Raw genomic sequence first — 72,089 nt, forward strand, 5'->3', positions numbered from 1 at the left:
TTTTTTTTAATGTTGGTTGTTCAAAACATTACATAGTTTTTGATATATCATATTTCACATTTTGATTCAAGCGGGTTATGAACTCCCATTTTACCCCGTATACAGCTTGCAGAATCACATCAGTTACACTTCATTGCTTTACATATTGATAAACTCATGTCAGTTGTATTCTGCTGCCTTTCCTATCCTCTACTATCCCCCCTCCCCTCCCCTCCCATCTTCTCTCTCTACCCCCTCTACTGTAATTCATTCCTCCCCCTTGTACTGTTTTTCCCTTTCCCCTCACTTCCTCTTGTGTGTAATTTTGTATAACCCTGAGGGTCTCCTTCCATTTCCATGCAATTTCCCTTCTCTCTCCCTTTCCCTCCCACCTCTCATCCTTGTTTAATGTTGGTCTTCTTCTCGTGCTCTTCTTCCCTAGTCTGTTCTTAGTTACTCTCCTTATATCAAAGGAGACATTTGGCATTTGTTTTTTAGGGCTTGGCTAGCTTCACTTAGCATAATCTGCTCTAATGCCTTCCATTTCCCACCAAATTCTATGATTTTGTCATTTTTTACTGCAGAGTAATACTCCATTGTGTATAAATGCCACATTTTTTTTTATCCATTCGTCTATTGAAGGGCATCTAGGTTGATTCCACAGTCTTGCAATTGTGAATTGTGCTGCTATGAACATCGATGTAGCAGTGTCCCTGTAGCATGCTCTTTTTAGGTCTTTAGTGAATAGACCGAGAAGGGGAATGGCTGGGTCAAATGGTGGTTCCATTCCCAGCTTTCCAAGAAATCTCCATACCGCTTTCCAAATTGGCTGCACCAATTTGCAGTCCCACCAACAATGTACAAGTGTACCCTTTTCCCCACAACCTCGCCAGCACTTATTGTTGTTCGACTTCATAATGGCTGCCAATCTTACCGGAGTGAGATGGTATCTTAGGGTGGTTTTGATTTGCATTTCTCTGACTGCTAGAGATGGTGAGCATTTTTTCATGTACTTATTGATTGATTGTATGTCCTACTCTGAGAAGTGTCTATTCAAGTCCTTGGCCCATTTGTTGATTGGGTTATTTGTTATCTTATTGTCTAATTTTCTGAGTTCTTTATATATTCTGGATATTACGGCTCTATCTGAAGTGTGAGGAGTAAAGATTTGTTCCCATGATATAGGCTCCCTATTTACCTCTCTTATTGTTTCTTTTGCTGAGAAAAAACTTTTTAGTTTAAGTAAGTCCCATTTGTTGATTCTAAATGTTAACTCTTGTGCTATGGGTGTCCTATTGAGGAATTTGGAGCCCGACCCCACAGCATGTAGGTCGTAGCCAACTTTTTCTTCTATCAGATGCCGTGTCTCTGATTTGATATCAAGCTCCTTGATCCATTTTGAGTTAACTTTTGTGCTTGGCGAGAGAAAGGGATTCAGATTCATTTTGTTGCATATGGATTTCCAGTTTTCCCAGCACCATTTGTTGAAGATGCTATCCTTCCTCCATTGCATGCTTTTAGCCCCTTTATCAAATATAAGAAAGTTGTAGTTTTGTGGGTTGGTTTCTGTGTCCTCTATTCTGTACCATTGGTCCACCCGCCTGTTTTGGTACCAGTACCATGCTGTTTTTGTTACTATTGCTCTGTAGTATAGTTTGAGATCTGGAATCGCTATACCACCTGATTCACACTTCCTGCTTAGTATTGTTTTTGCTATTCTGGGTCTTTTATTCTTCCATATGAATTTCATGATTGCTTTCTCCATTTCTACAAGAAATGCCGTTGGGATTTTGATTGGCATTGCATTAAACCTATAGAGAACTTTTGGTAATATCGCCATTTTGATGATGTTAGTTCTGCCTATCCATGAACAGGGTATGTTTTTCCATCTTCTAAGGTCTTCTTCAATTTCTCTTTTTAGGGTTCTGTAGTTTTCATTGTATAAGTCTTTCACCTCTTTTGTTAGGTTGATTCCCAAGTATTTTATTCTTTTTGAGGATATTGTGAACGGCGTGGTTGTCCTTGTTTCCATTTCAGAGGATTTGTCGCTGATATACAGGAATGCCTTTGATTTATGCGTGTTGATTTTATAACCTGCCACTTTGCTGCATTCATTTATTATCTCTAATAGTTTCTTTGTAGACCCTTTTGGGTCTGCTAGGTATATAATCATGTCATCTGCAAATAGTGATAATTTAAGTTCTTCTTTTCCTATTTTTATGCCTTTAATTTCTTTCGTCTGTCTAATTGCTCTGGCCAGTGTTTTGAGAACTATGTTGAACAGAAGTGGTGAAAGAGGGCATCCCTGTCTTGTTCCAGATCTTAGAGGGAATGCCTTCTTGATTCCTTCTTGATTTGATAATTTCTGAAATGATCCTCACCCAGACATGAAACAGTGAATATTCCCCTTTGGCCTACTCTACATCCATAAGAAGGCTTTGTGGAGTCGGGCCTGGGGAGGAGGCCTTTCATTCTGAAGTGTTTGTGTTCTGATCCCACTGATGAGTCAGCTCCATGTCCAGCTGGCTGTGGGAAACTTGGAAAAGACATTAATTCCTGTCAAATTTTCCCTCTGGGTCTTCCAACTAGTACTCGATCACAATGACCTATTTTCTTTAGCATCTGGTGGTAGACTTTTTAAAGACGCCTTTGTAACCGAATCTTAGCCCAGAAAGTTATGACTTTTTATGACTTGTGATGAGCTTGAACCCAAATTTGAATTTGTGAGAGAGCTTGACAACTGTTCAAACACCTATCTGACTCCATGAGTATGTTGCTTTTAGCAGAAATAAAACCTTTATCTTGCTCTATTTTTAGAGTGTTCCTAATGGCAAAAGTCAAACAAGTACATTGATTCATACCATGTCCACTCTTTGGGGGTAGCTCTCAGGTGATCAAATGTGGAACACTTTTGATGGAGATGGGAGAAAAGTGACACTTTGACATGAATAGAATGTTCCAGGGAATGTACTCAGAAGTCTCAATCACTAACAGGAAATTTCTGAACAAGAAGAAAACCAATTAGGTAAGAAAGAGTTCAAACACAAATTATGCCAGCTGTATTGACAATCAAAGTAAGCTGTTTGCACAGGGAAAATAAAACAAAACAAAACAAAAAATCCATGCTTTTGAGATGCTTATCTTTCTTTAGAATATATTTTCAAAAACTGCACATTTGGGGGCATTTTATTTTTTTGTAATATAAAGTAAAAAAAAATTATAATAACCTGAAAAAATGGATGAAAACAATGTTTTGCAGCAGTTGCTGAGCATAGGGGCAGTATGTGAAGAGTGCACATAATCATCCTCAGAGTTCTCCTGTGAGGTGGGTGTTACTCTTGTGTTAGAGATAAGATACTGAGGCGCAAAGTGGGGGACCTGGGATTTGAACATGTGTATCTGATGGCAAAGCCTGAAGTCCTTACTCATAGCCTTTGCTGCCCTAGAAATGATTTGGTGAGATGAAGCACATGATTCAAAAAAAGTGGCCATTTCTGACATTTATGAGGTCATCTTTGGGAATACTAAGAAGAAAGCATCATAGGTCATTATTTATCCTAATATTCTTTGCTGAATCAAACATTACCATTTAGTTACTGCATATAGAGTCATTCATCTGGTCACAACACTTATTGAATATCCACTTTTTCCTATTTCCACACTTTGCTCCCATAGTCTTGGTGAAGGAGATCTAGAACTTTGGTGATCATAATTGTCAGAAAAATAATAAACTCAAGTTGTCTACTTCATTGGGCAACTCACACAAGTGGAACCAAACCCACTCCTTAAATATGGACTGGGCATGATAACTTCCTTTCAAAGAGGGCTGGATAGAACTTACAGAATCCTGCCAGGTACTGCCTCAGCCAGATGATCAAAGTTAACACAAATAGTGATAAATCATACTGAACATATATGCCCTTGATATGATGTGATGGAAATGATACTTTATTTTATGGTATCCCTCTCAAAAACACATTGCCCTCTGAAAAATACAAAGGCCTTGCCAGGAAGATTTCCCTGATCATCTTACCCAGAGAAACCCCTCACGCTGCTCTACCTGTTCATTTCCAACTTAGCTCTCTAAAATAAATAAATAAATAAATAAATAAATAAATAAAATTTTATTTCTTAATAGTTACTGTGTACTAAGCATGTTAAACATTCAGCAAATATAGAATGGCAGAAATGAGTCAGTTAATTTAATTTTAGAGATGTGTACTAGTACAGGTATTCTACAAAATACCTGACTAGTACATTTCAAAACAGTCAAGGTCATCAAAACAAAAAGAGTGTGAGAAGTTGTCATGGCCAAGAGGAGAGCTAAAGAGGCACAATGACTAATTTAATGTGTTGTCCTGGTTGGGACCCTGGAACAGACAAAGCACATTAGGGAGCAGCAAAATAAATCTGAATAAGTGTGTAGCTTAATTCATAAGAATGACCCAATATTAGGCTGGGGTTGTGGCTCAGTGGTAGAGTACTTGTCTAGTATGTGCGAGGCACTTGGTTTGATCCTCAGCACCACATAAAAAGAAGCAAATGAAATAAAGGTATTGTCTCCATCTACAACTAAAAAAAATAGTTTAAAAAAGAATGTCCCAATACTGATTAATGAATTATTTTTTTTGTTTTGCTTTCTAAAGAATTTTAAAAATTTTTTAAAATAAAAAATTGATACGTAATGCTTGGACATATTTATAGGGAACTGTGATATTTCAATACAATATTTATGAATCAAATCAGAGTAGTCAACATTTACCGGTTCATTAATTGTGAGACAAATGTACCATGATAATGTAAGAAGGTAATAATTAGGGAAGCTGGATGTGGAACATTTGGGAACTCAACTGCCTGTACAATATTTTTTGTAAATGACTAAAATTTCTCTAAAATAAAAAAGTTTGTTTTTTAAAACAAGAATACTGGAAAAATCAGTAACATACTGATTTAAACATTGACTGATGTTGGTTCCTCTGTAGTTACATATTTCTTTGCTTTCTTTCCCAAATGTTATAGCTTTATTAGAATTTGAAGATAAAATTTTCTTATTCATTCATTATTTTAGCAAGCAAATATTCAATCATCATCTAATAACAAGTGACCTTTACTGTTTGTTATTTGCCAGACAATGTGCTCAAAACTTGGCTGACATCATCTCATTCAGTTTTTACAACAATGTTATGAACCATCTATTATTATTGCCCTTAATTTATAGACAAGAAACTGCAGCTTAAAGGGACTGGATATCTTGCCAGTTATTTTTTGGCTAATAAGTTGTAAGTGTAGGCATGTGACTGTAAGCAGTCCATCCATCTTTGCTAAATCTGTATTTGCTTTTATTTTTTGAGCTGAGGATTGAATCCAGGGCCTTATGCATGATAAAAACATACTCTACCACTGAGCTACACCCCCAACTCCATGCTTTTGGATACTTTATCAGGTAAGAATGCATTGAGCTGCATCTAACACAAACCCAACTGTAATTGTTTCACTAAGAGAGTTTTATTTTTGGCATGTGAAAAATAACTGGGCTTTTATGACTGACCCAGGAAGCAATCAAGGACTGAGGCTGGTTAGGTCTCTCCTCATTCTTGATTATATGGCTTTTTCCTTTATAATTTGATCCTCACATGTCTATATTCTAGGATAAAAGAAGATGTTCCTGGTAGATCAGGAAAACAGAGCTTTTCTTCATATTCTCAGCAGCTTTATGTAAATGTATTATTGTCAGAATGCTATGATTTAGGTACAAGAGTGACAAGAAATTTATTTCAGTATTTTTGTTTTAAAGTAAAAATTTCAAGTTCAAAAATTACTGCTCAAAACGAATTCAAAGAATATAAAAGGGAGATTACATAGCACATAGCTGAAAAAATAATAGTTGAATGAATTAAAGAATGGTTATTGGGTAGTAACTGGGATGTCTGCCACATCCATTGAACTCTGGTAGGCTCCCGGGGTAGAAATCCACTCAAGGTGCAGTTCTGCTCTTAAATGACTCACACTTCATTAGAGGAGACAGGCTGTATGGAATTGCAGAGGGAGTTACAGGAAGGGCACTGAGGCAGCCTGAGAGATTTGGAGAATCTTCCTAGGCGAAAGAGGGTAAATTACAGGTAGGCGAAAAGAGAGGAGGAACATTTACATCAGGCTCTGAGGTGAAAAATCATGGTACATATTATAAACTAAAAGCAACTTGATGTTGAGGAAGCTCTGTATTAGTCTCCAAACAACACCCATCATTTACAGTTTTAAGTCAGCTTTTCATCATTGTGACCAAAATACCTGACAAAAACAATGTGTGTGTGTGTGTGTGTGTGTGTGTGTTGGGGAGGGTGGTTATTTGGGGCTCATGGTTTCAGAAGTCTCGGTCCATAGACAGGAACTCCATTGCAACAGATCCAAGGCGAGGCAGTACATCAAGGCAGAAGGGTATAGTGCAGGAGAAGAGCTTAGGACACGACAATTAGGAAGTAGAGAAAGACTATGCTTGGATCACAAGGAACAAAATATATACCCTAAATGTACACTCCAGTGGACTAGTTCCTCCAGCCCTCTGGCCTACAGTTGTGGCCCAATTAATCCATTCAAAGGCACTTATGCACTAATTAGGTTAAGGCTCTCATAACCCAATTGTTTCACTTTCTCTTTCCTCCCTCTCTCACAACTCCTTTCCTTTATTTTTAATTTTTATGTGGTGCTCAGGATGGAACCCAGCGCCCCACGCATGCCAGGCGAGCGCATTACTGCTTGAGCCACATTCCCAGCCCACAACTCCTTTCCTATCTACCAAGTCTCAGTGCAAAGGCTTTCCCCGAGAGATTTTCCTGACCACCTTATGCTGAGAAACCCCTTACCCTGCCCTACCCATTCATCTCTAACTTAGCTCTTAAAAAAAAGATTTCTTTTTCTTTCAAAAATCAATTTCTTAATATTTACTCTGTACTACATATGGCAAGCATTCAGAAAATTTTCATACAATGACAGAAATGATAGTCACTTAATTTGTTTAATTTTAGAGGTATAAATGTAAAATTATTATCTTCAGGATATAATTCTGGACATGTCTATCAGCTATTTGATCTTCGTCCTTTAGCATTAATATTATATATGTTTTCTTAAGTTTTTCTCTCTCCTGAGAAATTATTTTGCAGTTTGATTATTCAAGAACTAAGGGTCTTGAAGTAGGGGTCATGTCTAATATGTTTCTGGATTCTTCAAATTCTTCTCATAGTAGCTCACTGTAGACAAACTGCATTTATTGTCCATGAATGTAACACAGTAAAAAACTAGGAGTCTTTGAAAATGTACTAAATGCAATCTTTTCTGTTGGGAAAGAATTAGAACAATTGTTTCTACTTAAAACTATTCTGCTTATAGCCACAGATCAGTTGATGCTTTAGGAAGTTCAAACAAAATATTTCTACTGTTCATGACTATGACACAGTAGAATAGCATGCATGGCATAAGATTTTGTGATTCTCATTTCTACATGATTGCAGACAGATATTTAGGTACACAGTTCCTCTACCCACTGAGGACCCAATAACCGCAAAGAAATATTATAATGAAAAAACTAAATTCATTTTGTAGAAATTCTGAAAATGCTGAATGTGATCCATAGAAATTTATTCTCATTAGATACTCCTCATTTATACTGGTATAGCAAGTTTCCCATTAGCTTTATTTTTTATTTATGATATATTTTCTGCTTTTGCTTCATGCTGTGTCACAGCTAGTAATCTTGTTTTGCAATGCAATATGACGGGGGGGGGGGGGGGGGGGCATAGGACCAGATTTCTAATGCATTCCTTTCAAGAGTGGAGTCCAAGGACTCCTGTGGGGACACCAGGACTTCACGCAAAATTGTCAAAGGTGAAAATATTTTCTGGGGAAAAAAATTGAAAGAGAGACTTGGGGGAGAGCCCAGGAGGGTTAGTGGTGTGTGGGGAGAGGACAGAAATGTTATAAACAATTAAAAAGAAAACATGCAGAGTTCCAAAGAAAGGCCTAGATATAAATAAGTTTTAGAATAAGAAAAATGACTACCATGAAAACAGTGTAGCTTTATTCATTGGAAACTTTGTATAAAATCATGAAAGTACAGAATTTATTTGTCCAAATCACAGTTGTTGGACATTTTAGCAAGGAGAGCTGCATTCTGAAATTCTGCCCATGGAATACAGATTGGCCCTCGTACCCTTGTTCAGGTTGTAAAGGTACGGCGAAACGTTGGAGGGAGAGACCACCCAAGAGACTGACTCCATGCAATTGGCAAAAGGGGATATTTATTGGGATCCATTCCAGCGCGCTGGGACTCTGTGCTCACTCAAGAAGGAAGAGCAGCCCAGAGCCCAGAGCCAAGGTCAAGCAGAGCTTAAGTACACTTTTTGGAGAGGGCGGTGGGCTTTGCATACATCAGAACAAATCATCATGAGGCGCAGGGAAATTGAACAACAACTCTGAGACGTGATTGGCACATTCATTGGCAGGAACAGGTCGGGCGGGGGTGAGTGGTCATTCGTAAGCGGGCTACACATTCAAACTGATTGGTTCGGGCCCTGTGACGAACTGCACAGGGCCCTAGGCTAAATGGCCAGTAGGGCGTTGTTTTAACTATCTCAGGAATCTGGGTGTAACAGAGGGACTTAATAATACCTAATCTTTTACATTCAAGCTTTCCAGCTTAGAAACTTTAGCCTTTCAAGGTGTGTTAGGTGGAACTGCTAAAAAGTCATGTGATCTGCTGCACTTTCTGCTTCAAGCATCCTTTCCCCCTTCTATCATAGGTCTCGCTGCTTCCATTTCTTATGAGTGGCTTCCTTTACATAAAGAGGCAACACTGTCAGCTTTGAATATGAAAACTACTTTGGGGATTCAAATTTTGTTGTTGTTGTTGTTCCAGGGATTGGACCCAGGGGCGCTTACCCACTAAGCAACATCCACAGCCCTTTTTATATTTTATTTAGAGACAGGGTCTCGCTGAGTTTCTTAGGGGCTTGCTAAATTGCTGAGGCTGGCTTTGAATTCACAGTCCTCCTGCCTCAGCCTCCTGAGCCACTGGGATTATAAGCATGCACCACTGAGCCCTGCCCAAAGTTTTTTTCACCCCAGGTCTTAGGCACCTTTTGTTTATGAGAATTCAGAAGGAATTAGCTATCTCATCCCTAGTTTCCAATACATGTGCACCATGCAGGGTCACCACAAAATTTGAATACTCTTGAGTCATAATTTCAGAAAACAGGAGAAAAAATGTTAATCATGGCAGAAAATTAGGTTACTTGGCCTTTCATAAAAATGTTTCTCAAGTCTATGGCAAACGTTGATATAATGGTTGGTTGAAGTATGGTAACTTTTATGGGTGTCAGCCACTAACAGAACTTAGTCTTGTCTATGTGAAGGGGAAAATTGAAGATTAAATTTATAGTTATAATATTTAGGAGCATTTGAGGTGTAGGAGGGATTGCAAATGTTGCTTTTGCAATATCTGGAGGAAAAGATATTCAAACATAAATTTGAAAAATAAATGAGTTAACTAGATTACAGGGAAGATGAGAAATTTGGGGTGAGGGAGGAAAAACATTCCAGGAAGAAGCAAGAACGTGTTCACAGGTTGAGAACTTTGTGGCATATTTGGTGTCAATATGGCTGGGTTATTGAATACAGTCAATGATGAGGATGGGATATAAGCAGAGTACTCAATGCTTTTATTTCTTTGTATGTGGTGCTAGAATTAAACCCAGTGCCTCACACTTGTGAAGCAAGTGCTTCACCACTGAGCTGCAACTCCAGCCCCATTGAGTTCTTATTTTCTTATTCATGTCTGTTTAATATCTTTCATCTGTCTAATTTCTCTGGCTAGAGTTTTAAGGACTATGTTGAATAGAAGTGGTAACAGAGGGGATCCCTGTCTTGCTCTAATTTTTAGAGAGAATGATTCTAGTTTCTCTTTATGTAGAATGATATTGGCCTTGGGTTTTGCAGAGATAGCTTTTACAATATTGAGGTATATTCTTACTACCCCTAGTTTTTGTTTTTTAGTGTTTGAACATAAAAGGGTTTTATATTTTGTCAAATGTTTTGTCTGCATCTATTGATATAATCATATGATTCTTAACTTTTAGTCTATTGATATGATTAATAATGTTTATTGACTTCCATATGTTGAATCAACCTTGCATCCCTGGAATGAATCCCATTTGATCATGGTGAACTATCTTTTAAATGTTTTTGTATGAGATTTGCCAGAATTTTATTAAGAATTTTTGCATCTATGTTCATCATGGGTATTGGTCTGAAGTTTTATTCCTTAATGTGTCTTTGTCTGTTTTGGTATCAGGGTGATACTAACCTCATAGAATAGACTTGGGGGACTTGGGTTGTGGCTCAGCAGTTAAATGCTCACCTAGCATATGCATGGGGCTGGGTTGGATCCTCAGCACCACATAAAAATAAATAAATAAAACAAAGGTATTGTGTCCAACCACAACTAAATATATATATATATATATATATATATATATATATATATATATATATATATATGAGAATAGGTTTGGAAGTGTCTCTCCTTTTCTATTTCATGGAATAATTTGAGGAGTATTGGTATTAATTCTTTTTTGAAGGTCTTGTAGAACTTGGCTGAGAATATATCTGGTCCTGGGCTTTTCTTTCTTGATAGAATTTTGATGCTGTCTCCTATTTCCTATAAGGTAAGGCAAGGGTGGCAACCAAAAGGAGGCAGATTTTAAAAGGCTGCTGAGGAGGCTTTATTGAGACCCCACTCCCTGGCAGAACTCTATCAGACCAACAGAGAGGATAGGAAGAGGGTCTGAGGAGAAACTGAGTGGAGGCTCCACTGGACTAGAATTTTATGGGTCTTATGGCAGGAAGGGAAGGGCTTGGAACAGGAAAAAGGATTTTTAGAGTCCCTTGTCCCAGTGAAGTTGGTCAGAGGAACTGGCTAAGATCCAGGATTAGCCAGGAGACCTTGTTGATTGACAGGTGGTTCTGTGGATGCCTGATTGATGTTTCTTTTGAGCTCAGTGGGCTGCTTGGTGCTTTGTTCCTAAGTCACCACCATCAACCTGACATTTCCTTGCTTGAAATTGATCTGTTTAAATTGTGTAGGTCTTCCTGACTCAGCTTGGGTAAGTTGTAAGTCTCTAGAAATTTGTTGATGTCATCAAGATATTATAGCCAGTTACTGGTGATAATGAGTTCTGCTCCCCAGATGTGAAGATTGAACAACAGGAAAATATGGAAGCAACAAGTTTGATTTAAAGAATAGTAACACAGTCTTCTCAGCAGAGAAGGGAGAACAGAGATGGCGTGGTGAGTCATGTTCTTCTCGTAATTATATGAAGGGGTGAGTCATGTCCTTCTTATAATTTCTGTGTTTTTTACTTCTCATGTCCTACCTTTATCCCACCATGTGGTGAAAAAGCAGGAAAGAGGCAATTCAGGGGGAGTGAGCCAGGAAATACTCATTAATAATTCTCTGCTGGGAGGGCCAGTCTCCTGGGTGGCAGGTATTGTTTGGATATCTGTTAAGGGAATGTGAAGTGTCCTGAAGGTATTAACATTCCATTCCCCTTTGAACCAATGTCCACCTTCCCAACCCTATTCATCTTCCATCTTCCTACCCAAGTGGATTCATCTACCTACACTAACTGCCTGACCTTTGTTTTTGCTTCAAAGATTTTCTTTTTTTTTTCTTTTTCTTTTCTTTTCTTTTTTTATTGAGTATGAATTTCAAAGAACTTTCTGATTACCTTCTGTATTTCAGAAGTGTCATTGTGATATTATTTTTTTCATCATGAATTCAGTAACTTGTTTTTTTATTACTGTGGCTAAGGGTTTTTTTAATTTTATTTTTTCAAAGAATCAGCTTTTTGTTTTGTCAATTTCTTAAATTGTTTCAATTTATTGATTTCACTTCCAATTTTAATTATTTTCTTTTACTGCTTTTGGTGTTGGTTGGTTGTTCTTTTTCTAGAACTTTGAGATGTAATGTTAGGTCATTTATTCATTGACTTTCCATTTTTTAATGAATGAGTCATTGCATGAACTCTCCTCTTAGCACTGCCTTCATGGAGTCCCAGAGGTTTTTATATGTTTTCAGTATTTTTTATTGATCCCTAATTTCTTCTGTTATCTATTTGTCATTCAAAAATGTATTGCTTAGTCTCCAAGTGTTGGGGTTGATATGCTTGAGTTTGGGACCCCCAAAAGACCACCAGAGACCAAGATCTATGTAAGCAGCAAAGAGGTGTTTATTTGAGCTAGCTTGGTCCTCTGCACACAGAAATTGGTGACTCTGAGAGGCCCCAAGTCCCGAGTTTGCAGCAGTTTTATACACTCTTTGGGGAAGGCAGGGACTCCACATACATCATAGCATCTGTTAGCAAATCATCACAGTCCGCTGGAAAATCATAAAACAACTCTAACACATGGTTAGCATATCAAGTGGCCAGAAAGAATCTGGAAAGTATTATTGGTTAGTTCAAGGAGTTGATGCACTTAAAAATGATTGGTTTAAACCATGAGGGTGTTGCAAGGGGGGTAAGTGCCAAGCTGCAGGGCTTCTGGTTTAGATATTGGTCACTGAACCTAGGGGGGGGTGACGTCTAGAATTTCAAATATTTCAACAGGTGGCCTATCTTAGGCAATCATCATCTGCAGCTTTTCCAAGAACTGTTTGTGCAGAGATTTCTGTGGTATTTCCTGACTTTAGGACTGCAGTAGGTCAGGGGTTAAGTTTCAGAGCAAAATGAGCTCCCTAATAAAATGAGGTTTCTTAGGTCTTTCAGGGGTATCTTATTTTTTTTTAATTTTATCATTGATTTCTAATTTTATTCTATTATGATCTGATAGAGTTCAGGGTAGTATCTCAATTTTTTTTTCATTTTCTGAGTTGCCTTTTGACATGAGAAATGACCTATTTTAAAGAAGTATCCATGTGCTGCTGAGAAGAAAGCACATTCAGTCATGGATGGATGGATGAAATATTCTATATATCTCCCTTAAGTCGCAATTATTGATTGTATTATTTAGTTCTATTGTTTCTTTGTTTAAGTTTTGTTTGGAAGATCTGCTCTGCCACTGCAACTTATTTTTTAAATGAACATTGTTTTTCCTCTTCCTCTCCCCCTGCTTCTTCCTAATCTATTCCCTTCCCTAATCTCAGGGAAATAGGATTATCTTTCTTCTGCATCCTATTCTGAGTTATCTCTCCTTGAGAACACACCCATCATAGGAATGAGGTAATTCATTGAAGATGGAAGAAGAACCTCTCCCAAATTAACAAGTGAATCACAACAGAGAACAGGTGGAATATAACCTTTGAACCACCTTTTCAGAAGCTAAAATCTCCTGCTCAACTTGATAAGCAGAATCACATCCACTGGGACAGTAGTAATCTGTGCTTGTCTTTTGCTAGCAAAGCACTAAGTCTTCTTTTTCCTTTTTCTAAAAATATTTGTGTGACCATAACACTGCAAATATTTCATTTCCCTTATTTTTGCTCTCTTCTTCTGGAACACATATTGCACATATTTTATAGTATTTGATAATGTGCCATGATTCAGGAATAGTCCGTCCCTCAATTCAGTTTTTTATCTTTGCACTTAATTTGGATATTTTCTCTTAACTAAATACTAATTCTTTCTTGAACTGTGTCCACTAGGTTAATTAGAAATTCTTTAATTCTGTTACTATGTGTTATAGTTTTAACATACAATTACATTCTTAGAGAATACTTTGTGCTTCCACAAAGTTTCCAAATTGTTCAGACATATTTGCCCCCTTGTTCACTAAATCCTTAGCATGGTCATCAAAATATTTTCCAAGTTCCTGTCTGATAATGTGAGTATCTCTCATATCTGAGAATAGTTATATTTAGTGCTTTATGTTTTGCATAAGAAAGCAAAAATGGTTTCTCCCCCTCCTCCTCCTCCTCTTCCTCCTCCTCCTCCTCCTCCTCCTCCTCCTCCTCTTCCTCCTCCTCCTCCTCCTCCCCCTCCTCTTCTTCTTCTTTTTGACATGTAGTATTTTATTTTATGTTGGAGAACATGTGTAAATGAATAGTTAAAGGTAAGTTATATTGATGACCTAAAGATGAATCACAAGAGTGTAATAACTAGTTAGTAGCTAATTGTGAGAGCCAGAGGATCTACATGGGAGCTTTCAAAGGAGGATGCATTTTCTGTAGTGTAAGAACAAACATGTGAGTGGCATCTTGATCTGCTTGTTCTAGTCATGGAGTTCCAAAAACCTCTGAATTTTTCACAACACAGGTGTGTTATAAAGCTAATGACCCTGATGGGGGGAACATGACTAGAAATATGAGAAAAAGGATGTTTGGATATATAGGCCTGAGTATTTTCACATTTTTAACCCTATGAACAATTGGAATTATAACTGTGGCTCATTGTTCCTTATTAAGAAGTGGTAAGCAGGTGGTTCAGGGGTCTATACTATGCAAGAGAGGAAAGACTAATGCATTAAATCCCATATCATGTATGTGGAGACATGGTGACTTACGGGGTAGAAAAAAAATCTATACACTGAAATAGTTGTAATCACCAGACAACTTGTCCTGGGTGGAGTCAGAGATATAAATACTGCTTAGGGGTCAGGCATGTAAGAGTGTTGAGCTAAAATTTATGGACATGGGAAACTTCTAAAGACATGGAATTTAATATCTAGGCAAGGACCTCATTTCATTGCTAAGGTGTCCCATAGAGCCTGGAAAAAGCAATGTCCAATGCTCACTGATGTGGAAATATCTTATAAGGCCTTACAAAGATTCATTCCAGAGGAGGTCCCACATTCTCCAAGGGCATGAAGACTAGGATTCTGAGAGGGGAACAAGCATCACTAATATTTAATAGTGGCTTTCATACACCACATAGGATAGTGGGAGAGATAGATGGTCATGGGGGACATAAATAGCCATAGAGTTGGGCTTGTTAATATTCTTGAGGATGTCAGATGCCAGATGGTTCCACTTAAGCAGAGAAGCCAGGGGTCTACCATCCTCACAATGATGGGCAAGGTCAGAGGGGTATCCAAGGGATCTTCAGGCAGGAGCTGTGGAGAGGGTTAATAGACCATGACATAGCATCCTTATTAATCACCCTAACCACCCCAGAATCATCTATAAATGTGTCCTCTAAATGTCAGGCACAGCCTTGTTACACTCTTGCCTTGTTGGACTTTTATCATTGCCAAGTTCCCTGTGATTTCTCTTTGCCTGGGTCTCCTTTTCAATGAAACAAGATGATTCCATTTAAAACCCTTCATTCTAATTTCAGCACTCAAATAAGACAGCCAGAAATGCCCTTAAAAATATTTATGTCATCTAACACTGTACCATAAGAAATGGTTTCTGTAGGCAGTTTTTGGAGTCATCAAAAGGAGTAGCTTCATGGGCTGGGATTGTGGATCCGTGGTAGAGCACTTGCCTCACACATATGAGGCACTGGGTTCAATCCTCAGCATGACATAAATAAATAAATAGATAGATAGATAGATAAATAAATAAATGAAAGATATTGTGTTCGTGTACATCTAAAAAAAGTAAAATAAAATAAAAGGAGTATCTTCAGAAATAAAGCTGTTTAAAATCATAGAAAAAGTGTTATTGTAGAGTATTTTGGAGCATAGTTAATGAAAAATCTCTTCTGAGAAACAGCCAGTCATATTTAACACAGTACATTTACAACTTTTTGATAAGAACAAAATAATTACTTTTTTTTTTTTTTACTTCTGAACATTCTAGAGAAGTGTTCTATCACTATGACCTGTATAAACACTCTGATAATTAGTGATGAGTCCTAGAGATCCTTGGGAGATAGAGGATTGATCATTCAGCTTGTCATATTTATGATAAGCAAAAGAGTTTTCAAGCAGGTTTTTTTTTTTTTTTGGTTTTGGTTTGTTTCTTTGTTTGTTCATTTTGTCTGTGTTTGCATAGTCTAAAAAAATACTTTCCTCTTTTTTTAAATCTAAAAGTTTTTCCCCTGTACAAATTTGAATTAACCTTCTTTAATTAACCATTTCTTGGTGGAAATTTAATCTGAAAATTCATTAAGTACTTACACTGAATTAATCTAAGAAATCACTTTAACAACTGAAGAGCACCTTCAGGAACATCTTTAACAAGTTTCATTTGTTTTGAAGCCACTAAAATAGATGAAGATGCACAATTTTTCTGGCCATATCCTTGAAGGCTTGTCTTACCTGTTTATTCCTTAGAGTGTAAATGAATGGATTCAATAAAGTGGCAACAGAGCTATTGAGTACAGCTACTCCCTTATTGAAAGCAACTCCTTCTTTCACTGAAGGCTTTATGCACATGAAGATGCAGCTTCCATAAGAGAGGGAGTGTATCCCCTGATCACTCACAAAGTATTCAGGCAGGCTTTGAGAAAAAGGAATTTCTATCTGTCCCTTCATTTAACAATTGCTGCCCTTCCTCCATTGATTTAAATCAAAACTCCTCTCATAATTTCTTAAGAAGTTGGCTTATTTAAAATCATCAAAGATCAGGGAACATCCTACTCTTTAAAGTCTTATTTTTTCCATTTTGTCTGAAGATTGGTAATGAACTTCATTGCAATTTTATACCAGTTTCTTAGGCGCACATTTCTTCTAGTTTAATCAGCAGAGACATTGGGGGATAGATTATTGCCCAGGGACCTAGATCCAGAAATGTTAATTAGCCTCCTGGAAAAAAATAATACTGAGAATTAACTTTGAAAAGGTAGCTAGGGAAGATGTTCCAAACCAACCCAAGAGGGAGCCAACACTGAGCATCACTAAGAGGGTAAAAACCTTGTGGGAACTGATGCTGTGAACATGGCAATAGTGAAAAATGAAACATGACAAGCTTCTTTATAGTAATAATATTTTTATTAAAGCATAGGGTAATACATAATAGTGGTGCTAATTCTAACCTGATCATACATGCATGAATACATTTTGCTCCATTTTAGTCCCCAGTACAGTTTATTGCCTCTTTTTCTCTCCTCTCCCCTCCCTGGTTCCCCTTTTTACTTTACTTGTCCTCTATTAATTTATGATTTTAATTGGTGCTTCATAGATATACATAAAGGTGAAATTCACTGTGGTATGTTCATATATGTATTAAGCATAATTTGGTAAGTTTCATTCTTCAGTTCCTCCCCTTTCCTATTTATCTTCTCCCCCCTCAATTTCCTTCCCCTATTCCACTGATGTACATCCTATTTTAATGGAACCAACCTTTTCCCTTCTGTTTCCTCTAACTTCCACATTTGAGAGAAAACATGTGATCCTTGCTTTCCTGTGTCTGGCCCATATCTATAAGAATGTTGTTCTTCATTTCCATCCATTTACATAAATGTCATAATTTGATTTCTCTTTATTTCTAAGTAAAATCCTATTGTATATACATACTACATTTTCTTAACCTGTTCATTTGTTGGTAGGCTCTTGGGTTGATTCCTTAATTCATAGGGATATGGTCCTAGTTTTTTTTAGTAATATTCATAATACTTTCCACAGTGGTTTTTGTTTGTTTTTTGTTGTTGTTGTATTTTAGAATGAGGTTGGCTTTGGGTTTGATGTGCATAGCTTTCACAATGTGTTGAGGTAGATTTTTTTTACCCTAGTCTTTCTAGTGTTTTAAACATAAATGGACGCTGTATTTTGTCGATTTTTTTATATGCATCTATTGAGATAATCATATGATTCTTGTCTTTAAGTCTATTTATGTGGTAAATTGCATTGAATTTTGTATGTTGAAATAACCTTTAATTTCTGAGATGAACCTCACTTGATAATAGTGTAGTATCTTTTTAATGTGTTTTCATATGTGATTTGCCAGTATTTTATTAAGAATTTTTGCATCTATATTCATCATGGAGGTATATTGTTGTGAAGTGTTATTTTCTGGATGTGTTTTTGATTTGGGTGTTAGGGTGATATTGTCTTCATAGAAAGATTTTAAAGAATTTCCTCCTTTTCTATTTCATGAAATAATATGAGGAGTGCTGGTGTCAGTTCTTTCACGGTCTTATAGAATTCACCTGTGATTCCATTCTGGTTGTAGGCTTTTTTGTTGGTGGTGGTGGTGGACTTTTGATGGTGGCTTCAATTTCATTACTTAAAATTGATGTTTACAGTTTTCTAAATATTCTTGGTACAATTTAGGTAGGTCATATGTCTTTGGAAATTTATCAATGTCTTCATGATTCTCTAATTTATTAGAGTATAAATTTTCAAAATTTCTTCTGAGTATCTTCTGTATTTCAGTAAATTCTGTGGTTATATTTCCTGTTTTATTACTGATTTTAATAATGAGTTTTCCCCTGCTTTCTTTGTTTTTAGCTTGTCTAAGGGTTTATAAATTTTATTTATGCTTTCAAAGAGCCAACATTTTGTTTCATAGCGTTTTGAATTTGTTTATTCAAATTATACTGATTCTGGCTCTGATTTTAATTATTTCTTGTTTTCTACTAATTTTAGTGAAATTTTTCTTTTTCTAGTGCCTTGAGATGTAGTATTGGATTGTATACATAGTGTCTTTCAATTCTTTTAATGAATAAGCTCAATGGAACAAATGAACTTTCCTCTTAGAACCACCATCATAGTGTCCCAGAGATTTTGGTATGTTGTATCACTATTCTTATTTACCTAAGTATTTTTATTTTGCCCCAGTCTTATTCTGCTATGCATTTATCATTATAAATATATAATAGCATATTTTTAGTCTCCAGGTTTTACAGTAGCTTCTATTTTTTTATTTTATCATTGACTTCAAATTTTATTCTATTTAATCTCACAGAACACAAGGTATTATCTGTATCTTTTTTTTGGATTTGTTAAGAGTTACTTTGTTGTCTAACATATAATCTATTTTAGAAAATAATCCATATGCTGCTGGGAAGAAAGTATAAGCACCATTGATGGATGAAGTATTCTATGGTGTCTATTAGGTCTAAATTATAAATTGTATTTTTTAGTGTTACAGCTATAGCTTCTTAGTTTTTTTTTTGTTTGTTTGTTTGTTTGTTTTGTTTTTGGAAGATCTGTCCTGTGTTGAGAGAAGCATAGTCACCCAGTATAATTGTGTTGCGATTTATTTGATCCTTGGTATCAATAATGTTTTGTTTGATGTACAAAGGTGCTCCATAGTTTGGGGCATAAATATTTACAATTATTATGTCTTGTTAACATATAATTCCCTTAAGTGGTATGAAGTGACCTTATTTGTCATATTCTCATCTTATATGAGAATAGAAAGTCTGCTTGTTTTTGAGATCCATGTGAATGATATATTTGTTTTTTTTTTTTCCAATTTTTACCTCAGTCTGTGGATGTCTTTGCCTATGAGGTGAGTTTCTTGTAGGCAACATATTGATGAGTCTTATTCTTTAATAAAATATGCCAAGCCAAGTCTTTTGACAGCTGAGTTTAGGCTGTTTACATTCATTTTCATTATTGTAAGTGACTTTTATTTCCTGTATTTTGATTTATTTCTTGTTTTTAATTTGTAATAGTTTTCCCTTGATGGACTATTCTTCTAGTATGGTTTTTCCAATTGTTGTTTTTCATTTTTATTTGTTGTTTCTTCTTCCTGAAATAATTTATTGTGTATGCTTTGTAGAGCAGACTTTATAGTTGTGAATTCTTTTAGCTTTTGTTTATTATGGAAGTTTTATATATCATCTATAAATATGAAGCTTAATTTTGCTGGGTGTAGTGCTCTTGGCTGGCATCTATCTTCTTTCAGAGCTTGGTACATATTATTCCATGATCTCCTAGCTTGAGCTTCTGGGTTGAGAAATCAGCTAATATCCAGATTGGTCTACCTCTAAATGTGACCTGTTGTTCTATCTAGCAGCATTTAAAACTCTATCATTATTCCATATGTTAGTCATTCTCATTATAGTATGGTTTGGTGTGGGTCTGTTGTAATTTTGTACATTTGGGTTTCTGTAAACCTCTTGTATTTGATTTTCCATTTAATTTTTCAGGTTTGGAAAGTTTTCTGATATTATTAGAAATATTGTGCATCTTTTCTTTGTATCTCTACAGATTCCTCTATCCTGATAAATATTAAATTTGACATTTTTATGTTATCCAATAATTCTTGGAATTTTTGTTTATGATATCTTACCATCATCTCTGTGTGGTCAACTTTATTTTTAAGACTGTGTATTTTTTCTTCATTGTCTGGGGTTCTGTTTTCCAAGTGGCGATACTTTCTATTGAATTTTTAATTTGGTTTGTTGATTCCTTCATTTCAAGGATTTCTGCTTGATTTATTTTTATAACCTTTCTGTTTATTGAAGTGATATTTCACCTCCTGAAGTTTATCTCTGATTTTACTCCTTACATTGCCCTTTATGTCATGGATCAGTTTAACTATGAACATTTTAAAATAACATTTCTTCTACTATGTTGTTAATGGATTCTATGATTAGAGCATCTTGGTTTATTTGGGGCACTTGGTAGTCTGATTTTTACTCTGTAGACTTGCAGTGTCTCTGAAACTTTCCAGTGCCTCATCTTTAATGGGGAGACCAATATTAACTACACCCAATACTAACGTCATACAACCTTAAACCAAATAGATCATATTAAGACATCTACAGTTTTGTCACAATAAGCAGAAATAATATGTTCAATTATTTTCTACAATATAAATGCTAAGTTTGCAAGTGGGTATATGATTTCAAATGATGAACAAAGAGAGAACGAAGTGGTGTAGGCTATGATGTATTAAGAAGGAGAAGGTAAGATAGAAATAAATAATTATAGAAAGAGTGAAGAGGAATTAATAGAGATTGGCTGTTATCAGGAGAAAAGAGAGAAACAGAATCCAGGGAGACAGATAAGTGAGATGAGAAATATAAAAAAAAAATTAAAGAAAAAGTAAAAATAAAAGAATAAATAACAAAACTTAATATATTATTCAGACATGCTCATCCTCAATAACTGGTGCATGAAAATACTTGGTTGCAAAAATAGTTGAAATGTGAGAGAGAGAGAAAGGGAAACACAGGATCTCAACAGAAAATTAAACAATTGTTTCCATTGGAGTTCAAGTTTCTCAGTTTCCCTTCTCAGCCAATAGGTGGAGTTGTCTGTACTTTGCTGGTAGCTCCACCCTCAAGTTGCTTGGGTTGAAGGTTTAGTCCTGGAAGTGGAACTCCAGGAGGTAGGGTAGAGCATTTGCCATTCCATGTTAGAAGACTGCTCCCCAGGAATCTCCTTTGTGTTCCACTTATGTGATGTAAGAGCCTGACCATAGCCCTTACATCATCTGTGGACCCCACAATTCCTGGTCCCTGATGTAGTCTACAAACTTGATCTTTCCTGCTCCCACCCTTTTGAATTTTCAGTTAGACACTATTCTCCCAGATGGTCCTGATGGCTGAGCACTGAGACTTCTGTGCCTGTCTCAGAGAGCTGGTCAGTATTGGGTGGATAAAGATGAGGTGATGAAATCTGCAGGCTGGCCATGTAGCTGCAAGCACTGGGCTGGGGTGGTTGGAGGGTTAGGGAGACTGAGGATTGGTTGCCAGACTGATGCTAAACCTGGCAGGACCAAGGGATTGGTGGATGTTGTGCTGGGGAGGAAGATGGGGACTGGGCTAGTGTCAGGGTCCATTAAGTGCTGCCCAAAGTGGGCCCCAGGAAACCATTTTGTGCTGGACCAGCTGAATGGGTGAGCTGAGAGCCTCTTCTAACCTTCCAACCCACTACAGGCAAACTATCTATCCCCTTGCACCTTATGACTTGTGTTGTCGGGGAGAGCCTTGCTGTGTTTAGCCTCTCTAACCTGTGTTCCCCTGGGTAAAATGCTGCCAGCATCTGCCTTTCTTCAGGATTGCTTGGCCCACATAGACTTAGCTGCTAACTCACATATCTGGGTTTCAGTTTCTGTATACTCCACTATGCTGCAGGCCCAAGGTCTCAATGTTGTTTTAATTTGCAATGAGAGATACTACCAGGGATATGCTAACATAAAGGAATGACCATGCGAAGAAGCATCACAATGGTGGCTATTAGCACACCTAGCATTATTAGTCTGTATAATTTACGAATCTTTAATTTTAAAATTTTAGCATTTTATATGTATGCAAATATTACATAATTAGCAATAAACTTTAGGATCCTAAATATCAAATCTAATTTTATTTAAAATACATTTATTTGGATATGCATTTATTTTAATTTTCTTTACTTTTTAATTATATCATGTCCCTTATAGATAATGGTAATTTTTTTTTTTAATTTAGATATAGAGGATTATTAGTGAGCAAAAAAAAATTGAAGAATATTATATTTTTTTTTCTTTTTGGGTGTCAAGAGCTAGGTGCTCAAAAAAATTATTTTTAAAACCATATAGCATCATTTAGAGTGGAAGAAGTACTGAGAAATCTATATGAATTATTTTCTTGGAAGTACAAGTACATACAAGCTAAGCTATTTATTTCCTTGTTGGGTTTTGCTTTTGTTTTATCTTGCTTTGTTTTCTTTTTTCTTTCTTTTATTTATTTATTTTGGGGGGTATATTAAAAGTAGTGAAGCAGGTTTACATTAATTACAAAAACATTATCACTTCTTTAGATTGGGAACTTAGCTTGAAAAGGGTTTGTGTAAATGGGGACTAAAGGAGTGAATTTATGTGATGGAGACTATTTGTTCTGGGTGTAAAAAAATATTTGAGAAGGTTTATGTGAATTGAGTTCAGATCAAGCAGAGATAAATAGATATGGAATTTAATGGTTTATCCTTAGTTAATATTTTATTTCTATATTTGAACATTTTCTTTCCTCTTTGAGACCAAAGCAAGTTTTTTGAAGGAATCACTGAACTCTTGTCTTACCTGTTTGTTTCTCAGAGTGTAAATGAATGTATTCTACATCGTAGCAATGGACCTCATTAGCACCACCACATCCTTATTGATAGCCACAGATTTTTTTACTGAAGGTTTGACAGGGATGAAGATAGAGCTTCTAATGGTGATGGACACCACAATCATGTGAGAAGAACAAATGGAAAAGGCACTTTTTTTTTTTTTTTTTTTTTGCTGGGCAGAGGGGAATCCTAGAATGGTCTTGATGATGTATATGTAGGACAGAACAACATACACAAGGGTCAGAATGAAGGTCAGCACAGCACAAATAATCACGAACTGTTCTATGAGCCTTGTGTCCAAGCATGAAATCTTCAAGATAGGAGATGCATCACAAAAAAAAATAATAATAATCAATAACATTTGAATCACAATATTTCAAATTTAGGAAGAGAATAAGTGATGGGAGTATGGTCAACAAACCATCCATCCAACAGCAGAGGACAAGCTTCCTGCAGACTCTGTGGCTAATGATAGTGACATAATGCAGGGGTTTGCAGATGGCCACATAGCGATCATAGGACATAATGGCCAGAAGAAAAAAAATTCTATTACTCCAAAGATGTCAATAAAAACACTTGAACGACACAAATATTATAAGTAATAGACCTGTCATTGGTTACTATGTTATACAAATATCTAGAGATACAAGCAGATGTAAATGAAATTTTTAATAGGGCAAAATTTCGTAGGAAAAAGTAAATGGGTGTTTTAAGGTAGGGATCCAATAAAGTGAGGGATATGATGTTCAGATTCCCAGTTATACTCAACATGTAAGTGAGAAATAGAAATGCAAACATTGGAATCTGAAGTTGAGAGTCATCTGTTAGTCCCAAAAGAGAGAAGGTTGTTATTGTGTAGTTTTTCATTACTAACTACTGATGTTTATTTAGTCAATCTTCATGTAAAATTTAGAGCTATTTTATCTGAAAAGAGTGACATGAAAGCCCGAAAGAAATAGTCACTACTAGAGACAGAAAATTAATGCACATGTGTTGACAGCCACAGCCAAGTTGGGATGGCGCCTAGCATTTTGCCAGAAGAAGTGGTTGAGAGGTGATGCCAGAAAGCCATTAAGATCATGATAATTAAGTTAAGCTGTGTATAATTGCTGTGACTGGATAATGCTGGAATGAAACAGGCTGTGTATTCAGTTGTATATAGACCCCTGCTTTCAGGCAATAGGGCAGTTCCTGCTACCTTGTGTGCCAGCTACTTTTGAGTTCTTCAGGAAGTTACCCTTGAGTTCCAGTTGAGCTCTCATGGGGATTCCTGGAGAGTTTGTGTTGGTTGGAAAAGTGCCAGTGGAGGGACTTCTGATTGGTGTGTGGAGTTCCTGGAAGGGCCGAGTGGGTGGCGTTCATGTGAGTTTGGAAATAAAGTTTGTTCCTCCTTGAGTGGCTTGTGATTTGTGCCCAGCCAGACTGCAGCACACATGTAGTTTCTTCTGTAAGTTGCAACTGATGTTGTCAATATCCTGATGGGTGTGGCTACTCCTTTTATTCTACATTTGTAATTTATATATAACTGGATTATTCTGCATTGTTGGCTTTGGCTCACAATCTCTTGTGATTCAATAAAATTATAAATTCTTTTTATGGTTAAGATCTTCTGTATTTTAAAGGTGAATATTTAAATGTAATTATTTTTTTCCAGTCTTTCCTAGAATATTTGGTCTAAAATGCAAACATCTAACATCTCATGTGGACTTCATGAATAGGTTTGTCAGTCCACTATGACCTAAATCTCTTGTTTTGCCAACTATGACAAAGCCTGTGTGTATGTAGTTTGTTTTGTATTTTAAAATGTAACTGCCACATTGTTGGCTTACTCCTTTGATTCTCCTTACATTTCTCTGCTAGTATGTAATTTATTGCAGTGTCCACTGGGATACAAATGTGGCTACAAATGAAGAAATGCTTGATCAAGGATATACAGCTGGAAAAAAGTTACTTATATACTTTCAGCCTGTTAAGGATGAAAAATATTCTAACCCCTTGATAACAATAAGATCAAGTAAAACATCAAATTCCAAATGCTAAATAAACTCTCCACAGTCTGCCTGTGTATATCTACTTATTGTGATTTTCAGTTTCAGCATCTGCTTTATTGGAAAGTCTTCTAAAAATCTATGTTAATTGTTCATTTTTTTTTTCCTGTGACAAGTAATTTTTATTTCAATTTTAGCATTTCCCTTGAGAAACTGAGATTGTTGAAATTAGGATGTTATCTTTTTGTTTAAACTAGGATATCTACCCAAACTAACACAATCCTAGATTTATGAGCAGTGTGTAAGAAATATCGTATGAATAGATACATATCTACATAATTTGGCTACACATTCAAAGCTAGCTTAAGTTCTATTTGGGCTTCATATTGAAATTACTTTGTCATTGATTTTAATTATTTAAATTTCATATATCCCTGTTTTTGACATTTTTTTCTTTGCTACTGTGAAAGTATCATATTGTGAAAGAATCACTTATGTTCTTATGTTGTTATGTTCCATGCCAACAAAACTGTTGATTGTCATCTCTTCCTTGTTTTAGCTCTTGAACAGATAAATGTATCTTTGGTGAATTTTTGTTTTCTTGAGGCATCTGTCAGTAATGTATTCAAACTAGAAGGCAAGAAATTTGCATATATGAATTCACAATGTTACATGCTAGACATCTTAAAATGAATATTTTTACATATCTATAAGTGCAATTAATTCTAATTTCAGCCCATTGTATGTTATCAGTTTATAATTTTTTTTTAGTTTTGCAAATTCTTATTTTTTCAAAATTTTACCTATATTAAAATAAACTTATGAATATACCACAAGTTTTAAACCAATTCCTAACAAGATACTATACATCTTTTTGTTTTCCACAATTGTTAAGATGTCTAAAATAAGCATATGTTAATAAACATTTTATGATTTGCACAATGCACAATTTCATGATTCTCAGGAATGTAATTTCAAAGAAAAAAAAATATATATATATGATATGACACTTTTGTGTACATTTACCAGGGCATCATCTATAAAGTTCCTAAGTTCCTATCACTAATTTTCTTCAACTCACATGTGACTGTTATAGTTGCAACACTCAAATCACCGAACCATATGTTAGATCTTTTTGAAAAATTATTGACACCTTTAGTTGATGCAGGTTTTGGTCACATTTGGTTTTAATTCATAAAATTACACCATGGTTAATTCTCTATTCAGTTTATATTTAAGGATTTCATCATTGTCTTCTACAAAAAAAAATTTTCCCCTAGATTTTTTACTTTTGCCTCTTCAATCAATATTTTAATACTATTTCAAAATGAGAGTTAAGAAATTTTCAGTTCTTGAATCAAGTTTTCTAGAGATTTTCCTCAGGTGTCACACAATTTTATTACCATATTCAGATTAATATCTCCAGTATTTATCTTATGTAGATGAACAGGAACAGCCTCCCACCAACCACCATTTTCTAATAAGACTCAATAAGCATATATTGTGAATGTTATTTCTTTTTAAAAATAGTTACTATTTAAAGAGATCACAGTGGATAACCTCTGAATTATATGAACAGTTACTGCAATTAAATCTCAAGTTTTGTTACACCACCATTGGGAAGAAAAGCCAAAAAAGACTTTTTGAAGACCTGTGTCATTCCTAAGAACTATGGGACACAATAACTACAATGGATCATTTTTATTGAAGGGAAGGATACTCTTTTCAGCTTCCTTCTTCTCAATCCAGTTTCTCCTAGAGGTATCATATGGTAGTAAGGTCTATCCTGAACTCTTTCCTGCATGTTAGCCCTTTTCCCCAAAATGTCCCTTACTTATTCCATACTTCTTGTTTTTAAGAGGCAAAGACTAGGGAAATGGTTGTAAGTTTAAAGATTTTTATATTTTAAAATGCAGGGATAACTAATTTTTTCAGTAGCAAATAAAGTGTTACATTGGATATTTTTAGTGCAGATACTCATTTTTTTCCTTTAAAAGGGAAAATTAGGGTGTGAAAGTAATAATGTTCCATCACCTATAATTTCATATTATTGTTACATAACAATAAAAATCAGCATTCCAAAAGACAACCCAATAAGACCTGTGAATCTTTATATAATAATTCAAATAACTAATCACATGTAATTTGGTTAAATCATGTAAAACCAGCTTCTTAGAGAAAATCATTATACAAATTAATAAAAGATGAACTTAAATGAAATAAAATAGCCATTGTATTTATTCTTCTGAGACTTAACAATAGCTTGAACTGATTCTTTAACAAGAGTCCTAATGGGTAATTTGATGAAGATGACCTAATAGCAAAAGTTTATGAATGGTCTTCTTGTCTTAGTGTATGTCCTCCGACCCCATTTCCTATGATTGGTGCTTGGAAAATGTTAGAATTCTTGACTGCTATTGTTTTTGTACAAGTGATTGAACTTAGCAGCACTTAACCACTTAGCTACCTCTTTAGTCCTTTTTTATTTTGAGACAGGGTCGCACTAAGTTGCTTAGGGTCTTACTAAGTTTCTTAGGTTCTTGCTAAGTTGCTAAGACTGGTAACTTGCAGTTCTCCTGCCTGAGCCTCTGGAGACACTGAGATTATATGTGTGCATCACCATGCCTGGCTTCTTCAAGTTTTTCATCTCCAACAAACTGGAAAGATTTTCTAACCAATAACTTTAGTCCAATTTTTACCTAGGAAATATTTTCTAGTTCTCTTTGGATTGAAAATAAAATATTGTTTCAAGTATTTCCCTCTCTTGATTTCAAGGCATTGGTGTTGTGGTCTCTGGATGGGGTGAAGGTTTTTACACTTTTTAAATCTGCATTTATTTGTTAAACCCTAAACTAAATAAATAAATTTCAGAATAAAAATATATTAACATATTGAGGCTTTGATATTTATTTACTAAAGTGCCCTCAAAAACGTTAAACCAAATTATACAGTTGAATTTTATTTATGACCTAGCTATGTAACACACTTAATCTAACACTTAGGACTCTCTCGTGATCACATACAATGTGACAATTTTTCCTCAGTTTATCATTTTAAAAAATTTGTTGTTTATGTTGTTATGATGTATAAAAACTCATGTTTTGGATTTTTTTCTATTTTTCTAAACAGCATGGTTTCATGTTAATTTCTATGTCCTAAAGCATATGACACAGCAAAACATAAGACATAGTAAAAATTCCACATACTTAGAGCTGTCTGATACTTGACAAAGGTGCCCAAATATACATGTTGAAGTAAAGACAGACTGTTTCACAAATGGTGCTGGGAAAACTGAGCATCTATATGGACAAGAATAAAATTAGATTTCAATCTTTCACCCTGCACAAAAGTGAAATCAAAGTGGATCAAAGACCTAATTCTGGAATTAAATTAAAATTTCTGCAATTGTTAGAATAGAACAAAGGGTTAACACTCCAACATATTGGTACAGCCTCCAATTTCCTTAACAAAACCTCCAGAACTCAAAAAATAAAACCAAGAACCAATATTTGGAATGGCTTCAAATTAAAAACTTCTACATAGCAAAGGAAATGATTAAGAGCATGAACAGAGAATCTAAATAAAGGGAGAAAGTCATTGTCAGCTTCTCCTCTGATAAGAGATTAATATCTAGAATATATAAAGAACTCAAAATGCTTAACACCAAAACCAAATAACCAATCAATAAGTGGGCAAAAGAACTAGACAGAAATTTCTCAAAAGAAAAAAACACAAATGATCAACATATGAAAAACTATTTAAAAACTCTAGTGATCAGTAAAATGCAAAACAAAACTACCAGAAGATTTTATCTTACTCTTGTTGTAATGGCAATATCAAGAAGTGAAATAATATAAACGCTAGAGAGGATGTGGTGAAAAGGGTACAGTCATATAATATTGATTGGACTGTAAAATAGTACAACTACTTTGGAAAGCAGTATGCAGATTCCTCAAAAAATCAGGAGTGGGCCACCATATGACCCAGCCATTCCACTCCTTGGTATTTATTCAAAATAACTAAAATCAGCATATGATAATGATATAGTTTTATCACTTTTATAGCATATAATTTGCAATAGCCAAGTTACAAAAGCAGTGCATATGAATATGCTAAGAAAATGTGATATATATTATATATATATATATATATATATATATATATATATATATATACTAAAGTTTTACTGAGCCATAAAAAAGAGTGAAATTATGGAATTTTCTAGTAAACTGATGTAGCTGTATAACATCATACTAAGTGAAATAAGCCAGACTCAGACAATCAAGGTTGGATTTTTATTTTTTATTTTTCGTATGCAGAAGCTAGAGCAAAATAAGAGAAAAATGTAAGGGGTCATAAAGGTATGGGGAAAATTTAGTGGAGGAGAGGAAGATGAGAGAGAGAGAGAGAGAGAGAGAGAGAGAGAGAGAGAGAGAGAGAGGAGTGATAGGAAAAGGGGAGGAAATGTTGAATGGCGGTATGACCTGGGTTCAAAGGGGCTGGCTGTATCAATAACTAATAAAAGGGTGAAGAAACCACACAGCACACAAACCTAAGTTTCTAAGGCAGGATGGCTCAGCTCTGCTAAGTGACCCCAAGGGTCAGCTCCAGTGCTGGAAGAAGCAATACAGCAAGCACACCTCAAACCTTCTATTTATTGGGGAAAAGATATTAAAAAATGTTCCAGCTAAATAAGGCAAGGTTTCAAAGCAAGCAGTCTTGCTTGGTGATGTCTTGTGGTCAGCAGTTTGACTGATATCTTGGAAGGCCACACCCATGTCAGGTGTTATGTTGGAACAAAGGCAGAGTGAGAGAAATGACACACATAGGTCACACATCCCAATTAGGCAGCAATGTCAGTCCAGTTCCCTCATACACTCAAAAGCGCAGAGCTCACACACACAACCCATGGATGGCTTGCAACAATGTACATGTATAAATATACCACAGTAAATTCCACCTTTATGCATATCTATAAAGCACAAAACAATAATAAATAAATAAGTTAGGGAAAGTAAAACCAGAAGGGTAGGAGAGGAGAATAGGGAAAGGGAGGAGAGTAGGGACTGGGGGAGGGAGCACGTGGGACTGAAGTGGAATAAATTAAATTCCCTGCAGGTACAATTGTAGCAAAATGAATCCATTTACAACTATAATTGACTAATAAAAATAAATATTTTAATTACTTTGAGAATTACCAAAAATAGGAAAGATACATTATTTTTATAAAGTGAGTGCTTTTTCTTTAGCAATATATCAATTTTTACTACCACTCATGAGCTTTTCCAACCTTTACTATTAACCCATTGGAAGTCAGAAATACTAAAGGCACTGCCATAAACAACCTCAGGTGTCAGGGATATAAGGGAGAAAGAAGTAGAAAAATAATATATCTTGGAAGGCTGGAGTCTGAGTTCTACATCATGTGAACTTCTTGTAAAATTTCATGATGGTTTGGTAGATCTGAGTGTTGTTTTATGACTTTTGTGCCTTTATTTATTTTTTAAAATGGTAAGTTTTTATCCTTTGAAAAGTGATTTGGCTAGGTGAGTTGTACATGTCTGTAATCCTATAAATTCAGGGGACTGACGCAGAGGATGATCACTTGTTCAAATCCAGCCTCAGCAACTTAGTGAGACCCTTTCTCAAAATAAAAGATAAATGGGCTGTGTTCAATCTCTGCTGTCAAAATAGATAGATAGATAGATAGATAGATAGATAGATAGATAGATAGATAGATGATAGATAGATAGATAAATTATTAGAGATAGTTCAGTCTTAAATCACCCCTGAGTTGCATCCACAGTGCCTAAGAAAGAAAGAAAGAAAGAAAGAAAGGTAAATTGTATTGCCATAGATATTTCCATAGAAAGGAATGAGAACATACAGCTTTGAACCCATTGCATTTTCTAGGTCAGAAAACTACATATTCCTTTGTGCTTAGTTTCACCCTTTAGAAGTTAAGAGAGAGATTAAAAGCAAAGCACCCTGAAGTCACAAACTACATTTTCATTAAAGAAACAAGTTATGGTTTCTATTGAAGAAACTTCAATTACTTACAGATGTGGAAGGTTCTTATTTTAAAAATATATATTACATTATTGTTACATTATTGTTACATAGTGAAAAAGTTTTTTAACATGCTTCAACTTTATTGTGTATATTATTTCTTCTTAAATAACTCACTCCTTTTTGTTTGATTGTTTGTTACTGATTAAATCTGTGATGGGCTGGGGATGTGGCTCAAGCGGTAGTGCGCTCACCTGGCATGCGTGCGGCCAGGGTTCGATCCTCAGCACCACATACCATCAAAGATGTTGTGTCCGCTGGGAACTAAAAAATAAATATTAAAAAATTTCTCTCTCTCTCTCTCTCTCTCTCTCTCTCTCTCTCGTCTCTCACTCTCTCTTTAAAAAAATCTGTGAAGAAATGTGGAAGGAGATATGAGAGAAGACATCAATAAGTACAGGAGGGGTTCATGAGAGCATCAACAATAAACATTTCCATAGAAATTCTTCACAGACCAGAGAAAATACTTGAAGAAACTTTGGTAGCAGATGATCTATAATAAATAATTAAGGGTGAAATACTATGCTTTTCATTTGCCAATATTAAATAAGATTAATAAGATTGTGAGCATTTATACAACTTTTATGTTTAATAAGGTGCATGTGATTTTCAGCCTTTAACTATTTCAAGAACTTATTTGTGTAACACATGATATATATCTCCAAGCACTTAACTCATCATTCCAGCTTTCATATCTGATATGGTTTATGTTATTCAATCCCATTTTCTTTAACCCATTACATCAGAATGACTTCTTATTTCTCCTTCAAATATCAGACAGATCCCTTTAATTATTCAAAATGAAAACGAATAGTGATATTTAATATTTGTTAAATAAGAGGCAACAAAACATGGTCAGGACCTTCCAATTCCTTCTTATGCTTACCATCAAGAATAATATTAACAATGGTCCTCCAAGTAGTTTAGATGAGATGTGGGCAATATATTTGATGCCCAATGTGAAAAAAAAATTCTCACTAAAGAATCCATTATGTTTTAGTGCCTCTATCAGAGCTACCAATGTTGCAGGTTCTGGTCAGGGATGAAGGGGGATAAGAAAAATAAAAACTCACAGATGCATATTTTGAGATAATAGCTGGGGTCAGGTGGAATGCTGCTCTCTGGTGGAGAATCAGGTTTAAAGAGTTATGCCAGCAATTTTTATTTATATACGTATCATTATTAGATTTAAGACTATGCAAGCATTATTCTTTGTATTTAGGAATTTTATAGCATTAGCAACATCATGCAACTTTCTCAATGTTGCATTCTACAGTTGCAATGTGCAATATTGGAAGCTTTGTGTAGCTCTTAAGAAAGTCTGTTGTCTGAAGTTACTGTTAGGCAGGCAGGTTCAGGAGCAGTGGAGCTGGTGAAACATTGTGATTGTCTAGCAAGAAAGTTCCTCTATTCCCAGGAGTTGTGTGCCTGACATCAAGGTTGAGGCTAATAAGACTCTAGCACAGAGCCTCCTTATGGAGGACATTACCATAGCAGCTAGGAATCCTGCAATTTTGCACAGAAACTTTCCCAGGCACCAAGCATGCCACAGCCATGAGGTCATCAGAGACCCCAATCTCAGACACTGCTCTGCTCTCCCATTCTTTATCCTTATCTTTAGAGACTCTGATAAGACACTTTGGTTCCATTTGATTTCTGAGCTCTTCTCTCTCTCTCTCTCTCTCTCTCTCTCTCTCTCTCTCTCTCTCTCCTTTGTAATAATTTTTTTGTTTTGTTTTTGCAAGATTTTTCAAATCTTTCTTAGCAATGCAATAACTTAAATGCTACTTTTAAAAACTGTCAGAGTCTAGGTTAACTCATTAGAGAATAGTCTAATTATTTAATACAATGTGTGGGCAACTCTAGATTATCTTTATAACCACACTAAAATGCACTCCTGGCATTGCTTAAGCATTCCAGGCTCTGGGCCATGCCATGGGAGTTGGTTCCTTTGAGAATGTCTGTCAGCATGAATAAAGCAAAAATTCCTCAGGAGCACTGATTGAGTACTTAGAAGACTTATTAGAATCCATTTTTTAGTGTTCATCACAATAATTTAGGTGACTTTCTGTAGATAAATAAAAATAATTTATATTTATTAATTTCGGTAATGATGGGCAGCCTACCATATGATTTCAAACAACTACAGTCATGGTTATTTTACACACTCACCAGAACTGTCATGTTGTGGTAGGAAAAACCCACCTCCTGACGAACTGGTGGTGGCTTCCACTTTCTGAAGAGATGTACCCATCCTGTCTGTCGGCTAACATTCCCTGAGATGACAAATAACTAGGGATATGTGCTGGCAAGTTGGTCTCATCTGTAAAAACAAACAAACAAACAAACAAAAAACCCAGCATTCTGTCAACCAAAATGAATGTCATTGTCCCCCAGGCTTTCCAGATGAACAGGAGATACTACTGCTTTGGTCACTCCACAAATGAAGTAAGGGAAGATCAACTCTGGCCAAACTATCCAGGTGTGTGGTATTCGGGAGATGCAAAGCAGGGCTTTTGGGCTCTGGGAAACATAAGCTGATGTTCTAGTTTATTACCTACTGGACGCAACTCCAAATTTCAAAACAAATATATAAAAAGATAAAAGGCTCAAGAATTTTCATAGAATAGTAACTAAATCTTTGAATGATACTTGATTTGATATCTGAGTTTGCACAAATTAGTCTAGATGGCCTCTTCCTGACTCACAATTACAATCCCAGTGAATTCCCTTTACAATCCCCTTTATAAAAATGCTGTAAAGGGGAATCCTGGGAAGTCTAGGGTCACTCGTGGCTCTCCACCACCGTCCTATGAGGCTATTTTACTCTGATTTAGATTTTACTCATAGCCACCAGGATAGTCTAATGAGGTTTTAATAAAAAGTATTAATCTTTAAATTTTAGCTTTATTCCAGGCTGTTATTTTTAATTAACAATATTTCTGCAGCTTGAAACGAATGAGTCACCCTTCTGAAATGGGCTGAGACTATAAGACACACAATCTGGAAAAAAATGACTGCAGAACCACAAACACTTGACCACAGCATCCCGTGCCACACTTCTGCTGACGCACCTGTGTTGGTAATGCTGCAGTCCTGGTTCCTCCGCCGGGTGTGGTATATGCTGACCACCCACACCAGCGACGTGCCCACCGCACAGCAAACCACAGCTATGATCACCACGCCCACAGTGGCCCAGCCGTCCTCGTCCAAAGACAGGGCGGTCATCTGAGGAGAGTCGCAGGTGGGAGTGGGGATCACACTAAGGCGCACGTTGCCCCTCTCAGTGCCAAGGGTTTTGGACATTTCACACGTGTATTTTCCAGCATCGCTGACATCAGAGTCCACGATAATCAGCAGCTGATTGCCTGCTGCAAAAAAAAGTGTCTTTCGGTCACCACCAAAGGGCTGTCATCTTTGGTCCAGTTCAGTCTGGGCGGAGGGCTACCGCCAGTAATGCACTGCAGCAAGGCCGTCTCGCCCTTGGTTACCATTCGGTCTAACAGAGGCCGCAAGAAGGATGGCATTTCTGAAAGGGCAAGTTACGGTTTTAATTTCCTAAATGAAATCTGGTTCCCATATCACGACAACTAGCATTTTTATTCAAATTGCAGCCTAAGATCTTGAGCTCCCCAAAGAGGCTGGACATATCTCTTTAAGAGCCTAAAAACAATGCAACCTTTGGATTTTTGTTACTCTGCTTTCATTTACTCCTAACACCAGGTAAGGAAGATAATTACTACTTTCAGCTCAATCTTCCTTCTTGCCAAGGTTAGAAAACTGGTAGTGGGGGAAGTTGATAGTTGATAAAATAGTTTTTAAAAATAGAAAAAAATATATTAAAATAATTTGAAGAACTAGAGTGTGTTGGCAGATTTATAAAAAAAAAAAAAAAAAAAAAACCTCCAGAATGCTTATATTCTTAAGGTGAAACTTTGTATTGTCAAATGCGCTTAGGTCTAAATTAAAATTCTAAAAATGATTTACTTTTATTATTTGATATCTTAATAGGTTACTTTAACTTTTTCAAAGATATGTTATTACTATAAATGTAATCACAATTGTAAGAAGCATTTGTTTAGGTAAAAGATTAAACAAGAACCTTGGTTTCTAGAGTGGTATGGGAGGCTGAGAAGGGAGAACAGATCCTTCCCAATATGTTCATACATTTATTTTTTGTTCTTTATAGTGTTAAAAGATGTGGAGAATATGCAACATGCCCAGTAGAAGGCAGTAATCCTGGCAAAAATGAAAGATGTCAAAGCTTTTACTTTTCCCCTCTCCTAGAGATGGAAAAATTCACCTCCTGGGCCATTGATGTAGAGGTGCAAAGCTCTGCTGGTTTCACAGCTTTTGGGGAAGCCCAACAGACAGTGCCCTACGATTTTCTTCCCACCAAGGCTCTGGTGTGAGCCCATAATATTTGCAGGACTGACACAAACTGCAAAGTGGCCAGGAATCCTCTTACCCAGCACAGTCAGAGTTGCATTTGCAGAAATGCTTCCTGCACTGTTCTGAGCTGTGCAGCTGTACACCCCAATGTCCTCTATCTTCACATCTACGATGAAGAACACGTCGTCCTCGGGCATCACGTGCATGTGTCTCTCCCTTGCGGCAGGAAAGTCAGTACCTCCGTCCTTCTGCCAGGCTATCTGAGGAGTGGGGTGTCCCACGGCTGTGCACTCCAAGCGTGCCATGGCCCCGGCTCGGATGGTGAGGTCCATGGGGGTTTTGGTGAATGAGGGAAGCACTGAAATCAAAAGGCAGCACAGGCATGAGTGTCAGGGCCTTGGGAGGGTCCGCCTGCATCCACCCCAATTCCTTCGTATTCCAAATGCCCCTGACAAAGGTAGGACAGGCTTAGTTCTGACTTCAGGACAGGGAAACTGAGACAGATGCAGTAACCTGCTCAGGATTACACAGGGATAGAAGTGAGGGAGTCAGGATGAAAGACAGGTCATGTGATCCTCAAAGTGAAGGGCTCCCTGCTATAATTCTGGCCACTTTTAGTTTAATCAATAACTAAGATCTTCAGCAAGTCAATTGATCTCTTTCTACTATGACTATTCATTTCATCTAGTTTTTTAAATTTTTTCTTAAGTCAATCTTAGAGGCCCTAACATTTTAAGACTTTAGATATGTTCTATACTATGATTTTAATTCAAAATATTATATGTGCCAGGCCTCAATAATTATTTGTTGAATGAACGTGTTAATGAATCACACAAAAAGCTTCTGTCATGCAGATACTAAAGGTTAAATGATAAAGTGGTAAGGGTCCTCTTATAAAACTATGCCTGGGGTTGGGGTTGTGGCTCAGCGGTAGAGTACTTGCCTAGCAAGTGTGAGGCACTGGGTTCAATACTCAGCACCACATAAAAATAAAATAAAAGTTAGTGTGTCCACCTACAACTAATATATATATATATATATATATATATATATATATATATACACATATACATATATATATACACACACACACATATATATAAACACACACACCCATATATATGTATATGTGTGCATATATATATATATATATATATATATCTGTATGCCTAAAACACATAGGAAATAGTAATATAACTTTATTAACAATAGCTGACATTAACTGTATTTATAGGTACTAACTAGATTCTAATGCATTCTGCTAAGTACTTTATACACAATATTTTACTTAGTGATCATAATATCTATGAGGTGGGCACTATTATCCTTAATTAGAAGACTGGAAACAGAGGTACAGAGAGGTTGAGTAATTTGCTGAAAGCAACACAACTTTAGCCTGGAGTGACAGGATTCACATTCAGATCTCTGAGTTAAAGGCAGTGTGTTTTGATGATACACTTGGTGGCCCCTCCAATCAGGGTGGTAGATTGTGAACTCCCACACACCAAAACATGTCTGCTACATTTCTGAGTCTGATTCATCCTATCATATTGAGTGAGGTGTCAACAGTGTAATAACTGCTGGCTTAGATAGAAATAATTGAGAATCTTAATTTTGTGGAGTAAGAGGTAGGGAAAGGAAGAGTTAGGTGGGAAACTATGAGACAGGAAAGACAGGGTTAGGAATGAGAGAGGGAGAAAGAAAACCATGTGTTTTCTGTTTCTACAAGTTGTCTTCCAATGCAAAAAGGAAAAGTAGGATTACATACTATTCACTGTAAGCTTGGCTTTGACAGAGTAGGAGGAACCACAGTGATTGGAGATGACACACTGGCAAATTCCACATTGCGCAGCTGAAGAATGGTGGTGTATTCCATCATCTCGCCACCCTGGGCCCGGAAGTGTGCATGATTTTCCATCTCAGCATCGTGCAGTAGTTCATTGTCTTTTTTCCAGGCGAAAGTCATTGGGGAATCACTGCTGCTGGCAGCTGAGCAGATAAAACTCTAATTGGAGCCTTTTATTGCTGACTGCGTTTCTGGCTGAACCGTGATCTGGGGTTTGGGAAAATCATCTGTTTGAAATGGAGAGGAGGAAACAACAATGTGAAGGCTCCAGAGTCTGAACACTGTTCAAACCTGAGTACCAAGGAGTGCAAAACCAACAGCATCTTAGGCTCAACATTTGTGTGTGTTTTACAGACAGCCCAGCAGATGTGGCCGAAGCAATAGCCTGGGACAATGTTTGTAAAGCAATCTACTCATGTCACCTGGAGACAGACTGATCTGCCTGCTGTGGTTACCTGGGAAAAGACTGCTGTCTTGAAACTACCAGAAAACCCAGTTTTTTCCAGATGCCTTGTGCTTTGTATAAATGTAAGAAGAAAGCAGTTAAGAAGTCACAAGGGAAATGAGACAATATTTAAAACTAAGCAATGTGGTAGCATCACAATGGTTGACAGCAATTAAGTGATTATTTCTAAAGAGCCAGCAGAGAGGATTTTCAATGTTCCCACCACCAAGAACTGGTGCATGTCTGAGGTGACAGATACACGTCACCCTGATCATAAACTATAATTTGTCCTGTATTCTCCACAAATAAGGAACAGCAAAATTAAGAAAGCAAATATCAATCGTAATAATCAGTATCACCAAAGAGAGTAATTAACACCCCATCTACCAAAAACAGAGCCAATATTAAAAACAAGTAATTTAGGTAGAGCCAAAAAAAAAAAAAAAAAAAACAGAAGAAGAAAAGAAAATCCTGTAGTAAATGAGAAGCATCTCCAAGTCTAACAGTGAGACACTAGTTCTGGCCTGGAGTTCAGAGCAGCCAATCAATCACGCTGCTGTGCTACCCTGTCAAAGCTACATTATAATTAGAGCTGAGCAAGTCTTTCATTCTAAGCCGTTATTTTTAGTTCTCTGTTACTTTTTGGAAAAGTCACCTTTTTTGAACTTTAGTTTCTCAGAGATGGAATAAACCCAGAAGGAAACTGATCTCCCAATATGTATTATTTGGGTTATCTGAAATAAATAACCTTTTATGTGTGTGAATGAAGCATGGAGGATACTCTGATAAAGCCAGTGCTGGCAATTTTCAATGCTATTCTGCATGTTGTAAACAAGATTTTCCTAGAATTCTCATCTGATAAAACAGGGTTCAGACTCATAATGTATAGGTTAATGTATAGGTATTTGTTTCAAACTAATAAGGAGCTTATTCTTAAGATTAAAGAGCTGAGAAATAAGGAACATGAGAATGGAGTAACTCAGGCCTTTACAGATGAATGCCAAAAGCTTATTTGGATCCAAGAGCTACATCAGAGATTTTATTTCCAGAAACTACTGATACTATTTAATGCTGCAACCAAATATATATATATATATATATATATATATATATATATATATATATATATATATATATATATATTGTAGGCAAAGCAGTGTTGAGTAGATATGTAAATGCTAGTGTAAAATATGGTTCTGAAGTATCTTCACACATGCTTAAATTTAAGCAAATTTGGACTGCATGTTTTATACACACATTTATTTTTATAAAGATTTCCCTAGTAGCTAACAGTGAACAGCAGTGTAGTGTTATATAGTAGATAGAATACTACATCAGAGATGGAAACCTCAGTTTTTAATTGTAATCTGCTACTGACTAGCAATGTGAACTTTGGATAAGTAGACTTGCAATGCAGCTATTCTCAAGTGCTAGAACAATGGACCTTAAAATCATTTACCATGAATTCAAATTTGCTATTACTTGTAATGCTTTACTCACCAACAGTTAATTTTAAAGCACCCTATAAATCCTTAGCTACAAAATTTTCTCTTTTCTACAAGTTTTACAATAAACCCTAGAGTTGAGAAGAGCAGAAAGCAGTTAAGAAACTTCTAGGCTCCTGGTCTATCTTTGAATGCTACTATCAGGAACTGCAATTTCTCCCATGTTCTCCATAATGAGGAACAGCAAAATTAAGAACGCAAACATCAATCATAATAATCAGTGTCACCAAAGACAGTAACACCCATCTACCAAAAACAGAGCCAATATGAAAAAGCAGTAACAGAGCCTTCACTTCATAGATGCAGAGACTAAAAAGGGCTGGGACTATCATTCAGTGCTCTAAGATCCAATTTCATTCCCTTTCTACCAAACTACCCTGATGCCAAAACAAAGATGAAGAAATTTTAGAAAACTCTCTTTCCCATCTGTAAAATCAGAATAATCAGCCAACTAAAGATCCATTTTCGTTAACCTCAGCAGAAATAAAAAGCTTTATTAAGAGAATGCAAATCTATTCAGAACCATTATTTGAACAAATGGGAAGAAAAAAAAGAATGAATAAAAATCAAGGGCAATATTTATACTCACCACACACAAAGCCATCTGGGCTAACAGCAAAAATACTTCTTTGGAAAGACTAGGATTCGATTCACTTCTTTCTTTGAATCACTATGTGGCTATCTGCAAACCTCAGTATGAAACTTCTATTATGAGGAACAAAGTCTGTAACAATCTTGTAACCAATTCATGGTTAGCTAGTTTTATCATTATGTTTCTCTCAGTGATCTGGGGCCTCCAATTGAATCTCTGTGACTTCAACACAAATGAGCACTCCATCTGTGACTCTTCTCCTTTTTTTGATGATTGCTTGCCTGCCACAAAATTACTAAAAGTCTTAACATTTTTCTTAATAGCACACTCATAGTATTTTAGAATTGTTGATTCCTTCCTACATACTCATTCTTGGACATCTGAACATTTCCTCTGTCCTGCAAAGGAAAATATGCCTTGTCCATTTGTTCTTCCTCTATGATTGTGGTATTCATTCCTTTGGGCTTTGCATGTAAAAACATATGCCATCATGGAATAAGGTAGTGGATGAGTAGAGGCCAGACCATATTGATTGCTCTGCCTTTGAATTGGAACAACAGTTGTGCAGCTCCACAAGGAGACAGGAGAGCAGAGCTGTATTCCAACTCAGCCACAAAAAATAATGGATTTTTATAAAAATAAGAGAGTTGCAATTTTCGGGGGAGTCTGAGTAATAGTCTACAAGAACACCTGGAGTGGCCTGCTCAGAGGAAATGGGGACCTTCCTTTCTGAATGCTGGGAGGGGGTGCAGATATCATAAAGATCTCAAATATTATAGACCACACCATCAGATAGATATGCAATTTACAATTTTAAATACAGAACTACAAACCCCCATAACATGGAGCAGATCTACACTGGAGATGTTATCTGCACTCCCTGTTGAAGACAGTGAGAACTGGTACAAGAATTACATCTTAAAAGGGACAAGATTATTTGCTGAGACCATGAGTGATCTATACCCCTTTTTGTACCTTCTATTGTATTCTTGACATCCCCTGGACCCAGAAGACTACAGCAATTTCTCATTTTTTTTCCTCCTTTTTTTTTTCTTCTCTTTCTCTCTCACTTGAATGGCAAACCCCAGTACAATAATAAGACCAGATAACCCACTTGAATCAAATGTATGAAATATGATATGTCAAGAGCTTTGTAATGTTTTGAATAACCAATAAAAAAAGGACCAGATGGAGATGGGGAGCAAAGGAGGTAATATTGGGGATTGAGACTGAAAAAATAACATTTTATTCATTTATGAATATTCAAATGAACCACATAATTATATAAAACTATCATGTATGAATACAAAATAATTTTTTAAAAAATTTCAACAGGAAAAATGAGACCAAAGGAAATATGAGAAATCTTGCAGAATCTCATCATTAGAAAGGGGGAATAAACTCTTTTTTTGGTTAGAAAAATTATGCCCTTCATTAAACATGCTCTTAAAATAGACAATCAACCTAAGTCACCAGTATTTCTACCCCATTTCTAAAGATTCATTTGCAATAGCACATCCAGGTAGATATAGCACAATTCCAAGGATTAAAAAACAAATCAAATTCAGCATACACAACAAACATACTGTACTTAAAGGATTCAGTAAATGAAACAATGTAACAGACCCAAAATTATCCCATAGAAAAATCAGACATAGACAATAAAAACAGCACAAAAACTAATGTGAAAGAAAAAGTATTTTTTATTTTTTTATTTGTTCTTTTTAGAAATGCATGAGAATTGAGTGTATATTGATATTTTTACACAAACATGGAGTACAGGAAAATATTTGAGGAGTTTTTTTCAGATATCAATTTTATGAGTTTTATTTTTACATTATAGTCTCGATTTTCATTTTATCTTGTTGATATGCCTATCTTCTAACTAATAGCATATTTACTGACAGTATCTGTCACAAGGCCATACACCTGAGAAGATGATAAATATTTTAGTTTTCCAATTTCTGTTCTCTACTTATCACGACTTCTAATGAATTCAAAAGTCCTTAATGAAATGTTACAGTATATAAAGAATAACATACATGAGAATCAAAGACTTAAAATTAGGGTGATAAAGTCAGGAAAGAAAACAATCAATAATTAAACAAACAAAGACTAAACAAGAAGGAATGTATGATCAAATAAGCATTATAGGTAAGGCTGAAGGAGGACCCAGATGTTGCCCCAGCTAACTCCATTTTTGCCTTTGTAACTTGTTCTTCTTCTAGATACTTTCCAGTTTATCTCAAATTTTGGAAATAGCAATCCCTCTGGGCTTACACCCTATGATTGGAAACAAGGGTGCTCTCTCTCCCTCCTAAACTTGGTTTGGATGTGAGCTGTCCCATAAACATTTCTGGGTTAATGCAAGAATGTTTCGAGGTAAAAATGATTGGGTTGTGAGAGCTGTAACCTAATCAGTCCATCCTAGTATAAAAGGATTGACTGTGTGGTAACTGTAGGCAATTAGGGCATGGCTGGAGGAGTTGGATCCCTGAAGATGTGCCCTGGTAGGCTTGATTTTCCCAGCAGCCCCTTCTCAGCAGCCTGTCTCTATTTCCTGGCCAGTGGAACAGCTTTCTTCCATCCCACCCTTCCTTCATGATGTTCTGGATCATCTAGGGCCCAGAGCTAAGGAGATTTTCCACCATGAATTCGACCTCAGACACTGTGAGCTAAAATGAATTGTTTATCCTCTAAGTTATTTTGATGAGGTGTTTTGGTTACAGGGATGAAAAGCTGACGAAAACAGAGTGGGAGCACTCATTTCATTACAGGAAACATCCTCAAGCAATGATAATTTCCCGGGTGCCAACAGGCTCTCATAGAATCAGACCTCAGATAATGATCAATCAGACTACAGTGTGACCACAACTCCTGGACTCTGCATATTACTTGCCCCCTGCTTTTGTCCTTCCCCAATGAAATCCTGAAGCCTTTGTCAGGACCCCAAAGACAGGACTTAGAATGTTGCTTCTCCTGTTTTTTCCTATTGTGGCCACACTAAATAGATTCCTTTCTTTCTTCACCACCACTTTTGTCTGTCTGATTGGCCTCTCAAGGTGGTAGATGGCAAAATCTGGGCTACTGGGACCTCCAAAGTCAGGTCTCCAGCCAAGGATTTTTTAGTTCAAATGCCTTATTTAACCAAGAGATAAAAGAGAGAAAATTTTAAATATCAAAAACAAGAAAGAGATAAAATGGATCTAAGAAACAGTAACAAGAGGACAGGCAAAGGAGATGACTTAATATATTCATAGTAGGGGTTCTGAAAAGAACAGAACAATCACTAAAAAGAGGACAAATGCTGAGAACTACAATTCAAGAAAAGTTTCTTGAAATTAAAAAAATTGAAACTCCACAAATAAATTGCCTAAGAGCAATGAAAAAGACATAGTCTGTAAGATAAACACACTTTAAAGAAAAAAAGTCTATTCATCATCCAGGTAAAAATGTCAAATTACTCAAAAGGAAAAGAAAATTAGATTACCAATAAACCATACTGACATAAGACCCTGTGAGTCAAGACTTCTATATTTAGCCAAGCCCAATTTCAAGTATAAAGACAGACCTTAAACTGCTGTCAACATGTAAGGAGTCAGGGAATGCTGTTACCATGAGAACTTCCTGAGAAATTTGCAAGAGAATGGGCTTTAGGCAATCAAAATAAATACAGATTAATTGACTCAGGATTTTTGCTGAGCAGTAAACATATTTATTTAAACTAGTTATAAGGGTTGAAAAAGATAAACAAATTAAAAAGTAGGGAAACTAAACTGTAGTGCTGAGAGATGCACATGTGGGTGATAATACTCTAAATTAGGAAGGTGTCAACTACCACAAAATTCAGGAAAGTCATTACATTTGAAGAGAAATAAAGTTTGGTTTTGGTAGGGACAAATGGATGGGTTTGGGGATGGCTGGCAATGTTCCATTTTTGATCTAGGTGGTGTTTAAGAGTGTTTGCCCTTTGTAGGTAAATGGATGGAGTTAGAGAAGATAATGCTAATTGAAGTTAGCCATTCCCAAAAAACCAAATGCCAAATGTTTTCTTTGATATATGGAGACTGATTCATAGTGGGGTAGGGAGCGGGAGCATGGGAGGAATAGATGGACTCTAGATAAGTCAGAGGGGTTAGAGGGGAAGGGAGGGGGGCATGGGGTAATTAATAATGGTGGAATGTGATGATCATTATTTTCCAAAGTACAGGTATAAAGACACAAATTGGTGTGAATATACTATGTATACAACCAGATATATAAAAAATGTGCTCTGTATGTGTAATAAGAATTGTAATGCATTCCACTGGCATATATAAGTAAATAAAAAATACTGTTTGCCTTATAATAGTTAAGTTATGCATTTGTGTTGTGTGATTTTCCCTGTACTATATTACATTTTGCCAATAGAAGTTATAGTAATAAAGAATAGAATGGTGTTTACCATGAATTAGAGGTGGAAGAAAAGGAGAGATACTAGTTAAAAAGCACAAACCTCTTATGAATATTAAAGACCTTATGTAAAACATGGTGACTATGGTTAATATTCTTGAACATAGATAATAATAGTGTATACTTGAAATTTGCTAAGAGAGTAATGTTGACACACGCAAAAGGTAGCTATGTGAAGTGATAGATATGTACGTTAGCTTTTTGTGATAATCATTTTATGGTATATATAGTTGTCAAAACATCATGTAATATAATCCTAAATATACACACTTTTGTCAATCATATCTAAATAAAGGTAGAAAAAATAAAATTCCATAAAAGCTGTTTTTAAAGAATGCATTTAACAAAGACAGGCAATAAGAGAAAGATGTCAACCATCTCTAAAAGCATACATAAATGCTTATAATTTGTTCCAAGGGAAGTCCCAAAGGCTTTTATTATTAAAAAAATACGAATTCAGGGCATTTCAAAAAATGAATAATTTATGAGAATTCCACATTAGGCATATTTAATAGGTAGGGGTGTGTGTGTATATGTGTGTGTGTGTGTGTGTGTGTGTGTGTGTGTGTGTTGGGGGTGTCAAATTATGCTTAATTTATTTGATTAGAACAAGAGTTGGATTCTAGCTTAGATTTATATGTAAAATGATGACAACGAATGTTTTTTCTTGTGATTATTTATTTGCATCCATTGTCATTTTTTTCTTTGCATAAATAGTTGGCTATCATTTGAACTTAAATGAGTGGAGGGAAATGGATATTCTGGTTCTGTCATTGTGACTTAGTTTGCAATTCTTCAATATAATCCCATCTAATTTTTCTTTTCATCTGATCCATAAACATGAGTCGAAGTCACATTTGACAATTCAAAAATATTATGGCATTTCTATTAAGAAAATGTTTAATGAGAAACCACCATGGTAGCAGAGTCTGAGGGAAAGACTTCAGCCTGTTGAGTTATGTAACCCTAGGATTATAATCAGGTTTGCCTGATTCTTCTGACTCATGAAAAAAAAGGAAATAATAATTCTTTCTTTTTTGATTTAAATTTTTAAAATTTGTTTTAATTAGTGATATATGACAATAGAATGCATTTATGCCCTTTGATATATTATACATAAAATGGGATATAATTTCCCATTTTTCTGAGTGTACATGTTGCAGAATCATATTGGACATGCAGTCACATATATACATACAGTAACAATGTCTGTTTCATTCTATTATCTTTCCTATCCCCACATCCCCTCTCCTTCCCTCCCATCACTTCCCTCTACCTAACCTACGGTGACTCTATTCTTCCCTCGTTCCCCCCCACCTTATTGTGAATTAGCATCTGCATATTAGAGAAAACATTTGGCCTTTGGTTTTGTGAGATTGGCTTATTTTGCTTAGCATGATATTTTCCAACTCCAACCATTTACTGGCAAGTGCCATAATTCACTCTTCTTTAAAGCTGAGTAATATTCCATTGAGTAAATATACCACATTTTCTTTACCCATTCATCTTTTGAGGGACACCTAGGTTGGTTCCATCATCTAGCTATTGTGAGTTGAGATGCTAGAAACATTGACGTGACTACATTACTATAGTATGCTGATTTTAAGTATTTGGGTATAAACCAAGGAGTGGGATAGCCGGGACAAATGGTGATTCCATTCCCAGTTTTCTGAGGAATCTCCTCCATACTCTTTTACATAACGGTTCTACCAATTTGCAATTCTACCAGCAATGTATGAGTGTACCATTTTCACCACATCCTTGACAACACTTATTGTTGCCTGTATTCTTGATAATTGCCATTCTGATAAGAGTGAAATGACTTGCTTTTCTCTAATTGCTAGAGATGTTAAACACTTTTTTCATATATTTGTATTTCTTCTTCTATGAAGTGCCTGTTCAGTTCATCAGCCCATTTATTGATTGGGTTATTTGGGGTTTTTTGGTGTTAAGTTTTTTGAGTTCTTTATATATCCCAGAGATTAATGCTTTATTGGAGGTGAACATGGTAAATATTTTTTCTGAATCTGTAGGCTCTCTCCTCACAAAGTAGAAGGATATAAATCAAATGCATTCCTATACACCAGCAATGAAACCACTGAAAGAGAAATTGGGAAAACTACTTCATTCACAATAGCCTCAAAAAACAAAAACAAAAAAACAACCTGGGAATCAATCTAACAAAAGAGGTGAAAGACCTCTGCAATGGAAACTACAGAACACTAAAGAAAGAAATTGAAGAAAACCTCAGAAGATGGAAAAATCTCCCATGCTCCTGGATATGCAGAATTAATATTGTCAAAATGGCCATACTAGCAAAAGCATTATACAGATTTAATGCAATTCCTATTAAAATCCCAATGACATTCTTCATAGAAATAGAAAAAGTATTTATGAAATTTATTTGGGAAAAAAAGAGACCAGAAATTCTTAGCAAGAGAAGTGAAGCAGGAGGCATCACGATACCAGACTTTATAGTACAGAGCTTTAGTAACAAAAATAGCATGGTATTGTCATAAAAATTGACTTGTAGACCAATAGAGGTACAAATAGAGGGCAAAGAGAACAAAGAGACAAATCCACAGAAATATGATTATCTCATACTAGACAAGAGTGCCAAAAACCTTCACTGGAGAAAAGAGCCTATTCAACAAATGGTGCTAGCAAAACTGGAAATCCATATGTAGCAAAGTGAAATTAAACCTCTATCTCTCACCCTGCACAAAAATCAACTCAAAGTGGATCAAACACTTAGGCGCCTAATAGAAGAAAAAAAAAAATAGGCCCAAATCTTCACCACGTCAGCCTAGGATCTGACTTCCTTAACAAGGCTCCTACAGTGCAAGAAGTAAAATCAAGAACCAATAAATGGAACGGATTCAAATTAAAAATCTGCTTCTCAGCAAGGGAATAATGATTCTTAAAAGAATTGAAGATTGAAGATAATGACTATAAGTAAAGTGATGAGCTTGATACTTAGTAGAGAAATGGTGCTTAATGGAAAATTAGTTCTCCCATTCCAAAGACAGTGGCCTGTCCTGGCTGCACAGAATATAAATCAAGGAGATAATTGGAGCCAGAGCAGACTTCCGGAGAATAACTGCCTCAATTTGTTACTGTTTTAGTCAGCTTTTTCCACTGCTGTGACCAAAAGACCTGTCAGCAACAATTACAGGAGGAAAAGTTTATTTTTGTGGCTCACAGTTTCAAAAGCCTCAGTCCTTAGATGGCCAATTCCATTGCTTGGGGTCTGAGATGGAGCAGCACATCATGTGGAAGTGTGTGGCACAGGAAACATCTCAGCACATCACACCAGGAAGCAGAGACTCCCCTCACCATGGACAAAATACATACCCCAAAGGCATGCCCTCAATGATGCATCTCCTTCAGCCACTTCCTACCTGCCTACAGTTAACAAACACACTGTTAATTCCTAACATTGCATTTATGCATTAATTAGGCTCTCAGAATCCTAAATTTCACCTCCAAATCTCTTTCCTTGTCTCACACATGAGCTTCTGGCGGATACCATACATCTATACCATAACAATTGTCTCAAAAACCTCCATAAGTGATTTCCAGAGTAGTATGAGACAGAAATTATTATTTCTCCCATTCATGAGATGACCTCGTACTTAAGTGGTTTTGTTGGCAGCTGCATTAATTACTGTGAAACTTAACGCCATGAGGGGGACCCCAGAGACTGGCTCTTGGCTGATAACATAAACCGGGTTTCATGATGGCTATAAGAACATGGCTTGTTACTCTGCTTAAGAAACCCTAATACTTACTAGAACACACATTTTAAAGATTTCCTCTCTACTCAAACACTATGGTACAACAACACTACTCAAACAGTATATTACAGTACTATATTTAAACCAAATCATTTAGATGTCCCAGTATAAACTTTTCACAAAGCTGGGTAGGACTGCAACCAAATTCAGAACTCAGACAAGTCTTCTTTGTTTTCTTGCCAAGTCTGAATTGCTTCTAAGTTTTTTTTCCATAACCCACAGGCCATTTTTATTCAAGAGGGCTGCATGGTTTTCTCAAGCAATTTCTTGGCTAGAAATTTCAACAAAATGGGTCAACTTGGGTTTTCTTTTCGAGTTCTATCCCCACGCTTCACAAATGTTTTCTGGTAACATGTATAACAACCAAGAAGATATTTCAGTTGATTTGGAAGCAGTGCTAATGGTGGGAGCAATTTCTAAGGGTCATGTGCCAAGGACTAAGAATCTTTTTCACTTAGACACTCTTGATCTCTAATACAGCCTAATGTGTAAAATGCTGCTGGACTGGCTTTCAAACATCTTTCAGAAATGCTAGCAAACTATCCAGTAGATGCTGGAAAGCCTATATCCTTGTCTTACCCAGGGACAATTTCAATATTGTTAATTTGTAACTGGTCTGGCTGTGCTAGTTGACAAACACCCACTAGTAATATTTTTGTTGACTTTTAAAAATTCATCTGATGAAGAATGCTCAAGGCACTCACACAGATGCAAAACTGGGCAGCAGTGGTCACATTTCTCAGCAAACTGTCCTCTGAGGGCCTCAAAAGGCAAGAGAGGTATTAACACACTCCCTTAGAAAGAGGAGAGTCCTCAGTGGACTCTTGGTTCTGCAGACAGCTCTCTGGATAGTAATGCAATACAGATGCTGTGGGCTGTTCAGTCCTCAATTCTTTCCCAAACTTTGGGAAAGAAGTGTTTCAAAGTATTTATTTATATTTTTCTACGACAGCTTTTGGCCTTATAAATAATGTTATTCAGCCATTGTCCAGTTTCTGTGTAATGCTCCACAAGATAAAATTTAATAATTACCAAGATCTGTATGTTTACTTTCTTTTGCCCCCTTTTGTTACTGTCTCTTGCCTTCTTCATGTGATTCTTAAAGTTAACACTTCAGAAGGAACATTTTCATTCCCCCCATTATTCTTAGCACTCAAGCCCTGTGCTACACATATTAACCATGTACTAACAATGCAAATTGCTTGCTCCAGCCAATCATACATTCTTAGAAAAAAAGCAAATATGAGCTGCTGAGCTTAATTCTAGGAAGAAAACTGTTTTTCTAGCTAAGATTGAAAGGTGATTTTCATCCACTCAACTTTTTGATGAAGAAGTCATTTTGAGTTGCTGATAAGGTTAATTTTTGAACTGAGGACTTATGTTAACAATGTTAAGAAAATAATTTTTATTGTTTTGCCCCAATGGAAGTCGTCAGTATCTCAGCATACATGCATTCTCTTTTCACTAAAATTTCATGACAGCTCCCCATGCATTGAGTTAATACTAAAGACATGATCTGGATTAGACCACCATTTCCAGACTCAGGCCTATTTTAGAACAAAATCCCAAACATAAAGTATTTTTTAAAAAATTCTGTTTGAGAGCAATCGTAGTTTTTTTTTTTTTTTTGGTGTCGGGGGGGTTAATTTGTAGGATGCATACTTGATGTAGATATTGAAGATATCAGTATACAGATAGAAGATAGCTTATGGTGACTACTTATTGGGTTAAATCATGTTACAAAATTCAGATAGTTTTTTTCACCAATATCACCTTTCCCAAAAGGGCTTCAGAAAGTTATTGTTATCATTTTTTTTAAGTGGGAAGGGGAAGAAATGGGGAATTTTTACTCCACTCTGTAAAAACTATATTACTGCAAACCAAAGGTTTAAATTATTCTAAAAAGTTAGACTTTTTTTTTTTTTAAATCCTACTCCCATGATCAATATTTAACAAAATTTAGAGTGGAATTTTCTTTACTAGCTCCTTACTTCTATTGTGGGATAGCTTTCATCATCAAGGCATTAGGGTTACTAAGAATTTCACAGGTTGCATTAAAAAAAATATTGCCTAGATGATGTGATGGCAAAATAATGACAAGCGTCTGAGAAAACACAGATGTGGAAAATTACGTGTGCTTTTTTTCCTTATTCTATTACCATTTTGATCTAGTTGAACATAAGTTTATGATTATGAAATGCTCTAATAATTATTGTATTCATCTGCTTTTTTATAGTTCTTTAAAAATATCTAGAAATGCACTTATTCACGAAACACTTATTTCTTGCCTCATTTACATGAATACTATGTGAAATTCTGGAATCACATTTGTTTTTTCTTCCAATCAAACGTTTAACAATTGAGATGACAGCCAAGAACTAAAACTAGCTATTCTCATTTTGGACCCATGCATTTAAAATTCTCCAAACTAGTAGCTGTTTTTTTTTTAATATTTATATGATGTAAATATACTAATGGAATAAACAAATTCTTAGGAAGGAGATGGAGACTAGGTTGTTCATGTCTCAACATGGTAGATAGAATGTTCTGCCATTAATAAACTTGCATAATTTATTAAAGGAAGTTGATTAAATTTTTCTGATGCCTGAGGATGGAACCCAGACAACACACATGCCAGGTGAGTTCGCAACCGCTTGAGCCACATCCCAAGCCCCTCTGCTGCATTTTTTTTAAAAAATCTAAAACAATGTCTTACTCTAGGTTGGGGTGGCAAATTCAAATGTTTGTATCAAGGCCTGGGATGGGGTGGTGTTTGGCAAAATCTTCCAGGCTCAGCCTCTACTTGTGTCGAGCAGACTGTTCATATGCTGGCTTGTGGGCTCAGTTGTTGCTAGATTTGATTTTTCAAGAAAAAGGCAGATCTATATAAATTTAAAGACTTCCAGTTTTTAAGTGTTGACAACTAATTCCATTTTCTTTCAACATCATGTGGGCCAAACCAAACATATTTGAGTACAGCTTGTGTGCTACCAGTTTGCGACCTTTGGATTTTGAAGGTCTCTCTTACTTCCAATACTCTGATTCCAAAAATAATTGTATCCATCTTGCATTAGATGCTCACACTAACGTTAGAAATTCAGTTATACCCACTCCCCCACCTTTCAGATATGTCATAATTAGTTACTTTTTAGGAAATTCTTATGAAAATAGATTCTTATTTTATAGTTAAAATTAATTATATTTCCTGTTATATTAAAGCACATAGGCTTAATTTTCTGGATGTTAATTTAATCTTTTTACATCTTGTGGCTGGTTTCAATTCCCTAGGATCCAACGTTATTTTGTGCCAACTCTTGAGATGCAGAAGTTTAATCAACTTTAACATTTATGAAGTTGAGTGCTGTTTGAAAGTCTTGGAGAAACATAATCTTTCATTCTACCTGTTTTGAATTGAATTGTGTCCTCCAGATTCATCTGTGGAACCCAACCATTCAATGTATTTGGAGATAGGGCCTTGAACAAGGTAATTAAGATTAAATAATATTTTATGGGTAGTATCTAATCCAATAAGACTTGTTTTCTACATAAGAAGAGGAAGGAACAGTAGGAGTATGCTGTGTACAGAGGAAAGGCCACATGGAGAAAAACAAGAGTATCAGGTGAAAACCGGTAAAAGAAGCCCTACCATAAACTAAGCTAGTTAGTCACTGCCTTGATCTTGGACTTCCAGTTGCTGTGAGAAAAATTAATTTCTGTTGTTTACATCACCCACTCTGGGGTGTTTTGTTATGGTAGCTTGAGTAATATACCACCTGTAACTAGCCTGATGTCTTTGTTACCTGAGGTCTTTGAGCTTTTGGGCTCTTTAAAAACTCTAGTCATTCTCAGAGAAATTCTTCTTTTAGACTCTTCTTTCCATGTGACTTCCTAAGACAACATGGACATTACTGTATTTTCAACCAAAGGAGTACCCACTTTGGGAAATGTATCAAACTGTCTTTGTGATGGCAGAATACAAAACATTTGGTAACTCACCCATTAAGTGTGAGATAGAGGAAAGCAATCCTTTTCCCAAGTTTTGTTACTTCTCCTCACTTGTTAGATGCTCTGATGAGTCGCACAATGCCTACTTTCTTAAGGCTGAAGAGCCACTTGTATGCATGTTCATCATTTTTTAAAACATCTTCAAAACTTAGAGTAGGTAGCTTGAGCTCTGAACCCCAGTATTGACGTTCTGTGAATTAAGGAAACGAAATCATATGAGATTACATTGGTTTAATATAAGACAGGAACCTTAGAGAAGGGTCTAGGTGACTAGAGTTGATCTTTGATCATGGAGATTACTAAATGCTAGTTTTACCAGAAACGCCTGTCACCAGGCCTTGCTTCCTGGAAGCCATGCCATTCTATGATATACCTCTTGCTACAACTGTGTCTGGCACATAATCAGTATTCAGCATACTACATTTATTGAGGGAATATTGTTTAACTATGTTCCTAGAAATTCCCTTCCAGGATACTGCTTAGAAGTGACCCTGAGACACTGTGAGTGTTAACAGCTAAGTTCTATTTCTTAACTCCAAGTGGATGATAAAATCAGAATGGTGGACTAGTATATCATATGCTTATTCTGTTAGGAGGGTGGGTATAGTCCTTTCTTTCTCTTATTTCACCTGATTAAAAGCTATAAAACTGTCTCTGGGATCATATTGTTCTTTGGAGTCAGTGAGAGTTGGTCATAGTGAAGGAAAGATGAAGGTGTGTTCCTGGGAGGCATAGATGGCTTTGGAGGTGATATGCAGGATATAAAAGTCAAATGCCTTTCCTTAACCCTCTCCTTCCTGATGATTAATTACTTATCAAAATGTTGATCTTGAAAAACAAATGTAAAAAGTATTTGATTCGCAAACTAGGCTTTGCCAAAGGAAATGGAGCACTGAGGAAATATAATTTTTCCAAGGGAAACAACTCAGATACTAACAACTGATTCAGGAAGGACCAAATGCTAGCTAATCCATATCATTTCTTCCTTTCTTGGGAAGGAAATTGCCTTAGAAATGCAAACCTTCCTAACAAGTGATAGAATTAGAACATATTATCTCAATATTATCCTGGGCAGCACTCCCTTTTCTAACTAAGGAATATACCACATTATGTAAACCAACCCCAGAGCCCTCAGTTTCAGAATGGAGAATGGGTTAGTGCCACTTGTACTTGTGAATTATAAATCATTTTCTCTTTGGTGTCATCATGGCTGGCTCTTCAGAAATAGGAGTTATTTTAGGAATCAGTAGCTTCAGTAGTGCAAAGATATGGACAGATATTGAGCTGCTGCTTCTTCTTCTTCTTCTTCTTCTTCTTCTTCTTCTTCTTCTTCTTCTTCTTCTTCTTCTACTACCAGCTAGCTGTATGAGGACATTTGCAGGCATGAGTAGGTGAGTTTATTCAGGAAGTCCAAATTAAGTGATTAATTCATATATTGCCAATGTTTCTGGGTTGTTAATCATGAAAGCTTGCATAATGTACTAGAATTTTCAAGATCTAAATTCCAAATTAAGCTTACCTGGCTGATGCATTAATTCTCTTTAGTATTGAAGAGATTTTAAAGGCTCAAGTGACTTACTATATCATCTTAGCAAGTCAAAGAGTTACCTAGTTACTGTTTCCTAATTTTTCACTTTAACTCTTTAATCTCTATGGGACTAACCAAAAATAGTAACCAAGTCACCTTGGCAAAGGAAAGTATGGGACATGTTGCATTAGACCAGAGAAGGTTGGATGAGGCAATTGAAACCATGATGTATGCAGGTTTCAGGATAATTACCTTGATTGTGTTTTTTTTTTTTTTTTGAGAGTAGGATGGCATCTCTTGAGCATATTAGCTACCAAATAATTATTTGTTCACTTATCTTTTCAATAAACCCAACATTTTACCATGTCACAATCAACTATGGATATATGACATATGGATATATATATATATATATATATATATATATATATATATAGAGAGAGAGAGAGAGAGAGAGAGAGAGAGAGAGAGATATGACTGGTGACATATAGGCATGGGCAGAACTTGGATGTCCTAATGTGGGTTTTATTCATTGTTCTTCTTCTTATGAGCAAAATTTTGGACTCTTCTCTGAGTTTCAGTTTTTTAATTTGTGAATCAGGGTCAATTATATTTATCTTGTAGGTCATTTTGTGACCATGCAATGAGATTATGCAAGGCATTTAACATAGTGCCTGGCACAGAGTAAACCCATAATAACAATAAAAATACTTAATATTTGCTGAATACTTTCTAAGAGTAATCCCAGTGCTACAAGTTTTAAAAACATTTTTTTTAGCTCCACAAAAAAATACATGGGGTGGATGCTTTCAGAATTTCCATGCTATAACAAATGAACTAGGTGTCCAAGGCACATAGCTAATGATTTGCGGAGCTCGTCAAATCCAGGTGACAGGTCCCCAGGTTTGTAATTTCAAAAATTGTACATAAACACTTGATACCTTGAAGTGCTGTCATCATATGCATTTTGGAATCCTATATCTAAATGTCCATAGCTTGTCCTACCTTTATAAAGGAAATCTACTAGGTAATACAGAAAGTAGGGCAAGTAAAATGAGAAAGACTTTGTCTGAACTTCTTTGAGCATGGGCATTTAATGTTAAACCTTGGCTCCCTGTCAGAATTTTAAATGCAGAGAAAATATTAAGAATAGGCTATTGCACAACCCTGCAAAAACATCACTATTTACCTTTTTGAAATGAGCCAAAGCTTTGCACATTTATAAATCAGCTAAATTTAGCTTCTTTAATTCATGCCAATGTATTTCACTGATCCATTCCTTTTTGGTTTTATTTAAGGCCAGAATCATCTTTCAGAGAGTTTCAGTGACTGTGTGATAGTAAGACATAATAAACAGACATTTAAGTTTTTTCACAAGATCTAATTGTTTTTAAAACTGTTGAGTTTGTGTTATGACTTATTTGTATATTTTAGAAAACACTGTTTAAGGAACATACTATATATATTTATGGCATGTTTTCTTCTTTTCTTGAGAATATACTTTTTATAACACCTTTGCAAAAATTATTTATATATGAGTTATTTTTTCCATAATGCGTACACACAAAACTCCACTATTTTTAATTTTAGCAATATGGAAAGATTTAGATTCTTGTAATAAATGTTACTCTTTAGATATGTAAGATTAAGCATATTCACATATCAGAGACTCTGGAAAGAAACAAGCCTGTCAATAAAACATACAGCACAGACCACATTATAAATAACCTACAGCTTTCAGAATGTTAATGTCAAGAATACAGTTGCAATAGTTTTTAAGTTCTGTAAAACTTCTAATGTTTTTAACCATAGCCGTCATTTTGGAATGCCCTTGCAGGAGCTTTGCAGAAATCTGAAACCAAGTGACACAGCCCTTCAAAGAACCTATTACTGAATATGAACCACTCAAATATTTTGTTATACTAAATGTGAGTTTCAGAGATAGTCCTGTGATTAGCCAGTTTCCAAATTCATCATGCTCTCTTGAATATAAAACACCAATTTTCAGAGAGAAGTAGTAGTACTCTATTTCATTAACTCTATCAGGAAAATTATTCTGTGATATCTGCACACAATATTAAAACTTTAACCTTGAAAGAGTAATTTAAGAGCATTTTCCTATTTCCTACCAACTGCAAAACCTAACTATCAGGGGAGCCAAAAGTAAATACATCTGACCAGAGTAAATCATTTGCCAAGAGAATACATTAAAAACAAATTTAAGTTTCACAATTGGGTCTGAATACATGAACTGAATGGAAAATGATGGCATATTTAAGGTATGAACCTCCCTTCTTAATTTAACTTATGGTCTTACTAATAAATGCTTCCTTGAACATGTGCTTCATACATCATAAAATTTATGAACAGGCTACATACTGGCTTTCAAGGAACCATTTGTACAGGTTTCCTTCTGAGGGTTAAGCACCACATTCCAGGGGCCTGAGTTATGTTTCAAAAACTAAAAGACACAAAGAAGTTATTTAGCTAAAAATTTATGAGCACAGCAAGTTGGTTTGCAATGTGTTATTTCAGGAGTTTAAGATCTTCTGTCTACCTGCACTGAATTCAGCTTCTGGCTCTGAAATGGCATCAAGAGCATCAGCCAATCTTGTACTGTCTTTTCTAGGAATACTTTGGAAGGGCCCTACCAAAAACAAAGTCTGACTCCCATTAGAGAAAAGGCACCTGAAATGAAGGAAATAGGGCTTTGATTCTCTTTTCCAGCACTATTTGAGAGATTGCTTTCTTTTGGATATTCTTTCACCTTGTGTTCAGGGAATTCTATGTGTCTTTCAAGATTCTGGCTACTTGCCATCTCTTAGGTTGAGGTATTCCTGAGAGGAGGATTCAAAGATGAATAATTTATTAAAGAGTTAGCCCTGGAAGCACTAAAAAGAGATGGGGATGCAAGAGAGTAGAAAGCCTGTGGAAAGAGTTTCAGTGAGTGGGTTATAGCTTTTGGCAATGAGTTCAGCACTGTGGGACCTTATAGAGTGACTGTAGAATTATACTCTAGGGGTGTCCCAGCTATGGTGCAAGGAGATGCAGAGGCCCAAACACCCACTCTTCACTCCTGGGTCTTTCTGGTCTTCCCTATGTGCAAGCTGAGCATGCTCCCCCATACAGGTAAGGCAAGTGGCAATTTTGCAGTTGGAAGGTGCTGGCTTATGTAGGATGATTGCTGAGGGGCACCAACAAACTCTGCAATGGCCTGCTTCCGGAAATCTCCTGAATCTGCTAAAGGTGGGTTAGATGTCTGTATCCTCTGGCCTCCTAGCACTGGTACATACCTCAATCCCAGTGATTACCTCATAATGTTGAAATTATACTAATACATATTATCAAATGCCCTGTTGGGGCAAGAGATCAAATGCATGCACACACACACACACACACACACACACACACACGTACATGCACATACACACACACAGTAGACATGATAGCTGTCTTTGTAAGGGGAAAAGGGTGTATAAACAAAGAAGCAAATAGAAAAAACATAAAAAATAAAAAAATTTTTGGGCAAGTGTTATGAGTGTAATCAGTGGGGTCAATGACAATAAAAAACAATTGTTGGGGTTGAGGTGGGGAACTTATTTACACATGTCAGTCAAGAAAAGCCAAGTTGAAGAGCAATTATTTAAACAAAATGCCTAGGAATAAAAGAAAACCTTTATACAAAGGACAGGGAGAAAAATGTGCAAGCAGGAGAGACAGGGAGAGATGGAGCATCTCCTAGCTTTCTAGAGAAACTCAGAGTCATTAAAACTAGGGCAGAGGCAGCCAGAGGGAGTGTGTCAGATAAGGTGAAGTGGAGTAGGGCTTGGTCAGGCAAGACTTCATCTCTACCTTTCTCTATACTAAAAGTCATCATGAACTATGGGGGTCAAACCATTTATCTTTATTTCTTCACCAATATTGCTTCTTTCTCCCCCACTCATCCCCAGGTATATAGTTCAAGGATGGTACCTAGTGAGTTTTTAGAAATCCTATAGTTTCTAGATCCTTAATAAGTCTTTGATTACTTTCTAATGATGACTAGAGACTACAAGTCACCTTAAAAATGGGATTGTGTCTGAGCACATCTTAATATTTTGGAAGATGGAGAAATCTATCAACCCCTTTCTCTAGGTAATAATCCCATCAAACTCTAAAAATATCCCTCAGAAAGTATAAATGAGACATCTAAACAAATTTATCCTGCTTGAATGGAAAGCAACACATTTTGCTTTTGGACTATTAAGTACCTAGGATAGTCTATATGCTCATCTTCATGACAGGAATGACCAGATTACTGGAGTAAACAAGAACACGTAAAACAGTGAGGTCACATAGTACACAATGAATAATTTTTTAAATAATGGGAGCTAATGTTTGTGGAGCACTTACAATTTCAGGCATTCTTCTAAGTATTGTATATGGATGACTTCATGTAACCCTTACAACAACTTTACAGAATATGTTCTATTATTTTCATTTTATAGATGAAGAGGAGGCCTGAGATAACTGGCCCAATATCACATAGCTAATATCTGACAGAACTCGATCACCCACACAATTTGACTCCAGAAATTGAGGAAAGGAATTGTATAGTGAAAGAAAGTAAGCACTGATGAAGCTCAGGGGAAAAAAATCATCATCCTAGACTTCCTTAGAGTAGGCAGGGAAAACAAGTCAGCCTCACCTTCTGTCCTTGCTCTGGCTACCCACTATAACATCCACAAAAAGTTTATAAAACACCCTCTTTTCCCTTTCAATTACCCAGGACACACCTCTATGAATATAGTTTCTGACTGTTCCAAGTCTTTTCTGTAAAGCACAATCTTTCCATGTCACCTTTTTTAAAACCCCCAATTCTGTTACACAAAACAGAAATTTTGGGAATGTCCACAAAGACAGCAACTGTGCTAAGCTTGTTTGAGGCTGAGTATCCTCTTTCTACTTCCATCCTATGCCAGGTTTTATGGGTACCAAACCCTTGACCACCCTCTCTGTTCTTCTTTGGGTCATGTGTTCAGGTGTACCGATGCCCCATGACAGTGTGAGTGTCCTGAATTGGACATAATATTATAAATGTGATTTGGTCCCTTCTTTCGTGGTGGGCTAGTTTATTACTATAATTTAAATAATGCAGCCCATGTTTAGTCTTTTATGGCAGTCTCAGCTCTGTTGACTTCTATTAACATTTTGATCAATGGGAATGGTATGAACTGATTGTTAGACAAGAGTTCTTCCCCCTTACTCATCTACTTTATTTCTGACATTCATTCATTGAAAGCTTTATAAGCTCATATAGAGATAGGGTGCAATTTCCATTTTATAGAGACCTTGCTTTAAACTTACTGACTCACAATTTGAATGTGAGAGATCTGGATTCAAATGTGAATTTCAATATTTACCATCTGCATGATCTTCAGAAACTGAGAAACTCTCAAAGTTCATCTTCTTTGTCTGGAAAATGCAGGAGGAAAGTAGCCTACAAGGTTGTTGTGAAATTTAAATGAGCTGATACCTATAAAGAACATAACGCAATGGTCTGCTACCTGGTTCAGTTTTCACTTGAGCCAGAGCAAATGAACATGGCCAGAAGAAAACACACTAGGATGGCTGAACTTATCACATAATCATTAATCTCTAGTTAACTGTATCTTAAGCTCCCCTAGCTGATTTTTTTTTCACATTCTTTGTCCTCAAGTTTCTCTTAATTCCTATGTATACTTGGCTCCAAAGGGTCAGGGTCTTTTTATGTTTTGCCCACACTAAATTCCCAGCTCCAGGGTGTGGTGCCTGATACATAACAGACACTGTGGAATGTGATGAATGAGTAAATGCACAACACATGGTAGATGATGAATAAATATCTGTTACTAACAGTAATTATTTCCTTAGATTTCAACAGTTTAATGGGGGAAGACAGTTGCATACACAGACCATAATCATTCAATGCAATAATGGTAGTAGCAGACAGAGGAACCCACACGTATTGATGTGAGCACACAGCAGAGGAGGAGGGGAACTATTTGCCAGCCCCAAGCCCAGCACCCCGGCAGTAGAGGTTGAGTCCGATGACCTCATTCCTCTTAAAGCCGAACATCACACGCCACCGCCAGTTTCCAGTCTGTGAGAGACTACGGAGGCCTGGACTGCTCACTCAAAGTAGGCGGAAGTAAGGAGTCTACAATTTATTTTTAACTAGATGTGATAAGTGGCTGAGATACATAATACTATGTGAATATATTGTTACGTAAATAATAAATTCTGGAGAGCTCTTAGCATTCTCTTGAGAAGTTTCAACATTTTGCCTATTGTCTCATTTTAAGCAACAAATTTTATGCAAAAACTTTCTCAATAAATTACAAAATGGGAGACACTAGTTTCACTCCAGGGGAATTACCATGTTTAGACTTGAATTCTAATTATCAAGGCATTTGTTCATTGATGTAATAAAGAGTAGTGGAAGATTTTTCAATTCTTTGAACCAGACCACATATATATTAATCTTGATAAATCTGACGTTTTTAATCAAACATTGAACTCATAGAAGCAGATGGTAGAAGGGTGGATGCCAGAGGCTGGAGATTGGGGTGAGGAGCTAGGGAGATGTTGATCAAACGTACAAAACTTCATTTACATAATATAAATAAGTTCAGGAGACCTATTATAGAGATGACTATAAACTAATAATAATGTATAATGGAAATTTTCTAATAGAATAGAACTTAAATGTTGTCACAACAAAAATTGATAACTATGTGAGGTAATGTGTACATTAATTAGTTTGATTTAACCATTTCACAGTGTATTCTATAGCAAAAAAAATACATTGTATACTGCAAATATATGCAATAATTATTTTTAAAATATACCTAAAAATAAATAAATAAGCCTCCTTTAAAAAAAAACTTTTATTTTATTTATTTTTATGTCATTCTGAGGCTAGAACCCAGCACCTTGCACATGCTAGATCAGCACTCTACCACTGAGCCACAACCCCAGCCTTGAAATAAGTCTCCTTAAGACTGAAGAACATAAAATGAGGCATTTTCTGAGGGCTCTCCCCTGTTTGTGGGGAGTCTTTACAGTCTTCTGCTTTCTTTCACACATGGCTTTCAGTGCACCATCCTGAGTAGCAATTAGTGCTAACATTGTGGATTACAGTTGGAGGAAATGAGCCCATAGTGTCTCAAGAAGTTTAGAAGATACCAACACATGTACAGGGTAGCATTGGTTTTGGAGCCTATATGCTTACACTCTGCCCTTGTGTTTCTAATTCTCTGATAAATAATGGAAGTGCTTCTGTCATGCATGGTGATAGGACCCTGATCAAGGAACATGATCAGACCAGAATTTTCAAAAGATTCATCTGGATAGATGGAAGGAGCACTTTCAATGAGTGGTAAGCTGCCCTGAGGCCATCCAATAATAAGTATTTTATGATAAGTAAATATTAGCATATAACATAACTCTATTATATTATTGTAAATAATATAAATTATTGCTAACTAAAAGAAACAACCGAATTCTGAATTTTGAGCCATTCAGTCTTCAAGAACTTAGTAAGCTCTGAGAAAATAACAAGCTTGCTATTTGCTAATAAATGGTGATTAATATTATTATTTTACTTGGATTATAAAGAGGGATGGAAATATAGATAATTCAATTTTCAAAATTATTTGTTTATTTTATATCACATATCAGTGGAATGAGAACTCATGGGGCTGTGGAAGTTCTGTATTTGGTACCATTTTTTGAATAGGCAGTAAGGACCCCTATTCTGGGCTCTGTGTTTTAGTGGGTTCTATTCTTGTCCACTTCCAGTTGTACCACTCAAAAAAGGATGATTTATCTTTGGGATTAATGGACCAGCTGGAGCTCACACCATCCCATTATTTTTAGTAATGGTCTGGGATCACAGACCTTGACTTTTCAGTCCCTTCCAGACTTGCGTCTGCTTCTAGGGTATGTGAATGCTCCCTTCCCTTCTTCCTGCCCACTGATGTTCTCTTACCATACAGGTATATATGCTCCTAAGCCTAAGGGAGTGGTCTACAGGCAGCTTTGTATACACACGTGAATCTCAATTAACCTCAATTAACTCACCTTGTCTGGGAGTCTTCTTTTATACTCTCATCTCGAGTCCCTCAGATATTTATGATGAGGTCTTGTACATAAAGAAATGTCCTCATTTTACAGATCCTTAATAAATATTGCTTGCATAAAAGGTCCTATTAGTTGTGTGCATTGAAATGGCTCTGGCATTCACATGAACTCCCTCCTAGGGCAAGATGAACACTGGGATGGAATGAGAAAAGGAGGAAGCTAGGGCTTCACACTGCAATCTGGGGGCTGGAGTCTAGGGAATGACTCTCTTCCCTGCCAAATACTGATGTGGAATAATAAGGAATCTGTGATTTAATTAAAACATGACCTTCCAGGTTATTATGAAGGTATATTTTTCAAGTGTGGAGGATAGAATTTATTTTTACTTCCTAGTTATACTTTATAAATGGTGCTACACTAGTAAATACTTAAAAAGAGGCTCTTGGAAAATAAACACTAGAAACTGAATTTTTATGTCACCTTCAAAACTCATATATTGAAACCTAATAGCCAAGGTGATATTATTAGAATGTGGGCCTTTGGGCAATGGTTAAGGAGTGAGGGCTTTGGTCTTATGAAAGAGGCTCAAGTTAGCTAGTCTCCCTTTCCACTGCATAAGGACATAAGTGCAAAATACTGTCTAAGAACCAGAAATTTTTTTTCCAGAAACTGAGTCTGCTGACATCTTGCTCTTGGACTTCCCAGCCTCCAGAACTATAAGAAATAAATTCCTATTGTTTTATAAGCCATTCCACTTATGGTATTTTATTATAGCAGTCTGAACATTCTAAGGCACAAAATCATAAAATTTCTATTGGGGAAAAGAGTAGGGAAAAATTAATGGTATGGGCAAATTCATATTGCATACTACAGATCAAGAATCAAAATGCCAACACCACAGCCTAGAGATCCAGGGGAAAGGCCCACCCCACATTTGCACTGAGAGCCACCCTGTGCTGTGGTTTCCTATTCACCAAAGTGTGGTTCCACAGCCCAACATCAGGGTACTTATAGGCTTGGGGCTGCCACCACCACAAAACTTGGATATCGCCACTATTATCAAGGAACAACAATAAGAACCTGGTATGACATCACCAAGGTCCCTGTGGCCTGGCTGCACCACAAATTTCTCTATTGGGGTGCTAACAGTTATCCTGCTGCTGAGGTAACAGGGAATTTTGCATGGGGTTGCCTATCTCTTATTTCACCTACTAACATCCAACTTCTTATTATTATCCTCACTAATCATATAATCTAATACCTCCATATTCTCACATCCTACCTCATAAACATCTCAGCCAACCTCTAAGTCCCCCCTTTTACCACTAGAAACTGTAAACCACTATGCAAACCTATTGACTACATGGTAGAAGATAACCGAATTCATCATTTCTGATTATAGTGACAAATGTGTAAATGTAAAAATAGAAAGTAACTGATATATGGCTGCATATTGGATACATTAAATGCTGTAATATTGATCTCTTCCTTAAAAGTGGGGTATTGGTAACTTATAGGGACACTATAAGACAATAGGGCAGAAGCTGTAATACTTTGGATCCACACTGTGAGAGAGAAAGACATATAGACATCATGAAATTAACTAAAATGATTTGGAAATTAAATAACAACCTAAGTGAGCATATATAGGTAAAAATTGGTCACTCCAACAAAGAGAGAACAGAACAAATACAGGTTGCAAGAGATTACTTCAAGAGAGAGATAGAGTTACTGAAAAAAAAAAAACAACTAGAAATCCTTGAAATGAAAGAAACAATAATCCAATTAAAAACTCAATAGATAGTATCACCAACAGACTAGATTACTTGGAAGACAGGACTTCAGACAATGAAGACAAAATATACAATCTTGAAAATAAAGTTGACCTCACTTGAAGATGGTAAGAAACTATGAATGGAATATCTAAGTATTATGGGATACCATCAAAAGGCCAAATTTAAGATTTATTGGTATAGAGGAAGGTTCAGAGACTCAAACCAAAGGATAGACAATCTATTCTATGAAACAGTATCAGAAAATGTCCCAAGCATGAAGAATGAACTATAAAGTCAAATATAAGAGGCCTATAGGAACCAAATGTACAAAATTATAATAAATATACACGAAGACACATTATAATGAAAATGCCTAGTGTACAGAATAAGGATATAATTTTAAAGGCTGCAAGAGAGGAAAATCTGATTACCTATAAGGGAAGACCAATTCAGATCTCAGAAGATTTGTCAACCCAAACACTCAAAGCCAGGAAATCCTAGAACAACATATACCAAGCTCTAAAAGATAATGGATACCAACCAAGAATCTTATATCCAGCAATATAAGCTTCAAATTTGACAATAAAATAAAAATCTTCCATAATAAACAAAAGCTAAAAGAATTTACAGCAAGAAAGCCTGCACTATAGAACATTCTTGGCAAAATATTCAACAAGAACAAAATGAAAAACAACAATTAAAATCTGCAAAGAGAAAAACTACAACAAAGGAATAGCCAACCAAAGGAGAAATCATGCCAAGCTAAATACCAAAAATAAACAAAAATGGCCAGTAACACATATAATTCATGTCTCTTTTAACCTTTTTTTTCCCTTTGTGCTGGGGATTGAACCCAGGGACTTGTGCATGCTAGGCAAGCACTCTACCAACTAAGTCATATCCCCAAAACTTTCAACCCTTTTTGATAAATTTTTACACATAAAAAATTTAACTACGATATCATCTAATTATTTAGGTTTTTGTTTATTTTATATTTTTTTTGTTTTTCGTTTCTCTTCACAATGTTATGCAATTATTTTCTTTAAAAGTTTTAGCAATTTACACATTATATTTTAATATACAATTAATCTGGTATATATATACATTGCCTGTGATATGGGATGAGGTATATTTTACTTTCTTATAATTAAAAAAAAACATTATTCAAGATTCAAGGATGAAAAATATCAATCAGGGTAAAAATTGTTTAATAAAGTATTTGTAAAGGTAAGGGCAAGTTTGAGGGAAGGCAACAAATTTTGTGAAGTACCTTTCCTTTCATAAATTTGGAGAGGTAGGAGGTAAAAGAAGAGAGAGCCATTATGAAAACCTTGTAGGAGAAGGCAACCTAATTGAAGTTGTTCCCACGAAAAGCATGAAGAAACCAATTCACAGTCTAAAAGAGTCTTGTGGGGAGTAATAAAGCATCTTGCTCTACTCTTATATTCTAAGTTCATCTCTTTGGTGACCCTTTTTGATGTAAATCAACAAGAAATTATATAATAAGGAGATTTATCATGCAGCTACAGCATATATCTCATCAAAAGGTGAAAGATGGAGAAAGGAGCTAATATGGCAGCCATTGGTTACATGAAGCTACTGAGTACTTGAAATGTGTCTAGTCTGAATTGATGTGCACTACGTGTTAAATAGACATTAGATTCCAAAGAATTACTAGGACAAACAAAAGGAACATGAAATAGCTTAACAACAATTATTTTCTTTGCAAATTTTGTTGGTAATCCATGGGTTAAATGAAAATATATTAAAATCAATTTCTCTAGTTGTTTAAAAAAAGAAGTAAAGAAAAACAAGGTAACATATTCTATATCTTGATCGTAGTACTATATGTCTATATATATATATATATATATAGCCATTTTTTAATATTTATGTCGTCAAAAATCATGTAACTATAAAACCAAATAGGGCAAATTGTACCATATATAAATTATATCTCAAAAAACAGGACTCTAAAAGGAAATCTAGCTCATAAAGTGATTTAACAGTATTTGGCACACACTAACTACCTGATAAATAATGGCTATCATTATGATTCATTAAAACAACCAGCATCAGGTTGATTCACAGTGGAGTAGGAAAGGGGAGCATAGGAGGAATAGATGAACTCTAGATAGGGCAAAGAGGTAAGAGGGGAAGGGAGGAGGCATGGGGTTAGAAATGATGGTGGAATGAAATGAAAATCATTATACAAAATACATGTATGAAGACAAAAATGGTGTGAATATATTTTGTATACAACCAGAGATATGAAAAATTATGCTCTACATGTGCAATATGAATTGTAATACATTCCACTGTCACATATGACAAATCAGAAATTTAAAAAAGATTTCATTAGCAGAGGAAAACCACTTTGAGTTAACCTAATTGCTATAGAGGATTTTGAGTACTCAATCAGATCAAAGGTAAATGATGTCATCCACCAAAAACTGTAACTGTGGTTTTATGAGAGCAAAACATGGTATTTTCTGGCTACGCAAAAAGGACATAGGTTGTGAAAATAGGACTGACATAAATATAGCATAGTGTTCAGGAGTAAGGACTGTGGAGAGGGAAGATCTAGGTTCTACTACTTGCTAGCTGGGTGACCTCAGGAAAATTAATTTCCCTTTCAGATTCTCATTGGATCATATTGCCTACCTTGTTGCTCAGCAGACTGAATGGAAATTAAAATACACATTCATGTTTTTGGCACAGAGTTCTAAAAACTGGCAGACACTATTGTGAATTATTTTTATCAAAGGACTGTGTGTCTTTCTAGTCCCTGGAGTAGAGCACATACAGGTGGCTTGTGCAAAAGTGTGCCAGATCGCTAAGGAAATACTCCAAAATAAATAAAGAAGAATCAGAACCTGTAAAAAAAAAAGAATCAAAATGCCATCAGACTTGTCTACATTAACACTGGAAGCTAAAACATTACCCAACAATTCCTTCAGACTTCTGAGTAGAAATTACTTCCAAAGTATAATCTATATCCAGCTAAACTATTAATCAAATATGAGGATAAAATATATCTTCAGCTATTTAAAGTCTCAAAAATTATTTTCCATGTACCCTATTTCAGAGAGCTACTAGAAGATTTACTCTACCCAAACAAGAGAATAAACCAAAAAATGAAAAGCAAGAAATCCAGGAATCAGGGGATTCAACTTAAGAAATAGATCCAGGAAACCCTTGCTACAAAGGTAGAGAGACAACCCAGGGTGGATAAGTGAGCAGCAGCCCGGGGAGAAAATCTATCCATTATACAAAATACATGTATGAAGACACAAATGGTGTGAATAGGTCAGGAGAATATGGGAGATATACTCCCAAGAAAATAAGATTGAATAGTGGAGCTGTTAAAGGCTTCTGGGATCCATGAAGAAAGAAGCTTTAGATCAAAACCAAAATGTTGACTAAACAAATAAGAAAGATAATTAAACTGTGCCTCACATGTTATCATTGAACCACCCTAAAACCATCTAAATCTCCATCTGACACCTTGTGTTATGTGAGATAATAAGTGTTGCTTGTTTAAGTTGCTTTCAGTTTTCATTTCTTTTCTTTTTTATATTCCTTGTAGCCAAAACCATATAATTGATATGGAGTCTGAATTCCTTCAGAAAAAAATGGGGCAAGATGTCTGGTATATGGTTTGGAAAGCCATCATGATTGAAGGCAGCCTCATTAGTCACCTGAACACTTTCATTTGCTTTTTCTTTCTTGAATCTATTCAATCTCCTTTCTCTAGTCATAACCTATGGTAGGGGAAGAAAAGGAGCACTGGGATTATGTTGATATGAAATTGGTTATGTAGAATCACCTATCACTTCAACAGATTATTGGGAGTAAAAAGTTACCATTTCTTCATAGATTAGGCTTCAGAATAGACTGACTTGCTTTTTAAAAATATCAAAATAAAAAATAAAGAGAGAGAGAGAGAGAGAGAGAGAGAGAGAGAGAGAGAGAAAGAGAATGGCATATTTCTTTAATGACACATTTATCCTGCATTACCTCATAATAAGAGCATTTTAAAGCTAAAACCAAAACTTCCTAGTGTGATCATTTTCTCTCATGGCCTCATTGGAAAAGAGATACAGCAGTTCCCCATTACCTGTATAGATTCCATTCAGGAAGTAATTCTTGAGTAGCTTCATCTTCAAGCAAAATTTAAAAAATCCCATTTCTTTACTATCAGTCGAAGGACTAAGAAAAATATTTAATTCATCACATTTATGGAACTTATCTCTGTCAAATAAAAATGTAGATTAGTTTTAAAAAAAAAACAATAAAAAGCATCATGTGAATACCAAAGGTAATATTTTAAGTTATAGCATTTTTATTCACAGACTGTGTACTGAATACAATTTACAGATGTAAAATCTTTTGTCCTGTTTAAATCACAAAATAAATAGGTTATTTCCTATAAGGAGCCAGAAATTCATAATGGATGATAAAATAATACATAGATACACTTATAGATATTCAGTACATTTTAGAGAAAATACCTGGCTAGAACTAATGTGCCTTTAATTGCATATAAACTTCACAATGACTTAATGCATGCATATTTTTCTAGATAATGCTAATATGCCTTACTTGATGCTTGAGTGTTAACATATGCACGTACATATGTTGAAAGAAAGAAAAAGAAAGTGATATAACTGACGTTAAAGATATATATTAATGTGTTTTTAGATCTGTGTATCTTCAATACATATTTTGATGGGTATTTAACACTAATTTCATGGCAGCCCAGCAAAAATATAAAATTGGCTAGGAATGAAATCATATCCAATTCATTAGGCTTATTCAAATAGAGGAACTTTCTCATTAGTAGCCTGACATACTGTCTATAATCAGTAAGTGCTCCTGTTTGCTAAGTAATTACCAAATGCTATAAATGATGCTTAGGGCTTTTCATCTCATTTACAGGTGAACAAAAGAAGATGTTTTACATAAAAATGTAATTAAATGTTTCTTTATGTCATTTTCATTTTTGGTCATTCCTTCCCATCCAAGCAACCATCACCCAGGCAGACCTGGTCACCATACATCCGAGCTTGGCAATTGCCTTGGTCTTCAGTCTGCTCCTCACCACTTCCTCCTTGACAGCAAATGCTTTATGGGAATTCCTCTCATTGGCTTGTGAGTTTGGGAAGCAAAAACTATCTTCTCCAGTCTAATCATGGGAAAATAGCATCGTAGGGGGAGGGCCACAGGGAAATCAATGGGTTTAGTAAAGTTTCAAATCCGTCTTTCTCACTCTGTTTTCTTGGATAAACTGGTGTAAGCTTTATCATCTTGGAAATAGTACAAGTAAGGAAATGATCTCTATAATGGATAATTTTATGTGTCAACTGTGCTAAAGATACCCAGATAGCTGACAAAACATTATTTTGGGGAGTGTCTATAAAGAGTTTCTAAAAGAGAATAACAACTGAATTGGTAGGTGAGGTTATCCTTACCTACCACCAGATGGGATTTGTGTGTGTGTGTGTGTGTGTGTCCCACTGAGGACAAAAATGGAACTAAAAGGCAGAAGAAGGGTAAATTCTCTCCCTTCTCTTTGGGTGGTATATCCATCTTTTCCTGATCTTGACATCAGATCTCCTGGTTTTCAGGCCTTCAAACTCCAGAATTAATACAAGCCACAAGCCACCACCCTCCATCTCAGTTCTGAAATCTTTGGGACTCATACTGAGAGTTATACTGTTAGTTCCTCTATTCTCTAGTCTCTTAATTCAGACTCAATTATACCACTGGCTTTTCCTGGTTCTCCAGTTAACAGATAACAGATGATGGGACTCCATTATTATGTGTGATAACTCGTCCATTATTATGTGTGATATATATATATATATATATATATATATATATATATATATATATTCTCTTTCTCTGGAGAACTCCAGAAAACCCATATTTTCACATCAAGAGAGGTTCTAGAGGAAAAGAATTTTAAGAGCATGCTTTTAAAATTGGTTCTGTGGTTTCTGAAATTGGCTTTCTAATATGATGATTAGATTTAAAGATGATAATGACTCTTATTTCCAGTAGTAAAGAGAGTTCTAATAGTCCATGGCTTGTACTATTTATAGAGATACACAAAATATCATTGAACAATCCTGACCAATCACTTATAAGAATAAAGGAGCTCAGTGGCTCTCTATATATTTTTGAACATTTTTGAAAACTAAAGAATATAATTATGTTGGATGGTTATTTCTAAAGTAAGTGGGAAAAGTGGTGGGGAAAAAAAGATGAGCTCACAGATTCAACTTCCCAGTTCAAATTCTGCACAAATGACATAAGAGCTCCTAGGTCCTCCCTGAGAGAGAGTTTTATCTCCTGTAGCTACAGGGATGAAATTATTGAAAATCAAATGTAAGATCTTATCCTGTGATGGATGAATTCTGAGGCAAGTTAAACCCTTAGCATCACAGGATGTCTACTGGTAAAGTGAAGTCACTGATCTAAAAAGAATGGGATCTTATAAGTTAAAATGGGGATACCCTGATGAATATGAACACACTGAGCCCCTAAGTTGTGATTAGCCTTCTTTGCTAGGGCATGTCTTCCCACCCCAGAGAAATTAGTCTCCAACCCCAGCAGAATTGACTTCCCTACAACAGTATCCCTTACCCCAGTGGTAGCCACATCTCTACTCACAGTGGTATAAACTTTTCAATATCTATCTGAGAGGACTGGCCTTGTATTGTCTAAGAAAATGGCAATGACCACCTCTAAGGCCATGTAAGACAATGCTGATTCTCCTCAAGAGCCATCCTCTCTCTGCAGATAATTACTCGCCTTTAGAGGAATAGCTCTTGGGCTGCTATTGGGCTTCAGTAGAAACTGAATGCTTGGTCATGGGCCAAAAAGCTATCATGTAATCTGAGCTGTCCTTTACATAAAGAAATAGCTGTTATCTGACCTGCCAAGCTATAAAGTTCAGCATGCACAACAGCATTTCATCATCAAATGGAATGATATACATATGATCAGGCCTGAGCTGTTACATAAAGAAATAGACCAAATGCCCATGGTCCTCAATCCTAATACACTACCTTCTTTCTCTGGTTGCACCTGTGTTGCATGGGAATTCCCTTAAGTTGACAGAAGAGAGAATCTGGGTCTGGTTTACAGAGTTGTGTGTGTTATTCAGACATCCTCAAAAAATAGACAGCTATTTCATTACAGCCCACCTCTGAGACATATTTGAAGAATAACAGGGAAGAGAAATCTTCCTAGTAGGCAGAGCTTTCAAGCAGTGCACCTGGTTGTGCACATTGCTTCAAAGGAGAAATGGTTAGACATAATATGATACACTGATTTATGAATTATAGCCAGTGGTTTGCTAGGTATTCAGAGACTTGGGAGAAACATGATTGGAAAATTAGGATGAAGACTTTTGAGATGGAGGTGTGTGAATAGACCTCCCTGAATGACAAAAAAAGTGAAGATATTTGAATCCCGTGTGAATGCCCACCAATGGGTGACTCCAGTTGAGTAGATTTTAATAATCAAAGGGATAGGATCAGCCATTTAGTGTATACCAATCAGCTTGTTTTTCCTAGCCACTCCTGTCAATGCCCAGTAGGTTCATGAGCAAAGTGTCATGGTGACAGGAATGGAAATGATGCATGAAGGCAGTAATATAGACTTCACTCACCAAAGCTAACCTGGTTTCAACCACTGCTGAATGCACAATCTGCTAGCAGCCAAAACCAACATAGAAGTCCAATATGGCATCATTCCCCAGGGTGATCAGCCAGCTACCTGGTGGTATATTGCTCACATCAGATCACCTCCATAGTGGGACAATATTTGGTCCCCACTTTCTCTGTATATAAATTTGCTTTCCTGTATGCAATGCTTCTGCCAAAACTACCATTCATGGACTTATAAAATGCTTTAGCTACCATCATGGTATTCTACACAGGATTGCTTCTGATCAAGATCCTAAATTCATAGCAAAAGAAGAATAGCATTAGGTTATACTCATGAAATTCTCTGGCCTTTCTATGTTCTCCACCATTCTGAAGCAACTGTTCTTATATAAGGGTGGAATGGCTCTTTGAACACTCAGTTACAGAGCCATATAGATAATAATACATTTAAACAAGGTTCTCCATATGGTTGTATATACTCTGAATCAGTATCCAATATTTGGTGATGTTTCTCCCATGATTCACAGGTCCAAAAAATAAGGAATAGAAATGGTGGTGAAAACACTCACTCTAAGTTACCCACTAGAAGAAATTTTTTCTTCTTGTTTATACAACTTTATGCCCTGTTGGCCTAGACTTCAGAGTACCAGAAGGAAGAATGCTTCCACCAACAGACACAATAATCATCCAATTAAACAGGCTATTGAGAGTACCACCCAACTACACTAGGCTTTCATACTTGTGAGTCAACTGGTAAAGAAGGGAGTTGTGGTGTTGGTTAGAATAATTGACCCAGACTACCAAGAGGAAATTATACTACAACTCTACAATTAAGGCAAAGAGGAGTGTATCTGGAGTACAGGAAACTCCACAGGTAGTCTCTTCATATTACCATACCTGTGATGAAGATCAATGGGAAACTAAAATTACCAAGTCCACACAGAAGCATGAATGACCCAGATTCTTGAAGAATGAAGATGTGGGTCATTCCAATAGGTAAGGGACCAGAGTCTA

At 36.0% G+C, this 72,089-nt stretch overlaps 2 pseudogenes; both read right to left on the minus strand.

The window, feature by feature from the left end:
- Positions 1-22,792: 22,792 nt before the first annotated feature.
- On the minus strand, positions 22,793-23,766 carry LOC144252429 (olfactory receptor 6C2-like; annotated as a pseudogene).
- A 6,904-nt stretch (positions 23,767-30,670) lies between these two features.
- Positions 30,671-58,963, minus strand: LOC144252462 (leucine-rich repeats and immunoglobulin-like domains protein 3; annotated as a pseudogene).
- Between the last annotated feature and the right edge of the window lie 13,126 nt (positions 58,964-72,089).

The sequence above is a fragment of the Urocitellus parryii genome, unplaced genomic scaffold, assembly GCF_045843805.1.
Source record: "Urocitellus parryii isolate mUroPar1 unplaced genomic scaffold, mUroPar1.hap1 Scaffold_43, whole genome shotgun sequence".
Lineage (NCBI taxonomy): Eukaryota > Metazoa > Chordata > Mammalia > Rodentia > Sciuridae > Urocitellus > Urocitellus parryii.